The sequence below is a fragment of the Diadema setosum genome, chromosome 14 (assembly GCF_964275005.1).
Source record: "Diadema setosum chromosome 14, eeDiaSeto1, whole genome shotgun sequence".
Classification (NCBI taxonomy): domain Eukaryota; kingdom Metazoa; phylum Echinodermata; class Echinoidea; order Diadematoida; family Diadematidae; genus Diadema; species Diadema setosum.
The window spans coordinates 4163273-4235361 of record NC_092698.1 but is presented as its reverse complement, the minus strand read 5'-3'; the positions used below and the strand labels follow the sequence as shown (position 1 = coordinate 4235361).

General features: G+C 36.2%; 2 protein-coding genes across 3 annotated transcripts; both read left to right on the top strand.

Annotated features, from left to right (window-relative positions):
- Positions 1–17902: 17902 nt before the first annotated feature.
- LOC140238064 (uncharacterized) lies at positions 17903–40460 on the top strand. The gene is made up of 2 exons (XM_072317987.1): positions 17903–18419; positions 39958–40460. Exons 1-2 carry the CDS (start codon positions 17903–17905, stop codon positions 40458–40460), a joined length of 1020 nt encoding a protein of 339 aa, XP_072174088.1.
- A 16957-nt stretch (positions 40461–57417) lies between these two features.
- On the top strand, positions 57418–60290 carry LOC140238079 (uncharacterized). 2 transcript variants are annotated; one of them, XM_072318003.1, is made up of 4 exons: positions 57418–57472; positions 58446–58617; positions 59116–59216; positions 59662–60290. In XM_072318003.1, the coding sequence occupies exons 2-4, from the start codon at positions 58458–58460 to the stop codon at positions 59743–59745; spliced, it is 345 nt and encodes a 114-aa protein (XP_072174104.1). In that variant the 5' UTR covers positions 57418–57472; positions 58446–58457; the 3' UTR covers positions 59746–60290. The 2 variants fall into 2 exon arrangements, with proteins under 2 accessions (XP_072174104.1, XP_072174105.1); XM_072318004.1 differs by lacking the exon at positions 57418–57472 and having other exon boundaries at positions 58219–58617.
- Positions 60291–72089: the final 11799 nt, after the last annotated feature.

Below are 72089 nucleotides of genomic sequence, written 5' to 3'. Positions count from 1 at the left end.
GTGAGAAACTAGACTTTTTTCTTGAAAGATTTCCCATCATAATCGAGGGTCAACTGTTGAGGCCGAGGAAAAACAGGAATATATGGATTTATGCACTTTCGCGGATGGAGCGAAGCAACGACAGAATTTGAAGAAGTAGCATCCCTCTCTTCAATAAGAAGTCGAAATTTCCAAAGGTGCATTCGTAGTTTTTATCGCTACTGCAAGATTTGAAAGCGTTCAGGACGTTGTGAAATATGCTCATGCCATCACCCGTCCTATACTTACTTCAGTGCTGCTCTTTGAAATTAAATGAAATATTTGATAACCTATTGATAAATAATCGATAACGGTATGTTTTACATATCTAAATGACACAGAATATAAATCGTATCCTCATATGCGTGTTGTCTTGAAACAAACTCAACAAGTACTACGAAATGACACCAGATAGCAACTTCGAATAAGAGTTAGTATTTCTTACATTTAATAGTACATTGGTCGATTATCATAATATTATAAACACGCAGACACTTCGAGATAAAGCGCGAACGTATTGGATAGTTTACAAGCCGCGAAGCAGTCAAAACTTAACTTAAGAAAACACACTAACAATGCTGGTATCACCTTACATCGCTCATTGCTTGTAGTATGTCTGTTTGTCAAGTTCAAATGAGTACCGATGACAATGGCGATATGTTATACTGCTAATATAATTATATTCTTGTCCCATTTTTGTTGTTTCTCTTAATACACTTTTTAATGAGTTAGTCCTATCTAATTTGATAGCTGTAGTTATTTATTACCTCTTAGACAATTTCGTTTATGAAATTATATCCATACCTTACAGAGCAAATTTCAGCCTTACTATAATTGTTGTTATTTTTCACATTCTGGTTGACTTTTCGGAAGAGACCAACTTCTTTTTATGCGTTAAAAACCTCAAAAGTGCATCGATGAAGTCAATATTCCCCTTTATCGAAATCTAGCGAAGGTATTCCTCTACGTAACGAACAACATATGAAAGCTGAATTGGCATGCAATGACAATAAACAATAAGAATGTTGTCTTTGCTTGCCATAGAATATTAATGTAATTTCCAAAATGGATGTTTTCTATTCACCATCGTCCCTGCCTATGAGTATTTATATTGGCGTCAAAAAGCCAACATGTGTGCATTCGACATACAAAGGACGTAATACTCTTGCCTTGAATAAAATGTGATGTCTCCTTCTATCCAGGAACGCAGTGTTTTTTCCTTGATAAAACCTTACTGTCTGCTAAAACTTCTTTGGTCGTTAAAGAAATGTTTGCAACGTTGTCGGAAATGCTTTATATTTATAAGATTAGCCTTTATCATTACTTCTTTTAACAACTTTTTTGATGCTGCTTTTCATCGCTGCGACAAGTACTAGGATGAGGCAAAGAAAGTGAAATAAAATCGAAAACGTAAAAAGTAACTCAATTAGTTTTCAGTATCACATGTGTCTTCCCATTGATCCTATAGCATAATGTCGGATTTGACATAGGAATGTAGTCTATCTGAACGGAATGCGTGAGTAAATATAGTTTTTCTATCGCGCGACACACAGTAGCAAGTGTGGCATGAAGGAACGTAAGAATCCCCGTAACCTATGGGTCCTTAATTGTCTGCCTTTGGTGTCGTTAAATTAATTAATGACGCCAACCATGTCATTACATACTTACATTTGACACAGGTGCATTAGCAGTGTGATTTATTGTAAGCCTTGAAAATGATTACTGCAAAATTTGACGGCGGGATTTCGACCCCACAAAACGGGAGACCGTCCCCTCCCTTTACAACGCCGGAGCTTCCCGTACCAGTAGCCACGGTTATCGCCAACCATAAATCGAGTCTTGTATTTCCGTTCCCGACTACTGCGGAGGGGAAAAAAATGCTCATTGCTAACATCATGTATAAAGTGGGATCGATTATTCACACCTCGGGAAATGTCTCGGAATGCACTGGACGACCCCAAACACCATGCTAGGTGTTTTCTCCCCCTTCATGAGTCATGTTACCCAGGTCGTAAACCTTCATTAGATAAGGGTCTGGCTAGGAAGTGATAGGGAAAATTGGATTTAGCTGGGGTACTAACTGGCTAAAAGCTCTTATCAGCAACATATTAATTGTTATCTGATCCACTATTAGTCTACGTATTGAAAAGTGTGTAAGGAATGAAATGTCAACTGGAATTTGAGAATTAAAACTGTCTAAAAAAACTGTCTAAAAAATGTCTCCTACAGTTAGAAAAAAAAAAATTTACTATAGGCGTCTCTTTCTCACCGAATGATATGCATATCTGCTGTTTTTACTTTTATATTTCAACATGTGGACTGCAAAAAGCATTGATACCTAAAACACACCTGCACAAACATATATACATATATATGTATAATTTTGTTATTACATTTATATCTTAATGATATGATTAAAATTAAGAGATTGTATTGATGCAACCATTATAGGTTGCTTGGCGCTAAAAACGCATTATAATCACTTCCTTTCATCTTTTGTGTACTGAGACCAACACCTTGACTAAAACCACTATATTTATTATAATTATATTATAATATAATGTTATAACTATACAATGTATGTGTGTGTGTGTGTGTTTGTGTGTGTAACCCTGCCTCACAAAAGCCACAAGTCGCACATGTTGATTCGCTAGTACGGCTAAAACGTCTACAATCATAATTTTGAGTTTCGGATGTTTTTCCACAAAATTATCATTAATTTTCTCTCTTTGAAGTTTGAAGACACATAGAAATTAATGTTTGTTTCCCCATTTTCAATGTGAGTGGTCTTCTTTTCCCTGTAACGGTTATTCTCCGTTTTACGTTCATAGGATGAATGTGCATGGCATACCGATAGAGAATCACTTTTATATTCATGGTGTAGTTCTTTGTTGCTCTATCATTATTGTACGAAATGTTTATAGCGATTGAAAACTGTTGCTGTCTACAGAGCACATGCTAGAGTATAAACAACTGTATTTTTCGGACAGTCATACTTGTGTCACTGGTATTCAGGTAATGTTAAAGGCATAATTTACAATTTACAAACAAAAACCCAGCATTACTGATTTAAAATAGTTCTGAAATGTGAGTCAGTGATAGAAACTACCACTGTAAAAATTTGAATCCGTATAATCGATGTTAAGTGTTGTTGAATACACAAAATGTGAACAATAGTTATAAAAATAATGTTTTCAGACTAAACTGTCTACAGTTACGGTTTATTTAGAAAAACACTGGTATCTCCTTATATCTTAGGCTTTATTGCAAAAATTTTATATGGTAGGATGTTTTGTGACACAACAGACCTACACATATGCATCGAATGTGATATCTTGAACATTTTTGAAATCACTGCTCCCAAAGGTAAACAGAACCTTTAAGTTTTGGCCATTGTGAAAAAAAAAAGGAGAAAAAAAGATGGATATTGCTCATAACATGTTTCCGGTTGGATGGTGTAAGTCCAACGCATCTTCTTTTTCTTCTTTTTCTTCTTCTTCTTCTTCTGCTTCCTTCTACTACTCTATCTTCCCCTCCTCTTTCGTCTTTTCATTTATCTTCCTTCTTTACATTTGTAAAACACGTTACTGTTAGGAATGACTTCATACTAAACAAGATGAATGTTTAACTGGGATAACGAAATCATTAACCCCTCAAGCATTTCAAAGGCAAAAAAGTAGTAAGATTACCGCTTTCATTTTTATTCTTTTATTGTATAGGTAGTTAGACAGAAAACCGCTGTCATCATGTGCATCGCTTCATTAACATAAGGTGACTCACCTTTTCTTATTTTTTGTAAGACTCATGGAAAATTGGCCAATGCATATGCATTTGAAAAATCAGTGTTCAAGAATGTGTTCAAGCTTAATTGAATCGCAAAACTTGATGTCTTGTCTCAGAAAATATCTGCTATAAACTTTATAGTATATCTCATTCAATCCTTTCTTGTGAGTTTACAAGCTGATGTTATACATGGCAAGAGTCACACCCACCTATTGTTAATTTTAGTGAATGCATTACATAATACCTAATGCATATAACGCATAATGCATAATATTTTGCTCATTTCGGCGGTCAGCCCAGACATGCTAATACATGTAGTAGTCTTGTCCCGGGAATAAATTGTTTTAACTTTCCCCATTTTCAATGTACGTTAAAACCTGTTATGCCCTTTTTTTTTTAACAAGACATTCTCACAGGAAAGGCTGTGTACTCTGATCATTCAAGTCATATTGAAGCAGTTGCATTGATAAAACCTCAAAATTACTATGAATCTAGAAAGTGATTTTCTATTGTCATTGAAACAAACCACGCAGAATCCCCCGTCAGAACAAACAAATACTCGATTTAAAAGATGAAAAAGCACTTGATTTAAAAATTGATCGAAATATTACATAAAGAGCAGCTGTTGCATCATTATCGCTGAATGACATTATGTGAAAAAAAGATCAAACAAACAATGAGATAGCAGATTAATCTTAACGACAAAAAACAAACTGATTTACATTCAAACGGTTATACAATCATTTAGGTCGTCAAAGAAACATGTAGTTATTATGTTGGCAAAATGGACTAAATACAGTAACTCTGGTCTCAGAAGACTTCCTCGTATCGTTAGAAAGTAAATTGTATAAGAACTTTGTCATATCTAAAGGTGATATAGAAGCCAGTGCTTCTCTATAAATGATAGAAGCAAAATGCCTGACTATCGAGAAACAAGAGTATTTCCTCCATGTAGATTTGATTATAAGAACGGTGCGATGTCCAGTATTCTTCAAATGGAGTTACAAATCAAACCCGTCGTCCGAGCAATATAATAAGCTACAGATGGAACTGTACGATCCATAAAAGAATATGAATGAACTGCACGTGCTATATATAAACTTTGTGGATAAACAAAATTAATAATGATGAGAGATTCAAAACAATTTATCAGGCCTTGGGAAATTCAGGCCGTAGTACAAAATGAATAACTCACACTCACACCCACACATACACCTACAGTATACGTCAAGCAGGTATAGAAAGTATGTAACAGTAAATAACTTAATAATGTTACTGAAATAACACTGATACATTGTTTAGTGAGAAATGTTCAAGGTGCTAATCACTCTGACAGAACTAAAACTATATATTCGTCTTTTAGAAGTCAAGAAAGTAAAAGAAAAAAATGAAAATGAAATGATGGGAACACATTTTTTTTCTGTTCTTTTACAATGTAAGCTTTTAAACAAGTCCATATTGTAGCAAATAAAAAAAAAAAGATGGAGAGTTATTGCACTGATGTTAATAGAATATAACAAAACGCCTGTCACTGAGATAGGCCCCATTAATGCCTTACATCAATTTTCATTATATACCGATAAGTGCCTAAAGATATACAATTTAAAGGGAATCTTCAAATTGCAGACATCCATTTCTGTTTCTTGCTTTCTAAGGTCCATAAAATTAAGTCAGAAGCTCTTTAGCCAGAAGTAAGGTACCGCATACAAAAAAAGTAAACAACACACGCGTAAAGTGTTGTATTGGTGTATACTGCAGGTTGGCAAGTGCTTCAAAAAATCACTGACATCAGAGTTGATATGTCTTCAGATATTATGCAAAATGTCTAAAATAAATGTACATGATCTTAATCCTGTCCTCATGTTACGGCATAGTAAGTTTATGTTAAAGTTGTTTTTTTTTTTCTTTATGTTCATCTTTCTGTATTCTTTATTCTGTATACCAGAAATTCCATCCCCTAGTCCACCCCTTTGTTATTCATATCGTTTGCTAATAAGACTATTCTGTTTTCTCATTGTCAAGTTCTCAGTAATAAATGCCAATGGACGATGAACGCGCGTATGGACTTGTAGATCTATGCCTCTGCGCTTTCATCATAGCACGAATCCATCGAATGCTTCTCAGCAGCTCTCTTTCAGTTTGACCTAAAACAAGAAAACGCTAAGATGTTCCCATGGCACAGGTACATTTCAATCCCTTTGATGGAAAAGCTTGATTTGAAGTGAATTCTTGCGCATTCCCCCCATCGAAATGCTGTGAGTACTTCTGATGATGTGCTAGGTAGTTACTTTTCACAAAATATGATCCATATTAAGAAAGTCCAGATACAAGATATCAGGTATTGAAAAAAAAAAACACAAAAAAACTTTACACTATTTGACATAACAATCACCACGACACTGATAGCACATGCTACGTATAGTTCAATGTTCAGTGAAGTTTTGCAGACATCTAACATAGAATGTGTTATTCCCTAATTACTCAAGTAAATTGAGCTTAATTACTTCCTGATCTATTTTCAATGAATCAAAATAGTTTCTAATTAAGACACTAACAACTCATAATGTTCTGTTTTCACATTGTAGTTACAACAAGAAAGAGAGAAATAGAAACAACTTTGAAGGAACGCCAACAATAATTAATAAAAATCTCCAGTCCAGGGGTTATCTAGCACACGTCGAGGCACCTATGGGGATATTATCGTACATCTCTCAATGGGAAACCAAAGCTGAATGTTCAGAAGTTTTCACAGGTCATTATTTATTTTTTTTTTACAGAGTCATTAAGAGCACATGTTCATGTTCATGTACGTCTAATTTGATAAAGAACTTATGGAGCGAGTACCACGCAGAGTCAAGAGTCTAGATAGGATCCATAATCATTAAGTCGCATTACTTGTGAATGTTCATCATGAAACTGTTTATATGATACGAGTACATAACTCTTAAACTTGTTGCGGAACTCAAAACCGACCAGTCTCGCATAATGCAGTTCTGTTTTTACCTGCAGTTACATTTCTTTGCATGATAGATGGAGCTTCAGTTAAAACGGGTTCTTAAAGTTGATTTCTGTCTCTTGCTTCTTATCTGGGAACGTGCGGTACTTAAATGGCTGTCAGAAAAGACAACTCAGGTAGACAACATGGATTTTTTTTTTTTTTTTTTTTTTTTTACTATTGTGGTGATTGATTGATGGAATATAATATTGATATTACATGAACCATTACAAAAAAAAAATAATACATTGAGTAAATGCAGAGCATCTCTTTTCCCTTTCCCATCATTCAAGAGCTTAAATACCCTCTTCTCAATAAGACTCTTCTATCTCCTCACCATCTTCTTCCTTCGCCCCTTCCCTCCTCTTACTACTACTTTAGGCACTTACAACAAAGGCAACAAAGGCGATGAGTATAAGACCACGTGACCCTTGTTACGGCCTAACTTTGTTTTAGTGCCAAAGCTGTTTTCATCACTTAGTAATGGAAACGGAATGATAACGACTTGAATAATCCGTGTCAGTACAAACACATCTCTAAAAATGCAGGCGTTACAACAAAACTGTGGTATTTGGTCATAAATGTTCCTATGATAATAGCTACATAATGCTCAATATTGCATTGCTGCATTTTTTAAAGATCCCTTTGAGTACCACTAAACAGCTAGATCAAGAATATTTATATTTATTACATTTCAATTGAGCCAAGAAGACAACAATCATTTCAATGAGAATGATCTGTCGATATGATTTGAAATAATTCTTTCGTGATTTATAATAAACATGTTATTTATCTAAACGATTAGCAGAGTTATCAAATGCATCAATTAAGATATCCTTTCTCTCTCTTTTAAGTTGTGATAATATGCACTGCTAAACATTGACTAGGCGGTGATATCTTGAATTATTATTTACAACTCATGTCATTATGATTAATTTATGCAATTTCCCATCAATAATCACAGGCCTTACACACAGTCCTCCACGTGTAAGACTGAAATTTGTCAGGAGATAATGCTCACGTTGCCTCTGAGCTACATTGAAGAGTAATAATTTTTACTCCTCCTACGGGACTAGTTATTGACTTCCTACTTATGGGGGATAATGTTGTCACATGCTGACATGTGTTTTATCTGGCTGGAACCGGAAGTAAATCAGGTGCACTATAGGGCTCACACGGGTAAATAATTCCCCATAGAGACGTGTGTTCAAATTCAAAATTCAAACAATTCTGTAAAGTAGCTTCGGTAACCTGAAAAAGTGAGCTATACCCTTTTATCCATAAATTTCCAAGGGAGTTCTTCAGCTCAAACTCTTTACATAGGTTTGCAAAGCCAGACTACGTGGTCTTTTTACTAAAAAAAAAAAAAAAAAATCACATAATCATTATCTGTACATGCACCCAATCATAGTCCCTTCAAATTCCACAAGAAAAGCTTTCATCTTCCGACCAAAATGCAGTTTGTAGGGGAATATCTGCAGCTATTCAGTTTTTGCCAAATTGTCTTTCTCTGATTTATTTTAGTATCTTTAGTACGATTTTGTGATGCGGTCAGGGGTAGTCCATTATATTAACAGGTGTGAGCCCTATAGAAGAGCTTGGTGAACCGTTTTTGTCCGTCGCCAAGTTTAGGCGGACTTTCACTGTGGTTCGCAGCAATTATCTGTTATAATTTTACACATCGTTACTTTACAACAGGTAAACATATCGATATTCTATACATTTGACAGTAAAACATAATAAAGGATGAGACGTCTCAATGTTGATGAACTCCATGAACATAATAAAGGAAAGATATTCGCTCCTAAATTCTTTTAAAATTGTACTGAACAATTTCGACTTAAGTAAAATTCCTCCAGCAATTAGCGCGTTTCGTAGAAAACTTTGATTAGGAGTACAGTCAGTTGTGTCTACTTAGGCATGTTAGGGATTTTGTGATAAAAGTATGCTCTGAATTCCAACAATTTTAAAATGTAAGTAACAATATCATTGTTATGATTGTATTACATTCCTAAATAAAATTAGCAATTAAACAGAATTAAACGAATGTTTATCTACTCTTTAACTTCGTTTCATAGGATAACTTTTAATGTTTTGTAGTAATATATGTAAACCTCTCTCATTAGATTCTTTTTCTCTCATAAGGTTCAAAATTCGGATGTTTGAGTATTAAAACTTCTAACCTTCGTCAAGTTTATATAGGGATTTCCTCATAAATTTGGCCCGGGCAGCATGATTTTAACGTTGTTATGTATCTAATCAATGATATAATGCCTAAAGAAACAATGAACCGAAATCTTTGCAATCTGTTGCAGATTTTACTTCTCACTCTGCTGTTACCTTCCGAATGGTAGGAAGTACCATTAGTAAGTCAAGTATCATTAGGAAGTCAAGCCATTGGCCTCTTATCATCACACTGTCAGTTCCTTATTATTCCTATATATTACTCCAGATAACTCCCAAGTCTATCAACCCTCGAAAAAAAAAAACTCACACACACACACACACAAACACGAAGGCATTTTGTCAATGACGTAACTTTGAGTAAAGTTTCTCTATCAACTAATGCGCTTTCTTGTGTTATGATAACCTACCTGTTATGTTTAAATGGGGCAAGGGATGGGAGGGAATAGAACACTCGCACACGTTTTGTATTCAATAATAAATTGTTACCAAGATGCGCAGGAGATTTGACTTTGATATACCATATGCCACGATAAGAAGCACACGCATTGTTGTCATTGAAATCGTGGTAATAGACATATGAATACGATTAAAATCAAGACGTTTTTGTTTGGCAAAAATACATTACACGTAAAAGAACAAAAAAACTATTTTGATAATAAGGTAAAGAAACCCTAATCTGAATTACCTCCCCATAGGATCGTGCATGCAATAACACAATTTCCAAATGTAATTTGTGAACAAGCAATTACAAATGTCTTTTTTAGTTTAAATGAAGCAAAATGTAATCACCTGACTGCTTACAAATTGACACAAAATGCAAGCAAGCAAGGTACCGTCTGAGTATGAAGGAGCTATTAGGCCATCAGCCGTTGTAGTTGCATACCGGATGAGTAAAATAACATGCGAGCTGGTGACAAAATGACGTCCTAACCATAGTTAGATTTAAATGTACCTTCGACAATATCAAATAATGTTACAGCTATTGTCTCTTTTTTGAGACATATGTTGCTCTTGTCATTATACTTTTCCTTTAGCTACAATGTGAGCATGATACTGAATAACTATAATAGTATCTCCACACTTATATCAGTAATTGTACTTGAAATTGAAATTATTTCATTTGTGGTCTAATCTGACTTACATACTATGATCTCTTTAACGACGTTTAATTCTTTTTACTCAAAGTGTCAAAATGGTTTAACGATAAGAAGATGTCACTTTGATATTGAAAAAAAAAATGAAAAGAAATTTATCAATAATTGTACTTGAAATTGAAATTATTTCATTCATGGTCTAATCTGACTTACATACACTGATCACAATAACGACGTTCGATTCTTTTTACTCAAAGTGTCAAAATGGTTTAACGGTAAGAAAACGTCTCTTTAATATTGAAAAAAAATGACAACGATACACCAATGAACATTTTATCCATATTAACCGACAACTGGAACAAAAACATAAAAAATAAAACAATAACTACATAAACGTTTTTGAGAATTGATGCACTGTTGATGTTATCCTATCACATACCCACAGAGTTCACTCAACAATACCATGATGAATGGATTCTCTGGAAAGAACGTTAGAGAATACCTTACCAAAAACAGACTGCTAAATCTTTATAATTCATTGAACTACCTCATATTATTTACTGTAACATTGTTTGGGAAGTTTGCAGCTCCACTTAAATCGGTATGCATACTCTATTGGTTTAACGGAAGCGTACTGTCAGACTTATCATAGGCTCTCACGACTTAGAACACACTGGATCGTTATTTAATGATTCAAAGACTCTCAAAATCACTGATATACACATTATGGCAAACAGCCATAGCTTCTTAAAAATATGAAGAGTTTGTTAGCAAAAACCGATAAGTCCATTTTTGAAGATTTTGAAGTACAGTCTCTGTCATAAAGTACAAAATAATACCTTTTAAATGATATATTGGTCACTACATATGAAGGTACATTTTTGACGTTATGGTCAAAAGAAGCAAAAAATTTCTTATTATTCTCTTTATTTTCCTTGACCTTTATTCGCAAATATCTCCATTTGGCAAATATGGACTTATCGGTTTTTGCGAACAAATTCTTCATATATATTTACAACCAGCTCCCTGAAATGTTTAGAGATGAATTTTGTCTCAAACTCCAGCATCTATTCATATCCCACTCATCACGCAGTTGATTATCATTTGAAAAAAAAGGACTTATTACAGTACAAATCGATTATGACAACATGGACCAGAATGATTTCTGGAAAATTTCTGGAACACGTCGACTAAGGATGGTTAGACGCAGTGTTTTCCTTCTCAGTTTGAAATCATCTTAAAATCATCATGAAAGAAACAAACATTCAACAACAATACAAACTTTTTTGGCAATGTATTACTCGAATGATAATTCAACTTAATAATTCATTCCACATATAAGTCAAACATCAACTCTTGTTCGCTACTTGGTTGTTAAGTTCATAGACTAAAGAATAAAATTCCTAGGTATACAGTACTTAGACACTATTGAAATCCCTTTTTTTCTTTCCTCTCTATTTTAGATACCCTCACATCTGTCAATCGTCTCTATCCACTTATAGTTCTATGTTACATTTGACGCACTAATTTCATGTACATGTGCTATTTCTGCCGTTTCTCTTTCAGATCCAATTAGAAATCGGAATTTTCTTATTCATCACGTTACTCTGAGGCCGTCATCCAAGTAAAGCACACTGCTTATTTATGACGGTCTCAACCACCTGTATTCCAAAATATGTAAACACTAAATTTTGTGAGTATCTACGTGCATAACATGTCATTCCTTTCATATGTGTTTTTAGTTAGTCTAGTTATCACTGATGTTGTCATGTTAAAATGCATTACACGCAAAGAAGAAGAAGAAATAAAACAAGCGATTTGATAATGATGCTATCAATATGATTGTAGTTAAATTGTTGTTGACCTATTTCTTTTGAATTCTGGGTCAAGTAAACGAATAAAACAAAGTGAACTGAACTCATTCATAGTATCAAGATAGGGTACGAGAGAGAGAGACCGAACAAAAAGCGTAGCATTTTGATACCGAGGTCGCAAAATAGTACTGATAGTATAGAGAACAACACAAATCACAGCAGTATTTCAGCACCACCTCGGTTTGGTAGTGGCTCATGAGAAGGAAGGAATATCCATCAACTGAAATTTCACACTGGGTATAATAACCTATTCGATTACCTCTCAATTGCAAAATAAAAGACCAGATAGATTTGGTTGTTTGTTTGCTATTTGTTTCATTTTCGCTTTGCTGATGTAAAGTACTTCAAAAATGGTGTAACTTTCCCCTGATTTTTGCGAGTACATGTACATCGATATTCAAATAGATGGACGAAACTTTTCCTGCGGCAGCGGAATTTTACAGCAGCCGGCAGCTGCGAGTCCGCGGGAAACTTTCCGCATCCAATGCACATCATATGGCATGAATGGAGTAAAACACGTGGGAACACGCCAAAAAACCCTTACTTCGTTTCAGACCAAGAATGGAGGGTCGTGCATGCTTACATTCCTTATCATTACCAATTCATATCGAGCATATAGACCCAACCTGCTTGGTTTTGAACGCTTTCACGTAAAATCTGACTCGTGGCGCAATATGACAAAGAGTCTAGTTATAACAACGCCATTTGCATCTTTGGAAAGCGAGTTATTTCATGTTCAAAAAAATGTCTAACATTAACAAAATTGATACAGTTACCTTGAGGTGATCACTAAAAATATTTCTACCTTGAAATACTCCTGCATTACGAATCAAACTTAAAGAAAAGTACCTTGATGAGATTTTAGATTGGTAATATTTCCTTGTGAAAAGAACAATATACGCCCCGAAAATATTGCTGAAAATATGATTAATGGACGGACAGCCAAAGTCAATGATGTCAACAGGACATCACAGTTTAACAGAAGGGTAAAAGGTATATAAAAGAAGGGGTTTAAAAATTAACATTTTGAAATAAATTTGGATGTTGCTAACTCATCAACGCACCTAATAAACAAAAAAAAAAAATCAAAGATACCGAATGCTACCTTTGTGAATTTGGGCTTATGTTTATAATGATGAATGCAGGTGATCGTTTTGTGTAACTTTTCATTGTATCATCAAAGTGACATGGAACTAAAAGAGGATTCCTTATTCCATGGCAAACACTCGGTAGTGATTCATATAGGATATTCAAGATTATGCCAAAGTATCAAAACTTCTGTTAACTGTTTTCAAAGTTAAATAGTTTTTTTTTTTCATGCAAATGGCACACTCACAAACTTCGTTGTTGCGTAAGGGATAAAACTACCCGTTAAACCGGCGGTTAAAACAAACAAAACAAAAACAATCAAAATACAACAATACAAAAACAGAAATGGGTCTATTAAACGGTGAAAGCACTTATTATGCTTAATCCTATGCTTCCAAACACTCCAATAAACATACGCAAAGAAAAGTTTATTCTAGTAGAAAACTAGTAGAAAACCAAAAATCAGCAGCGTAGATAAAATATTAAGTATATGCTATACATCAGGACAATCAACCCATACCACTTTTATGGACTTTGTGATGCAGAGTATATGAAATGGACATGAAAATGAAAGAGGTAAAACGGAAATCTTTCGCTGTTAAATAGGCAATTCTCAAAACCAAAGCGAATAAAGAATATTGCGATAATCACATTTTCCTCGAAATTCATCTTCGAAATCATTATTTCATTTTATTTTTGTTACACCGATTTTTCTTTTTTTCTTTTTAAGTTTAATAACATCTTGTCAAATAAATCTAAACACGTTGTGAGATACATTGATACCGGACTGTTCTTTTCTTTCCTGAATTTCATATTTCCATTGCACTCCATACATATTAGGAAGAAGAAAACCTGAAGGGGCGATTTGTCCTATATACTGTCATTAAAAAATTTAAGCACCCAACTGTTCTCGTACAGAGTGACAACGATACAATTAGATTGATAGAAGAAAGGACGAAACCATAGAACCCGTTATCTGATGTGTGTACTATTCCAATTTGTTGAATTACATTATATATCAGAGAACATTCCATCTAGAATCTCGAGATGGCATCAACAACGGGAAAACCATGTACAAGTTTTCACTGTATCATATTGAAGTACTGTTTTATCGGCGATTGAATGAGTATCTTTATCAAATTGTTAATCTAATGTTGATACGTGAAAAAAAAAATTATAGGAAAATTTTAAATCACTGACACTCACACACACAGAGACAGACACACACACAAACTTTAAATTTTAACTCACCCTAAATTTAGTTAAAATAAAAAGTTAAACCAAAACGAAATTCTCTAAAATCAATTTATAGATTTTCAGTTTGAAATGAGTCATTTTTTAGTGCTTGAGTTTTAGAAAACGCATCATTTAGGATTTTTTGTTCATGAATCACTGAATCCCATTTCCTCACAAATGAAATTATACCATTTGATTTTTCTTATTTTTTTTTTTTTGGGGGGGGGTATGTTTGCATGTTTTAGTCCGCACTTGTGATACAAATGATAAAACAAGACTAAAAGATTAAATGGAAAGAAAGCGATATGTTAAAAAAACATAAAAAAACAAAGGAACAAAAAGCCAGGCATATTTCTGGCATCTACTCTTTCGTGACTCAATTTCCTCGTCACGTAAAACATAATAGCTAAACTCAGCGGTGCAGCAAACCCTTGGTCGTTTCCAATTAGCCACATTACCTGTTCACAATATCTGACTTACATACTAGAGAACGGAGGCAGAAAAATGTTAGGGGGAAAAATTCGAAATCGCCAGCTCGGTTTTATATGTCGTCACTACGAGACAGCAACATCGTCTAGCACACTGCAGCAAAACAACAGATGACATGACGAAGTGGTCTTAAGACCACACTAATTAGTCAGATTGTCACTATTTTTCTCTAGGGTTGCTTCCGCTATCAGTCGAAATCTTAGTCCCTGGACTCGAGACACATACGCCAAAATGTTTGAATGTGATTCTTTTTTTTCTCTAGCTCATCTCTTTCATCTACGGCAGTGCTACATCCGCACGAAGGGCTATCCCAGATTGTAGACACTCATTAGCGGTACGTGTCTAAGCCGAAGTTTGGAGCGGCGGAGCGTGGTGCTAGCGGATATTGGTGATTACGATTGGCTGGCGATCCTTAGTTGGTCATACAAGTAGCTGGCTCACTGACCGGGCTCCTCTCGGCCACGAGAAACGTGAACATGCTGATCCCTCCACGTATTACGACAAAAATCGACTGTAGCCAATGAACAGACAATACCATTCACAGTTTCTTGTCTGAATGGTCTGGTAAATTCTACAGCTTGACATCAGGACAGGCATAATAATAATAATTGTAATTCAGCTTCATATTTGAACATTGAGCTGAGAGAAATGCCTTTATCCACTCTTTTGACGTCAACATATCTTCACGATGTTTCGTTTTCGCATCAACGTGTTGATAGAATATACTATGCAGGTGGTTAGATCCACAGTTTGTCAACAAGATTATAGTTATGACCTCTCATTCTGCCGTTTCCAATCAACCTAATCACACAGTATTTTGTCTGGCCATCAACATAACTTTCTAATTCCCAAGGAATAACTATAACACTACGATGAAAGTTAACCCATTGTGCAGGCACGCCTGTATGCATTTTCTTTCACGTATGTATGTATGCATGTATGTATATATTCATATATATATATATATATATATATATATATATATATATATATACATATATATATTATACTCCACTAAGTTCTCCACCAATATTTGGAATAGAATAGTTGCAACAACAAAAATAACAGCTCATTGTCGCTCTCCGAAGTGTCTGCGGAGTGTTCGGTTTGGTTTCAGCAGAATTTTGAGTCAATGATCGAGCCTTGACCATTACCGCGCGATTTCCATTTCATTAAGAACTTCCTTATTGCTAGGTATATTGTCAGGGATGTCGAATTGTGGGAACACGATCTCATTGTAGGTACGTTCGTATTTGATCGTCAGTCAGTTTGATTATCAATCAGATGTCGGAAGTACAATGTAGACAAACATATGTAATTTTAACGTGCCATGACTGCCAGAGTGTACAACAGTTATTTCAGTAGGAGCAATGCTGGTTACGTCACTTAAACCAACACACTCCCACATCCACATCCCCAAGAAAAGAAAAGAACACAAAAGAAACAGAAATAGCTGTTAAAAGCCATATTTTGTTAATTCACATTACACAAATACTTCTGTGTTTGAGCGCATTCCAAAAAAAAAAATAAAAGATTACTGGTACTCGATTCTATTATGAACATAATTATCTTTCCTTTGTATTCATAAATCTGAATTGAATTCATTTCATTAACATTTAAAGAAGTAGGTGCGTGAGGAAAGAATGTCTTCAATACAACAACAACAACAAAATGATTGTTTGTCAACTGCATGATTTGTAAAATTGTAGAAAACAGCTATAGACAACAATAAAAAAAAAAGAATACGTCCATTCGGAAATACAAACACAACACTAAAACAGCCAAGTATGAAGAAGATCAAAGACGGGGTCAACGACATTTCGCTGAAATATGCATTCAACCAGGACTATTCGTTAATCAGGAACAAAACAGGGCAAACGTAAAGCACTTAAAGAGTTCAAAACAGACACACACAGCAATAGGTTAAAAAAAAAGAAATCGATAGTCAGCTAATAAAAATAAAATATTAATATAATCATATTCATAACCTATAGTGTGCCAAAGATGGAAGGGACAGATACTGATTTGAATATATTCATATTTTCTTCCTCCGGATTTCTTTTAGATAATTCGAATCGCGCGGGTAATTATCTGATCAGACGACTTCTCTCAAGCCCGTCACGTCTCGGCAATCTTCCGGAACGGCTCAAATTCGTCCGTCACGGAGATGGCGTCGGCATGCTAGGTAAGCATGGAGGAACACGGGCCTCTTGTTTTATACTTACCCTCCAATTCCTGTTGACTTATTTCAATCATTGCAGAGAAATCATACTTCAAAGGTAAGCATTGGGTTCTCCAGCTCAACTAAGGCGAACATCATACACTGTTCGGTCCCTCAAAAGCTTTTATTTGATTACGCAAAACAACAAATAAAACAACAAACGATGCATCAATACCCGTTGTCCTTGGTCACTGTTTTACTATCACTATCGAGGGGTCCTAGAGTTTTATTGGTCCAAAATTGTTCACGTGATGTCTCTTTTAATCTTCCCACTACTTTATCTTCGGGCAGGCGCTCCTTTGCAAATTTTCGCGTAATGGAAAGCGACACAAGATGTGGCCATGAAATTTCTCTATATTGATTTCTCTGTAACCCACGAACATTCGTTCTGGAGAGATAGTGATATCGTACAACTCGCAAATAAGTCGAACGCATGTGGCGCTAATTTGACCTTTCACCCCATACTCGATAGATATGTGAGGTCATATTAGGCCGTTGTCTTTTTAAGTAGGTGAACTTTAATTTCGAGAACGCCACCCCTGCCCTGCCTACTGCTTACTTCGTTCTTGTGTTCACGCATTAGCCGTTGGATGCGTGCTACCGCTTGCACCGTAAATACGCACCCACTGTCAGTCAAGCCAACCCAGGGGACACGACAATAACATCTAAAACCTATCGTCTGCAGTGATAGAGTTACACATGGCAAATATTGACTGTCAGCGTCCGTACCCTACGCCTATTTATTTTTGCATCTTAAATTGTTAGTTGACCATTACTATCATCAACGCAGTGTGGCTTCATCGTTCATGTATCGTTGGGAGCGAAACGGCGGGAAAATATTACTTGAAAAGTAGTCCAAATCGGAGTATTGTTGCATTCTTAAAGCCAATGACTAGCATCAACGACTATTTGACAGATGGAAGGGTTACAACCTCCCCGAGCATTCGCCTCTAGTATCGGATCATTTTATGACACAGTTACAGGCGGCAATAACAATAGTTACGGCATTTCTCACGGCGGTAGTTATGTTGGTTTTATGAGCGGATTTTCTTATCACAGCAGCACGAACTGCCTGCGCGGCTACCCGAGTCCACCGCCGGGCAGCGCTGGGAGCGGAGGAGGTGGTGAAGCCGACGTCGGATCGGGAAACTGCTGCTCTTCGTCGGCCATCGCACCGTCCAGCTGCGGTGGCACACATAATGGACACTCGTGGTCGTCCCCGCCGGCTCACCACGGCGAGAAGGCTGTCGGACATTTCCCCTTCAGCTACCAGGACATGTTCACGTCGGGAATGCACCATGGGTCGGCTGGAGCAACGCCGCACAACGGGTTGACGGCACACACGAAACACGGGTACACCGTCGGGGCGACGAGCTCCCATCCCGCGGCGAGGAACGGCGACGACGAGCTCGCGAGACCGGACAGCGGCTCAGGTAATATTCCCGTCCCTGTTCATCAGTGTTTTCAAATGTGCAAATACGTATAAAACAACGGTAGAGTGCGGAATTTCATTTTTGGGTCCATTCATATTCATTCTACATTTAATCACACACACAAAAAAAATGACACTGATCTGAACATTTTCCCATAATTAATAATCGATTCAATGCCCTTTTTTTCTGCTGAAGGCTAAAAAATTACTTGAACTGTGGTAAGTCTCTAAACAGGATGATGATTTGGTTTTGTATTTCATTACGGCATACAAATTGAAAATAAACAATTTATTGGTTGATTTCGGAAGTTCTCGTACTACAATCTGTGTAGCTTGCTTAAAGTGACGAAATGGGTCGAACAGTAATTGAGCATAACACAGAACCCTTAAAAGCTCGTCATTATTTCCGACTTAGTGAAGCTTTTTTTAAAACCATGCATAAAGCATGACATTTATGATTAATTCTAATAATTCCTAGATATACTGGTGCCTGAACAATCCTTTGTCCCCTTGTAATCGTAGTGGAGGGCAAGTGTTGCGGACAATCCTTTCCATAAATGTAGAAATACTGACATTAAGGAAGATTAATGTCCTGTGATTTCTGAAATTTGAAGCGTGAAAATAATTTCCTGGTTTGTACTTAGTCCGCATTTACGACAGCCTTATCTCATATGTTGAGTGTGTATTTCCTCCATGTTGTATCCATGCGATTTTTTTTTTAATTCCATCGTCAAACGAAAAATTCTGGCATTCATGGTCATCACTTATTAAAAAAGCAAGGCATTTTATTTCGTGGCTTCATCGTTCACATTAATATCAGCGTCAACAATATGCATTGATAGTGGTATATGGTACGGTTAGGCTATTCTAGGGTAATTAGATAAGATATTGGGAATTGAATACATATGTTTGTTGTTGTACGTTTTTGTGACAGCTAGTCGAAAGATACCGTAAGCTTATTCGAGGGGATTATCATGCATCTCTTTGTGTTGCATATACTTATACAGTCAAATTGATAAATCTGTTTGTTTCGCCACTTGTTCGCGCAGAATGTAATGCACGTCTTTGCGTGAAGATGAAGTGCTGCGTATCACACAATAACATCCGGTCACCGTAAACCTAATTTTGCAATTTCTGGGATCCTAAACACATCAAGCTACGCATATATTATAATTTGCAGACCAGTCACTCTAACAAGCTGCCAACTAGCCGGCATGTTTGCTAGCATACCATTTCTATAACACCTCTCTTGTCAAAACGACATGCAGGTCTATTTAGCAGGAGATTTACGTAGTCGCGCGGAATACCACTGCAACTCGTGGTGTGAAGGACTGATGTCGAACTCATTCAAGTTCATCCGGGTCAACTTGCTAATGGTACCCTGACTATGAAACCTTGGTCATAAATGCCACATTTTGAAAGTGGAAGCTACTCACACTGATACACTAAACAAGTCACAACAAAAAATCAAACCTGGCTGAGCTTAATTAATGCTTCACTAGCGTCAAAAATAATGTATACAAATGTAGGCCTATGTGAGAGTCGTCCTATCACGATGTCTTTGGGTGAAAACATTTGGCCACAATCTCTTACATGTCAGTTTAGGTACGTGGTATTAAAGTCATATAGCAGTCATGAGATCTCTTGTAATTAATCCACAATGCTCTTCCCTTTATACTTCCAAGCGTCTTCGCAAAAGAAGGCATGCGCAGTGTACATCTCAACGATTTAAATCTCATTAATATTTTGATGAGATAGAGCCATCAATAAGTCGTCTCAGCAGCATCACAATTGTCATCTCCGTTGCATATTGTGCTACACATTGATTGTGGTCTATCCCTAGCAATATTTTACGACTAACATTCGGCATAAGCAATACCTTAAAAATGCCATATCGACTGAAATTTCATAATCATGGCGAATATTAATGTTACAGTGCAAAGTGAACAACCCCTAGCAAACTGGGAATCTGGCACGGCGATATTGGAATCAAATGTCCTTTTAATACAGAAAATTGACCAAACTAAACCATACTCATTTTCTCTCTCTTTTTGATAATATGCCACCACGAAACCTTCCAAAAAAAAAAAAACAAAAAAAAAAAAACGTATACTGTCTGCAAAGAAAGACGAAAGGATGAATTAACCTTGGTCAATGTTAAAACAGATGACATACTCTATCGAAACATCTCGAGAGTAAAGTCCATGATAACACCAACCCATATATGAGAATGGCAAATGAATATGAGATGGAAATGATTTGTTTTTCGAGAAATTTTTTTTTTTGGTCTTATATAGATATAGGACACCCCCATTTTTATCAAAAATCACTCATCCAAACAATTATTGATAGTGCAAAACAATTATCTCGCTTGTACTACTAGTAAACATTTTCATTCACGACCATGGAAGATGGGATATTCTTTAAGGTTTCTGTTGACAGGGATACTACAATGCTACTCGATACCTTTAACCGTGCATTTCTGGAGTCAGAAAGAAGAGGCTGAACAAGAGATTACCGCCGACATGCAAAACCTTAGTTACATATTGAATAACGTGCAGGTGCTAAATCTATTTTTATCCGATAATGCGATCTTTGAAAACATACAAACCATGGGCGGTTGAGTTGATTTTGAGACTTTTATGGAAGGTAAGGAAGAAAGAAGCAAAGGTGAGCAGTATGTTTTGCTCTTGAAGTCACAGACATGACTGTGGGTTTTCTTTTTTACCAAAGGAAAAAGAAAAAGTGTCTGCGAGATAAGATATGAATTTACTTGCCACCTGAAAAATGAAAATGAAGCCTGCTATTGTTCTTATTTTAGGAAAATATCTTAGTGTTCTTCTTAGGGATTGAAATCGCCATAGTCAGCATATCAAAGAAACAGTTAATAGAAACGATCGGAATAACTGTTGGCAAAAATTTACAATTTAGAGAGGTTAAATCTCTATTAACAATGGGTTTCCTTTTCTTGATTAACGGTGAATAACCTTAGTTAGTTGAATTAGTTTTTCTATTGTTTTTTTATTATGGATAATCTTATTACGAATGTTACAACGAATTATGGTATTCTCGTACTGATAAATTGCGGGAACACATTGGAATCAGTTCACCAGAAACCTTAAAGCTGATTTCAGTACAATAATGGAACTACAGCATAGCTCCATGATACAATCACCAGTGCACAGAGGCGCACACATTGATACATTCTTTGCATGTTGGAATTTACCCCCACCCCCCCCCCCAAAAAAAAAATAAATACAAATAAAAATAAATAAATAAATAAATAAAAAATTGCAGGTAAATGAATGCAGCTGGACTACACGTCGAAATGATAATTCAGCATGACGTAATAGTAGGAACAAAATGGACGCCAACTTTCATTTACTTTTAAAGATGATCTTTAATGTCCAGGTGGCACGTCCATGTGTATCATTCTGACACAAAGTGCTCGAAGGTATAGGTATAGGTATAGCGGGTGATTTTGTCTTTTTATATCACACAATGGAGAGTTGCACATTCACTCACATGAAAACTAAAACATGATTATCGTCGTGCCTCCGTGCATATAGGTGAAACTGAATGAACATTAAAATTCTGATCTAAAACCCTCAGATATGTGGGCTGGCTCTGAGGGACGCGGAATAAATGGCGACTTAGCTCTAAGTGTTGTGTCTGTACTCGGATCGAGGAAAACTAATGCATGATTATAGTTCTGTTTTGCGATTGAAGACCTACTTCGTTGGTTATACAGCTATTCAAAACAGAAAGTACTAGGTGTGTAGCCATGCGTGTGGATCCTGTGCTCGCGAATAGGATGTGTTTTCTATTAATTTGAGACTGCGCGTTGTTATAGCCTCTATACAGAAATAAAGAAATCTTGATATAACAAGAAAATTGTAACTGGAGGAGAGGTGAGGTTAGGCTGGATGATGCATAAATAATTATTTCTATTGGGTGTGCATCTTGCCTGGGTGACCCAAAGCAAGTGGTCCGTTGGAAAAATTGACACTTGGTGTGGTTAAACTCCTGTACCGGTAATCATCTAGTACTTAACGATGTTCCCTCTTTGGAAACACATAAACAAACAAACACACAAACATACAAACAAAGAAACAGATATTGAGTTGCATGGTGCTACAGGCTAGCAAAGTTTGTGATGTTGTGTAAAAAGAAAATGAACCTACGGGAAAATTAATATGAGAAATAAGCGCTAAAACATCTAAAACGTTAGCCTCTGTGAGTGACCGGTTATGCCATACTTAAAATTTCCAATAAACAGTAGCGTTGACATTTACTAGTCAGTGAGAGGTTTATATCACCATAGTGATATTTGTTCCCGGCCTCCTGATGCAGACAGCCTTATTCTATTTTAGTGTATTTTGTTCATCATCATGCAGCTCAATAAGTAGATTTCTGAAATGAGCTACCACAGCCTCTTATATTTAGGATTTAGTATGATGATCGATCATCCAAGTTACATTCACGATTTACTCCGTGCAGTGTTCATGTTGAGCGCTGAACGATTGTATCTTAAACTGCGGGAAAGGGAAATGAAGATTACGTTCAGTTGAGCAGTTAAGTATAAAATCCAAACACCACAACAACAACGACAACAACTTCAATAACAGCACATAACAAAAACACTGACAAAAAAAAAAAGTCTAAGCGGATACGACGGTCTTTGGGTCAGATTTCCGCAGAAATTCAGAGCCAGTCCTCCATGGATGGCATAGACACCTCTTCTCTCCTTCGGAAGGTACCTGCCAGTTGCGGGCGTTTCTTTGTGCTGAATTCTAGGGGAAGCGAGGCGCAACATGGGGGCATGGCTGCGATTTGGAGAATGATTTCCGGTTGGGAAGCCACAGGAACAAACCTTGTCAAAATAGTAAAGCACGTTGACAGAAGATAGTACGAGATTAGTGACGCGTTGCGTTACGGTAGGGGATACTTAACTCGCCTACTCAACTCATCGACGCCTCCCAAATCTTGTCGGGCACATTCCGAAGGAGTCAATGACATTGTGTAAATTTGGCTAGATGACATGGGGTCCCCCTTGCATTAATTGAGACATCATAAACGCAGAATGTAATCATATATTTTTCTAATTTCCATTTTATCATCATCGTCATTATTTTCTGACTATTATCATTACTATTGATGTTATCGTCATAACGTCCATAGGCAGTAAAGGTAGAAGTGATAGTGATTTAGTATTCCACTATGCCGTAGCGGTAGTAATGTTGTCAGTTACCCAATTAAAGCAGTACGGTTGTGAGCACGTAAATGAGATGTAGGTTTGCTTTACAGACATTATTTTGACGTTAACTCTTTGAATTCCATTTTGCATAGCCCAATTGTTTTCCATGAGACTTTCCCTACAATGTCTTTTGGTCATTATATTTGTTACACGTGAACATGCAAATTATACTCAGTCTAGGGAAAACTGCATTCTAATGTCTGTTGTTAATCATATTTGTATTTTTACTGTGATTCACAGATGATTTCACTGGCATAATCTTGGTTGGGAAGGTTTATTGTAGGCGTCTCCAACTACTAAATCTGAATTAAAAAAACAAACAAACAAACAATTGGAATCTATTTTAAATTCTATGGCAAGTGTTTTGAGATCTAGTTGGCCACGCAAGCTATGTTACTGAATCAACACAATTCAGCATGCATTTGTATTGCACAGTCCATGTTAATTATACATACTTGCAGAGAACTGGCAAAGGGGATCATCACATGCAATTGCAAGTGGGGGTGCATGACGGATCATGTGGACAATCTATTGAGAATTCAGAATCTGAGGGGCAAAGGGTTATCAGTGTGGAGCTTACAACTATAGTCAGTTGTTGCAAAACATATCGAACACTATAGATGCTGTTGTAGATGGGTGGTTTGTTTGTTTGTTTGTTTGTTTGTTGTTGTTTGTCGTCTTGACCATAGGATGCGAAAGCACAAGGTGATGGTGACAAACAGACTAATAAGTGCCCCCAAATTTTTGTGTTTCTCAAAGAAAAAAAGGGGGGAGACCTTCACATGCAGCCGTTTCCATCATTCAGAATGACAAAATGTAACAATGTTGTATCAGTGCACAGGGCGGTTTTGACAAAAATTATAGCTCTTTGACCAAACGAAAGCATCAATCTGTGTCTTGAACTGCCCACTTTTGTCGAGTCATAATAGCAGGGGTTGAGGGCTTGAGAAAGGGGTGTATTAGAACGTAATTGACGAACATCAAATTTATTGTAATCCACTGATGTAGGTCTACCTGATGATGTCTCTTCATCTTGTTTACCATGTTCTGTTCATGGTCACTAGCCCAGTATTTACAGGAAAATCTTTATGTAAGAAAATAATGGGAGCGTATCGATTTAATTGGACATTAAGTAGCTTTAATGGTGAAAAAGGTTTCGCGAGTAGGAGGATGACGTTAATATACAATGGCCGATGGTCACATGCTGCACGTACGTACATTATGACCGTGATGATTGCCCGTAGTCATGAAATGTGCGGACGATGATATTAGGAGTAACAAAAAAAAAAAAAAAAAAAACACTTTTTTTCCAAAGCCAGAAACGGCAGTAAAGGAAAATGAATCTAAAATGTCGTATGGATTGAGGAAACACCTGATATTGTCTACTAATTGTCTATTTGTAGACAATATCAAGGAAGTTTGAAGAAAATCGGATAATCCGTTCAGTTTGGTAATGAATTTGTAAAGATTTGTTGCTTTGTATGGACAACGATATAAAGAAAATCATAAGGACAATTTAGCATATTTTGTCTTTTCTTGATAGCGCACTTAAAGAGCATTATTGACTTATATACCTCATTCAGAAAGCAGGATAAATAAGAATATGTCGGTAAAGGTATGTCGGTAACAAGTTAAGTGGATGTGCACTTTTCATTGAAAACTGTTGTTTTTTTGTGGAATTTTATTCTCATTTTCTTTAAATTGTTGTACATACTTGACGTCACGAACTCACGTAGTCTTCTCATCCAGTGATAGCTGCACTGAAACTCAAATTTTTCATAACTATTCTATCCGATTTTCCTCAACCTTAGCTGATGTATTTTACTAATATTGTTGCATTCATTTACACAGTCCACGTGTTATATTTGGGTTTTATTCCCCTTCTTTCGTTATCATTGTTAATCATTAAACAGGTTATTATGATATAATCTATATCATTATTTCATCAGTATTTTTGTTGATATCGTTCTGCTGGTTGTCTTATCGAGCTTATAGTAATATAAATAACGCTTGCCTACTATTTCCGTGTACTACGTGTTTGTTTTTGTTTTTCTGTCTTCCCCTGACAAAGTTCCTGGGAGAGGGGTTCCTTATAATAAAATGTAATAGTCCTTCCCACCTGCAAGCATGGAGGAGAGGGGTGTATTACCACCCCACCCGTTTTATTCCATCGTATTACCAACAAGGTTGCTGATTGGTATTAGAAAATGATATACCTAATTATATTATCGCCATATTGGTGGAGTAGCAGTGAATTTCATAAGGGCCTTGTCAGAGTCCTATACCTCATACACCAATGTCCGAAGATGGAAAAAGGAAGATACTGTGAAAACACCTTCTCCAAGGATGAATGAGTCGAACACAAATCGACCTCATGACATGTCATCTACAGTATATAAGCGTTGAGGGATCTCTTCTTTACTGCACAAAGTTCCGGCATGATTAGGTGAATATGGCTGACTTCTTTAACCATGCAAACCTCACAGAGTTCAACGCCACTCAGACTTACCGTTTACTAAATGTGAACATTAGCAAAGCGCTTGGAACTTACATTCCAACAAGGGCTAATGAAATAAGTGATATTTGAAGGGCCACTTTCATCTCATATCTCGCGCCTGTTCATTTCAAAAAAAGAAATAATAATGATAATAATTATGATAATAAAATGATTTCTTTTTTTTGATATGTCCTTTTTTGTGTTTCTGTTTCTGGAAAACGTACAATACTTGTCATATTAGACATTCGAGAAAAAAAAATCGACATTTACGATGAACCCAAAGAGCATTGACCCTGCAACAACAACAACAACAACAAAAGACAGAAAGAGAGAGAGAAAAAAAAAAAGGATAGGAGAACTTTGAGGGGAGCACGACTGTATAGTTCCATACATTGACACCTGTTGTACTGACGGCATCCCATAATTTCACGGTGTGTGTACTTTGGGGAGCACCAAATGTGTCAAAAGTGTCAAGTACAGAATCTGTTTCTTTTTCTGCAAATTTACGGGATTTTAGATGAATAATTGGCAAAATATTATACCATTATATATAGTATACCTACATCATCAAGCACTTTGACTAGGAAAATGCAGAGTTTCTATGTTTCTTGTATTTTTTCTTGTTTGTTCGTGAAAGAAACATTATTTGTCATATCATATTAACCATTTATTTTGTATGAGTCATGTCTGGGTTAAAAAGAATCTTCCAAATTACGAATATACCTGTATTTCTCTTACTGATAGAGATATTCAGTTTTCGTTTGATAATTTTATTTGTTCTCTTGTTGTTGGGTTTTTTTTTTTTTGCGAAAGGGGAGGATGGAGAAATCACAAGAATATAATCAGCTTAGATTTTGCATAACTTATATTTCTTTTTATGTAACCTACGAATTGGAAGTGTACAATTTCAATGGTATGTATTCACCTTTTGTAAAATGGGTCATTTCGTTCTTTGCGCAATAAACATAAAATTTCCACAACACAGTCGAATTTGTAAATCACTTATAGGTTAATCTGATTCTTATACCTGCCATAACAAGAAACGGATGCATGGCTCTTGCGCTAGAGCTGATTAGGACGAGAACATTAACTTAGAAGAGTTAAGCAGCGACAAGATGTGTTTTGATACACTGTTACATATTAATATATAATATGATTTTGACATTTGTAATATCAGTGTATCATTGTTTGGAAATGAAAATAAGAAAGGAGTGAATGAATGGATAAATGAAAAAAAGATGACCGGAGTGGTCATGTGAAAAAAACGAATACTATTGGTAACAAAAAAATAAAAAGTTGGATCAGAAATAATTCCCCTTAAAGGGACTGTGCAGTACTGGTTAGGATGGGGAGTCATGTTTTGAGCATTCCTAAGTGAGATAATGAGAAACCTCTTATGAAATATGAAAGAGCATGTAATTTTAAGAAAGATATCAACGTTTATATGATGAAAATTGGTTTTCAAATGGCCGAGATATCCAAAAAAAAAAAATCATAATGATAAAAGGCGACAGGCCACGCCTTTTATTAGGATCTCTTTGTTTCATTTTTTTTTTTTTTGGGGGGGGGGGTATCTCAGCCATTTCAAAACCGATTTTAATCAAATAAACTTTTGATACCTCATAGATTGCATGCTCTTTGACATCTCATAGAGTGGTTTCTGAATATCTCGCAAAACGTTAAAAGCTAAATATTCACCTCAACCAGAACTGTACACACCCTTTACGTTGTTAATGTTCCCTAGCGATTATGTATTTTGTCTGGTTTTTCCTTATATATCCTTATAATATAGACCTACTATTCTACCTGCCTGCATAGCTTGCAGTGATAAGTTAATGTGTCGTGATATAGTGTCAACAAACTTTGATCGGTACAGACATAATAATTTGTTTTGTTTTGTTTTGTATTTCTTGTTTCTCGACTCAGATAGAAACAAAGCGCCGACAATACTCCTCAACATTTCAAACTCTCATGATTGTGCTCTATGCCGCAGGCTGTGTGGGACTTGTCATTTTGCAAAAGCACCCAAATACTTCAAAATGAATCATTGATAACTTTTTTTTTTTTTTTGGGGGGGGGGGGGGTTGCTTAAGTCCCAAATCACTTCTCGTTGCTGAAATGAGACATATGGCAGACTCATTAATTTCATCCACGCGCAAAATTTGGCACGTAGTAAACAAACGCTTCATGCATTTGTATACCAATTCATAAATAAAAGTGTCCTGTAAAGGTTATAATGCAGCGCACAACAACGTTGTGAAAGAGCAATTATATTCTCTCCTCTCCAACCCCCCCCCCCCATAGATGCGCTTATCTCCAGACACACACAAACCCACGCGCACATATATGAGCTTACATACAAATACGAAATACATGTTTTTCCACTTTGATATTTAGAAGCACACACAAAAAAAGGTTTATTGAAACGGATTCCCAGACAAATATTATGATGTAAATACATGATCACTTGTGATTAGGTTGATAGAAACAAAAATATAAACAAATCATTATATAATAGAATACAAAAGAAATTCATATCAGAGAACAAAGAAGAAAAATTATGTAACAGTACGTTTAACTATTCATCAAGTTGTAAATTGATTTCATCAAAAAAGGTGTTGTTCACATTTTTTTTATATTTCAAATTGTCTTACAAAATAGCTGTCTAACTGGTCTTAAGAGGAATTTTCACCTTATTCCATAAAACTCTACCTTTGTAAAATATTGACAACTGTAATGCAAGTCCTGTATTAGTGATACACACACGCGCGCGCACACACACACACACATACACACACACACATAAGCACATTTCAATACAGCTGTAACAGGTTGTGATGGTGAGAGTGTACATGTGTATGTTTGTTAAAGCTGATTAAAGATTATGACTACCACGTTTATTCCTCACTTACTCTGTCATCCCCCCTTACAACAAATGTCAGCATAACCACTCTTATTGTACATCATCAAAGTCACGTGACGCCTTGTTTCTGTAATCAAACAATACTAAAAAGCGGAATATTTGTTCCAGAGCAATCCAAGTAATTCATATCAACGTAAACAAGCAAACAAACAAACGCACATTTATAGACATACAGTCTCAAAGCTAAGAAAAAAAAACCAAACTGAAATGAAATAATTATATGCATCACTCACGCACATACAACATCAACACTTTTTAATTTGTGAGCAAGCAAAATAGACAAACAAACAATCAGCTCACGAAAAACAAACAAACAAACAAACAAACAAACAAGCACACAAATAAATCAAGAAAAGTCATTCCTGTTGAGTACAACTATATCACAATCAAAACACATATTGGACTAGATTGATAATTTGTTGGGAGCCTGCAAACGACGATCTATTTCAATTTGGTAATATTTGTTTGTTTATGTTGATTTTTCCCCGGTACTACGGACATGACTGACCAATCACCTGACAACACTACGTCCTGGCTCACCTGTGAATGGTTTTACGATCGTGTACACTTGAAATGTTGAACATTTTGATTACTCATCAAAAGGGTGGGAATATTGTCGTAATGAAGAGTGCTTAGTGGTTTACTTATGAGTTCCAATCAATCAGTTACAACGAACGAATACTATTGAAACATGTCTTTCCGCCATGTTCCGGTGTGTTAAATTAAGTTGCACTGAATGTTTCGCTAAGACATGTGTTTGCTTCATTGATCGAGAACACCAAAGTGGCAATTTCACGCATGGACAAGTAAGCACGGACGGAAACACATAGGGCCATTGACACCATGTCAAGAAGGACGGATTTGTGGACAGTTCAACGGAACACTTGCGAGATGATGACGTCATGCCCTAGCAGCCAATTTGAGCGGGGGATTACAATTAATATCACTGATTTAAAACTTTATTTTGGTCCGATTTTGATGAAATTTCCACGATTCTCTTTTTTTTTTCATTCTGATTTTGCTATAATTGATTTCAGTCAACTTGTACATGGTATGGCAAGGCACTTTAAATCTCTTCTAACGTGACACGTTCCTTGACAAGCGTTTTACATTTTATGATATGAATGTACAGAATAAACCTCGTTTGAAGAGGAGGGGTTTCCACTATTGTGCGACTATCATGTCTAAAGAAACGACATACCATATCATAGTACGTAGACCTTTCTGAGATTGTCTAAGGAGTCTGAGCACGCAACAGACGATCAGTTGATACGGAGGAGTGTCAGTGGGCATAGATTTAGGATATGGTAAGTGAGCTAATACTTCTAATCCAATCGATTTTGTATCTGTTGTTCTCAGCCCGATTTCCCTCATCGGTAAAGCCAGGAAAGAAATTCTCTCTTTCTGTTTCTTTTGTCCGTGCGTCTGTGCACGCGCCCTGTTCTGAGGAGATTCCCACCTATATCGACACTCGTGACGACTCAATTTACTGCGAGGGTTTTATCCCATTACGTGATTGTCCGCTTTAGCGATCCACTGATTTCGCGTTCGTGTCTAATCTTGTCGATGAATGGAGGTCTGTTTTCTGTCGCACAGTGAATCCACTACATGTGCCCTTGTTAGTCAGTCGATGTAGTAGACTCAAATTTAGCAATCACACACTTACAACAAGGAGTGAAATGCAAAAATGCTATGGAAACTTTAGTAGTTGGACTTTTTAATGTTGGTGACTGCATTAGAAAAAAACATAAACAAAGGAGAGAAAAAAAAAAAAACACCCTGTGGTTTCAGGGTGTTTTTTTTTTCTCTCTGAGGAATGAAAACTTGAGTCACAGCAAAAAAAAATGTTTCAGTGTTCAATGTACACAAATCTGGATTTAGACAACACATGATTTCTAGGACATTGTAAATCATTTGTAAACATGACAAGAACTCACAACTATTTTGTTGTTAATGAATGCAAGAAGACTTGAGATCATAACACGTTGACGAATATCTAGACAAGTAAGCAAGTAACAACACTGTGTTATGATATAACGTGGAACCACCTCAACTGTCTTGTGAGCACGCTATGAAATACGTCGTTGCTTTGTTGAAAGTCGCTGGAATTAAAACAACAACAACAACAACAAAATAATCTGATTCTTTTGATACACGGCTGCTCAGATGGATGAGAATTGTGATGCAGCATAAAGATAGCCAAATTAGGCCGTATAGTTGGTGAAATGAGTATCAAAATAGCAATGAGTGCATTATTAGCCAAAGTTAGTCATCTCTAGGAATATGCACGATATCATGAACAAAAACTACAAATATGGTTCATTTTACTTGCCTTCTCATATTCGTGTGGCATATCCCTTATGGAACAAACACACCGTCACACATTGTGGTTTATGTGGAAATGTCCCAATTTCACATGATATCGCTGTCTGTCTTTCTGGATACCAGTAAACATTTTCATTCCATTTGATGCATAAAAAGATGAAAAATGAAACATCAAAGAACAACATAGAATTTATATAATAGATGTCGTTCATTTTAGAATGGATTGTCCAAGAATACACAATGAGTTTTTGACGAAGAAAACTTGAGATACTTTGTGAGTGCTGCCTCGAACATCTCTTACGTAAAATGTCACTCAACGATTAATCACTCGAGAAAAACATTTTCTTCGTGGTTTGGGCCAAAACTGTACCATGATAACCTCCAATGCCAAACCCTTATTCTGTAAATTGAAAACCCTAAAGTGAACGTTATTCATAAATTACAATCCGCAATATTCATGTAGAAATACAACTCGAACACCCTCCGATTCTCATTCCACAACCTGTACAATGTGAACTCCAGCGTCGTGCACGCCTACCCAACTCGACATTCCAAGGACTATCACCTCCGCAATCCCAAGCTTAAAGGGAACGTAAACCCAAAGAGCAATGTGGATTGAGTGAAAGCAGCAACATTGGTAGAACACATCAGTTAAAGTTTGAAGAAAATCCGACAATCGATGCAAAAGTTATGAATTTTTAAAGTTTTTGTATTGGAACAGCTGGATGAGGAGACTACTAGAGGTTATGACGTATGAGTGGACAACAATACAAAGAAAATATAAAGGAAATTCAACAAAAATTCACCTTTCTAGCATTATGAAAGGGCACTTGACTAACCGCTTTCAGAAAGCAGCGGGAATAATTGCTACCCTTAACATTATATCAGTATCAAGTTGATGGAATTTGTAATTTTCATGAAAACTGAGTTTTTGTGGAATTTTCTTTATATTTTCTTTATATTGTTGTCCACTCATGTGTCATAACCGCTAGTAGTCTCCTCATCCAGCGGTTCCAATACAAAAACTTTAAAAATTCATAACTATTGCATCGATTGTCCGATTTTCTTCAAACTTTCACTGATGTGTTCTACTAATGTTGCCGCTTTCATTCAATCCACATTGCTCTTTGGGTTTGCGTTCCCTTTAATAGCTCAAATGTCAATTAGACACCATGGACCAGATATTTGGAACAATCTTCCTGAGCAAATAAAGGTCACTACTAAATTTTACTCACTTGAGGCGCTTGTGAAAACAACAAAAAAACTTTTTATCTGAATACAATAGCGTTTGATACTATTGTACAGGAAAATTATTTTACGTTATTAGCCAATGTTAGCCCATTAACAGACAGTCTCATAAAGGTATTATAGCTCAATGGCAGTTGAATAACTTGCTGCATGAGTCTGTTCCACATTATACTCGTGATCACATCGAAGCTGATATTGCAAAAATACATATATTACACACAAACACACACGACACACAGATTAAAACAAACCAAATTATGCCCAAATGTCAAATTAACAAAACAGTACTTCACGCCCTGCACAACACAGCACAGCAAAGCACGGCACAGCACAGCACACACAACACTCATCTTTAGCACGCTAAAGTAATAGTTTGCTTTAAAAATTACATTATTTTGCTTTTTGAAAACATTATCATGATGAAAATTGTTTTGATTCCCGCTTTTTACCTAACAATTATTACGTCATTTCTGAGTTGATTATACGTTCTATTTTGTAAAAATGTTCTTTACAGTTATACAAGCCAAATTTAATTTCGAAAAATTATTGTACCCCGAGGTCTCGATCCATGTCAAGCAGCTGCTTGTGATCGCGGTCTCCTGTTTTTTTTTTTTTTCTTTTCTTACAATACCATTTAATAGATATACACAAGTCCCAAATAAATTTATTTCACATCCCGTTTTTTCTCTATTTTCCCTTTTCTCTAAACGCTGGATATCATAATCATATAACATATTCTGAATGAATGCTTAATAATCATTAGCTAATTTACTATTGGTATTTTTACAATCTCCTGAATTTCTTTGTGCTATATAGTATGTTATACGTCTTATACATCGAATACTGTTATGCTAATAATGTATATAAATGTATTTTGAATCAATGTTGTAAGACAGTTTCGTGTCAGAATAATATTGTATTCTCTTGTTACGTGCTATTAAAAAAAAAACAACCAAAAACTAACAGAAATAAAACCAACCATCCAACCAAACAATCAAACAATATCTTGCATATTGGGGGAAACGTCGAATCCTTCAAGTTTAATAGGTAACACACACACACACAAAAAAAAAAATGTGTGTGTGTGTGTGTGTGTGTATGTGCGCGCGCGCCTGTATGTATGTGCATTTTCATGTGTTTTGTTTTTATTCTTTTGATTTAACTGTTTATTATTATTAAGTATATCAGAAACTTTTGCAGCGCAGAAGAATATACATCTAAAGGTTTTGCGCTGTATAAATTATTTTTATTATTATCTTGTCCTTCAGTCACTGGTATGATTACACCATGCAGTTTAAGATTTATATCATGAATCATAACTTTATTACCAATAGGCTTAAAGTAATGGTTTGAAGAAAAAAAAAAGTTAAAGGCAATGTCTCACACCTAAAGCTTCTAGGAAAAACAAGTAAAAACAAGAGCAACAAACTGCCATACTTTTGTGTTTTAGACTCTGAAATGCATTGGAGCTTTAATGCCACGTTTGTTACGTAAGAAATGAAATTATTTCATTTTAATCATAAAATCTGCGCGGGGATGGGGAGATAAAAATGTTCTGCCCAAATTTTGCGCAGAGATCTCAAAGGAAATTTCCAGTTAATAGTTAGTCAATAAAGAAAGTAAAATATATAGATTATAAACAAAATATTGAAATGTCCAGTTTGTTTGTTTGTTTGTTTTCAAAGACATTAATGGCTCAGTCTGAAACTCATGATGTCTGACTGATCATTATTTTGAAGTTCTTCAGCCAATAATAACATCATGTTTTGCACTTTTGCAGCAGAGATTTTTTTTTCTTCAAATTGAAAATTGTGAGATGATGACATCATAAAATCACTCATTTGCCTATTCATGGAAACTATTGAAGAACTGCCGTACAAAAAAAAAAAAAAGTTACTCTTTAGCATATCTTTATAACTACCTTATTTTTAGTAAGCCTTTGGCAGCATTGCCATTGTTGTATTTGTTAAATATTATTGTCTTATTTTATCAGGTTACTTCTCGTCACGAATTATCCCTTAAAAACTCTATATATTCAACCTCACATAATGATGTTGCTTGGGAAGATGTAGTTTATAATAGAGATACCAATAGCAAAGTGCTACGTAAGCGCTTGCCTGATTGCCCTGGGGCAAGTGAAAATCAAATCAGGCAAGTGTTTTGGAACATTGAGTAAAAATGCTTGCCAAAATTGGGCAAGCAAAAAGCTTCGAAGCCACCTGTTTCACCCTCTCCCACAAGCCCACAAAGTCAACCATACAGAGGCCCATAGATAATGACTCTTTTATTGTAATGCAGTGCACTTTGATTTAATGTGTTTTATCAAGCCCTTGAATTACAAGTGAATTTGTATATCATTTTTCCATATTTCTGGACTTTCTTTTGAGGACAAGTAGAAATGTATGTTCGGACAACTGTTTTGGATCAATTTGGAAATCCGCTTTCCCGACCAGGCAAGTGATAAAAAAAAAATAAAAAAAATAAGAAGAAGAAAGAGAGAGAGAGAAAAAAGAAGTTATGTAGCACCTAGCTATAGGCCGAAAGTAGGAGACAGGTTGTAAAGTGAACAGGTAAAACACAGAGACTTCAAGGTCCAATATTATTGCCAAGAACAATGTGCCAAACCGCCCTCTTGCGACTTGAAATGAAAATTCTGTTGCGTTGCTCGTGAAGCGTCTGTGGTTTTTAAATTCTCATAAACCACCACTACAGTCATAGTATGCGTTTTAATGAACCGTATGATATCATTGCAAGTAGTAAATCAACATTATATAAAATCATGAGACCCAGGTGGCATATGACACTTTATATCTTCCTAACGTGCTGCTGTGAAGCATCTGTCAATGTTTAGGTTGGGCGGAATTAGACGCAATAAAAACTGGCGTAATATTTGTCCCGCCAAACTTTACAGTTTGAACTTTCATCACACGATAGTCACTCGGCACTGAACCCTTACACCCGTAAATACCTTTCTTCTTCTTCAATGGAATGAGATCAATTGCATGTTGCAAGCGATAGCAACTTGCGATCAGATTACATACGGCGGCTTGCATCGTTTAAAGTCTATGCCCTGGGTATTTATGCATGTTTAGCAGTCAACCTGGAAAACGCAAAGTCAGCTCAGTAAATTCTTACTCTATCGTTTATTTTGTTTACTTGTTTGTTTATCAGTTTAGCGTGACAAAAAAAAAAGAAATCATTTCAATCAGTTAATTTATGTCCTATCTTGATATCATGAGTGACTTCGATGTAGTATGTATATTATTGCAATACATATAACGCGCTCAGGGAAATGATTGACCATCACATTCGATGGCACCACTGCCGTTATGAATTAAAATGCAATAAGTTCTTGACACCTTTTTATTAAGACGAGCCATGTTTAGCTCTGAAGAAAGGGGAAAAAAGTAAATGGAGAATATCAGCGCAACCTGCAGGAAAAAAAAAAGAAGGAAGGGCAACTTCACTAAATAATACAATATTTTACCTCATTTACGCTCCCTTGATATCAAATGCACTGACTCTGATGAGTATCACACAAGAAGGAAAACCAAAAAGGAGAGAGAGGGAGAGAGAGAGAGAGAGAGAGAGAGAGAGACGTTTCTCTATTCGCGTTTAACACCGGTCGACATGGTTGTTCTTTTTGGAGATCACGAAGGTTTTTTTTTTTTTGTTTTTTTTTTTTTTCCCGAGCTCCTTTTATACGAAGATTCAAAAACCCAGAGGATGCATTGAAAATACCAGTCACTTTATGAATACAATGGTTGTATATACATAACTGTTATCATATTGACACTAAAATTTCTTATCGTCTTACTTTTAGAATTCACTTTATAATGACTGCGTCAAGGAGAATATGATTTTGCAAAGTTAATGTTGATTCCACAAAATAATACAAATTATGATTTAGGCCTAAATCTCAATAAACGTGTAAAAAACACACCATACAAACAAATGTTCAAAACTTGTTTGAAAGGATAAGAATGTTTTGTCTGCAGATTTGACTGCTTGGTTCTGAGTGATCGCTAAGATTTGAAAAATCTTCCCAAATTTGAATTATCCAAAAGAGAATTCCAATCAATTCATGAAAAATATCTGGACATGAGTCTCTCTTCATTTAGTACAGTACTTGAATGGAACAATTTTCTAGTTTTAACAAATATACTCTGCAGATCCGCGAATGTCAACAGTGTCATCAGCCACACCTATCAGTTAGCGTCAGCAAAATTTAAGGCAAATCAGCACTATTTCGCAATAATGTTTCATCAAATGTGGTGTCTACTCCACAAGTCGGACTTTTAGTCTGTAAAACTATTATGAGATGCTTTCACAAAGTGAAAAAAAGCATGTGATACAAATATTTATTCTGTACCTTCTTAACCTTCTTAACCTCTATTAAAAACGATTTAAAGTATCGCCAACATACCTGCAACACAGATCAGACAAAATTATATCTATAATCATCACAAAAACTTCGAACAGGTTATCATTTCCACTTTAACTTATCTATCCCAAGCCATAAAATACTCGTTTGAAGACTTGACGTTTTACTGTTAAACATTTATGGAGATTAATGGACGTTGGTTATCACTTTATGATTTCATAATCGTTATGTACATCATTGCATGATGTGCCTCGATCTAGTGTGTATCACGCCTTTGTAGATGTATACGGAAGCAATACCGTTGTACAAGTAGAAACCATGGCATGATGGAGTTGTCCACAATGCTGACCCCGACGGACAATGTTTTCTTTCTGTTTTCCTGTGTTAAAATGCTACGACATCCGCTAGAGAAACAGCGTGGAGATGCTACTTTTTCGGTTGAGTGTGGCAAAAGAGATTACACACGTAATGTAGGATGACGCGTAGAAACACACGGACAGAACGAGGAATGAAAAGGCAATAATTACTTGCGACAGGGGTATTGCCGAATACGTACCCGGTAAGCTAATTGGGAGGCGGTGGGTAAAATTCAAGGGCGTGTTGGCTAGACACTAGAGGAAGTAGGCAGGGGAGGGGAGTGTAAGTACATTTATCCAATTACGCCGAATTTCGTGTGACAGCTATTAGAGCAGAGGTGACCCAATTGATTTCCGTGATGGGATTCACGTCTGCGCGTTTACACTGCCCTTTAGTTCCCATCCCGTTTATCTGCGCACTTTTAGTAGCCCGGAAGTCACGTGACCTCGACTGTCATATAAGATTTTGCAGAAGTGTAGATGAGAAACTGCTCTCCATGTGAAAATGAGAATGTCACCGTTATTGTTTTATACAGTCATGCAGCCTATAGTATTAGCTTTTTGACGTGCGCCCTCTATGTTGTACTTTAGACATCTTTATTATGAAGTAGGATCGATAGTGTATGGCCCCCGGTAGCAAGGGCCTAAAGCGAGCTTCATTATTAAACTATGAACTTCGACGGCCTGATAGGTTCTAAATGCAGTGGAAATCGCAAATTGCAATATCTAATACTACGGACAGGATTAGCTTTGACAATACGTTTCCCAATACCAATGACCGACAGGTCATTCATCTGTTACTGTCCAAAAGTTGTTAGTGGAAATCACGAGAGAACGTTAATTGCCAAGCCAAGTTCAATCAACACGCCTCCATGTCTTGCCATGTGGGCACGTCTTGAGGTCCTATCTGCGTGACTAGCCTGTTGGGATATTCTGACCGCAGTCTGCACTAGAAGACAGTGGTTAACCTTTTTTTCAAATCATTCTATCGGCCTCGCATTGCAATGGGATAGAATTTTTCCACGTATTTCAGCAGCTCTTTATTTAAATGTGGTTGAAACACGTGTTTTCTGCAGTCCTGCCATTCCCCACTAGCCCTAGTCATTCGTCTTAAAAAAAGAAAGAAAGATGATAACACATAATTTTTACATCAAGTTGTTGTGTGGTGTTTTTTTTTTATCACAAGGGGTCAAATATTTTCTGTCATGTTTTATTTGTTTTAGACATCAATTTTATGTATATGTCGTTTATTTATTGATTTATTTGTTTATTTATTTGTAATTTAAATATGTATTAATTCATTTTTTACAACATTGGACTTATTGAACATGTGTGTCTTTCAATGCATGGCGTGGTGTTTCCCCGATCGACAATTAAATACTGTATAGATGTGTTTCTTAATCTTATTTGGTTTGGGTCAATGCAGTTTTTGGCATGGGGGGGGGGGGGCTGTAACATTTTCTGCACTTTCCAAGTTAAGTGTAAAATGCGATTGAACTCCCACATTACAATGTTTCGATTCAATAGGTGAGCAATGGGTAAACTAACCACTCCTCAAGGAACCTTTGATTAGGTAATAACTTTTTCCAGTTTCCTTAACATTTACGAGAAAAACGCTGCTACTCAAAGAAAGAAACAAAAGTAAAGTAAAGCAAAGCAAAGCAAAACAGAACAAAACAAAACTCACAGAAGGAAAAACGCAATGGTATCTGAACAAGAACGTATATTGCTTTATCATTATAAGACATCAAAAGTGTTCAAAATTGACTTTCTGTCTTCTACGATGTCATATTGTATACTTTCGTCGGAAATGAAATAAAATGAAATGAACGTGTGTGCGTGAGGGGTAGGGCTAGAAATTGCTGTTCTCCCTATTCATATTTTTACCGGTACATAGCAACCGTTATCGTAGTAGTGGTGATATTAGTAACAGCTATAGTGAGTATTGTTGTTGTAGCTGAAGCTGTTATTGCCAATGTGCATTATAGCACTTCAGTTTATCTATGTCATTCCCATTATTATCAATGTCACCTACGTTTATAATCTGGCATAATTGTTCTGCGATTTCTGCTTCCTCTGATGAATGTTAATGGCTGTTTTGATAAAATATATTTGGTTCTCATTCATTATTAGATAATCAAACGACGAAAGGAAATGCGGGTAGGAAGAATAAGCATAAGAAGAATAAGAATGAAAAAAAAAAAGCTGCCTCTTGTTACGGGATTTTGATCATGGAATGACAGATCTTGTTACCTTGTCTCTCATGCTTCAGTGCCATGTATTAGAACATATATTTGAAGGATGCTGATATTGCATTCCACAACATTGAATCATTTGATCTCTCAGAATGCCATTAAGATGTACAATGCTCGAACTCGTCTTTCAACAGTACATTGCTTGCGCACGTGGATAGTAAATTTAGGCGGAGAGTATGTTAAGTAGAACGGAGGTTATAAACATTATTCTGAGGACATATAACAATCGCCTCTTGTTCAGTACGTTCCATCCCTTCATGGTCCATCTGTTTCCTTGGTTACTATCACATGTAGATCATGGCGGCACCCAGCAGACGGTTTCAGCCTCGTACACATGGATGGCACCACCGCCGAACGTGCGCACGCGCAAAAAGCGGAAGCCGTACACCAAGTACCAGACGTTCGAGCTGGAGAAAGAGTTCCTCTACAACATGTACCTCACGCGGGACCGCCGCACGCACATCTCCCGCACCCTGAGTCTCACCGAGCGTCAGGTCAAGATCTGGTTCCAGAACCGCCGCATGAAGCTCAAAAAGATGCGTGCGCGGGAGGAGACGGAACGCAAACACTCGCACCACGGCGACGCCAAGCCCGGTCTCGGCAGCAGCGCTGGCGGCGGCGGCGGAATCGGCGCCGATCACCACCAGCATCCGGCGAGTTGTGGCGTCGCCGATTTAATACACAAGCCGAGTGCACTGCACCACGGCTATGGTGGCATACACGAGACTAATCCACTGGCTGAATTGCAGCAACAGGGACTACCCATAGTTCAACATCACATCGTAGCCAGCATCTGAGTTGGAGCAACCAACCGACGAGCATAGAATCAACAGGACCAGAGTTATCGCACCCCACACTCTAAAAACGCAAATGTTGAATCAACATTTAAAAGGGCCGAGGAGTGACAGCATTTTTTGAAGTGTTGCATCCAACTTTTAAAATAACAATTTAAATGTTGAATCTAGCAGGAAAACCAACACTTTGAAAATGTTGTCACTCCTCGGCCCTTTTAAATGCTAATTCAACATTTGTGTTTTTAGAGTGCAGATATTTATGTATCGCGATAATCTAGAATGGGAACGGATGCATTCATTTAGAATTTTGCATTGCTCTTGTGGAAAAAGAAAGAAAGAAAGACACCAAGTTGTCAATCATGAGAAGGCTTCTTCATTGCGAATACAATGAAGCTAATTTACATTTTCCTGCCTCTTACACTCTCCTTTACATTCTCACTTCTAAAAAGAGATGGAGTGATTTCGTTTTCCTATCTTCCCCTTTTTGTTAAAAAAAGGTATCAATTTCAACCTCTAACTCGACTCCAATGTCTCAAAATACACTTCAATATGAAATGCATTGAGAGATTTTAAAAGACAATCAATTCAGGCGGGTTGATAATAATTTCATCAGTTGTTATAGGAACAGCAGGTTTCTGTTACTGGATTATTTCATGTTGGGTTTCAGGTTATTTGAACTTTGCATTACGTAAACATGCCGAGTTTTGTGGTATTATTTTGTTATGGTGATTATGGTAGTACATTGTATATGATACTGGAGATTCCGCATCAGATGAAGTGGAGAAAACAATGAGTGCAGATTCTGGAAAGAAAAAAAAAAAAAAGAAACTATAGTTTGAATGAAATCAGGAATATCAGGAGAGAGCTCGATTACAGTTTGAGAGGACAGGCAGACTTTCCAATGAATTATTTCATCATAACTATGAGAATGTCTAAAGGTCGGTCCAATAGGGAACTCGGTAAAATTTTCTTCTGCTCTTCGCATGGTGACTGTACGTGACAGGGGCGACGTACAACTCTTAACTAGATGTGTGTATACAGAAATGGTTAGACTGTGATCGCTCAGAGATTTCCGTCAAAACAAGCAAAAAACAAAACAAAACAAACAAGAGCAAAATTGTATTGATTCATTTTTTTTCCTTTGTATAATGGACGATGTGCATGTAAAAACATCACTGACAAAGACCTCATTCCGATCAAACTCATCGAGACAGCACACCTGAGTTCGGGAAACTAAATACTTACATGTCAAATCATCATAAAATGTCAATGTAGACACGTGACCAAGGGTATTGAACATCGTATTTGGTGACTCGCCTGTATTCCGAGCAAACTTGCCAGTGCTCATTTGTGTACACACAGAAGTCTGCTTAGCTTACAGAATCACATATTTTTGCCCCTCTAGGTACATCATCTTACCAATAATCAATTATACAATAATGAAGAAGAGATAACATCGGCAGGTGCAGTTAAAAGGTTGCCTCATGGAGACATTGATACAGTACTGATGGTGTTATTTGTATAACCATGGAGCTAAATGGTATAACATAAGCGTTATAATGCTGTCATTAAATTGACACGGGCAAACACTTTAGTTTATTTCATGAATAGGCTTAAGAGTGACTATCATAACAATATCACATCCAGTAAATCCAGTGTTTGCTGTTTGCTGTCTGTTTTGTTTTGTTTTCTTCTGTTTTGTTTTGGGGGTTTGTTCCAAATATAAGAATAGGAAGGGGAAACACTATCGCACTGAGAGAAATTAAATTTGATTGATTTAGTTGGTGGTAATGACAATTATTGTGCTTTCTCCATGTACATTTGTTATCTCGTTTTGTTTGTTTGGTTTTTTTTTATTGTACCACAGCGAATGAAGACCAAATCAAAGTCAGACTAACCGTATACAAACAACATGGTTTTGTCTAAAGATGGACACCCATACCTAGGAATGGAACAAGCAAAGGAGTGAACAATTAAACATTCAACGAGCTAAGGAATTCAAAACGAACACAGTGATGTATAATCTAAAAGTCATAATTGCATTAATGTTCAATAACTCATGAACGCTCACACTATACACACACACACACACAGATAGTGATATCATGTTTAGAGTACATTAGTAAACAAAAACAAAAAAAAAAATCATTCATTATCTTTTTTCTTTGACAAATACCGATTCCCTGAAGCTACAACACACTTTACTAGATTCATTTTACAACATTGTAGAGGGAATAATTATAGTGAAAAGTCAGATGCACAGAAAATAAAATGGTAAAAAAGGGGTGGTGGGACGTGCAATGGAGAGTTTCAGGATATAAAGGTGTTTTAACCAATTGCCTACAAAAACCTTGTTGGTCCTGTATAAAACCTATGGACACTTGTGAATTCAGGAGGGAAGAACTTACGAAAATGAATGCAGTAATTCAACAACAAATTTGATCTGATCATGCCAATGGTGGTAAGACGATGGTTGTAAGACATGCGAACAGCCTATGGCATACATTGACCATTGCAGTGTGGTGTACACGAGTAGGATGATGAAAACGGTGACAAAGTTTGGCCATTGTCTGTAGAGGTATTTGGTCGTATATGTTTTTGATATATCTATCTTTTTTCTTCTCTCTCTCTCTCTCTCTCTCTCTCTCTCTCTCTCTCTCTCTCTCATGGTGTTTGTTTTGTTTAGTTGTATTTGTGTGCTGTTTCTTTTCGTAAATACGGGGCTGAGCCAAACATTTTTTTTTTTCAGGGTCATAATATCACATTCCCCCATAGCTTTACTGGAAACCTGTTTCAATAGATCAGTAGTCCTTACATTATTTTCGTAATAATTGTAACTCACAGGAAAATACGGGCAGATTGCTACCAAGCGAGCAAAAGAAGAAATGGGTGAAATTAAAATCACCTAAATTCGGCTAGACCATGCATGAAAATTTAAATGTGATCAAGATGAGTATATCATAACGTCAATGATTTATTAATGATAATTATGATGATAAAAATATAATGATGATGATAATAATAATAATGATAATAATAATACCAATAATTTAATAATGATAGTGGTAGTAATAATAATAATAATAAAAATAATAATAATATAATGATGATAATGATACATCACATTTGCAATGCGCTTAATACAATGTTTCTATTAAAGGTCCTGTTTACCTTTGGGAACAGTGATTTAAAAAAATTTCAAGAAATGACATTTAATGCATATGTGTAGGTCTGTTGTACCACAAAACATCCTATCATATAAAATTTTCGCAATAAAACCTAAAATACAAGGAGAAATCTATATTCTTCTCAGGAAACCATAACTGTAGACGGTTTAGGGTGGAAGCATTTTTATTATAACTATTGTTCACATTTTGTATATTTAACAATACTTAACATTGATTTTACCAATTCAAATTTTTACAGTGTTTTTTCTATCCCTAACTCACATTTTAAAGCACTAATGCTGGGTTTTTGTTTCATCTGCAAATGGTAAATTATGCCTTTAAAAAGCGCAAATTCAAAATGCCTATAGCAACACCTTATGCCCCATCTTCACCAGGCAAACATGCCCAACATTGTACTTGCGTCACCTGTGCGTAGAGAATATTTTGATCGATTTTGTCTTCGTGCTTAAGATGACCCCTCCTTTTTTTCCCTCAGCTGTTTGCTAAGAATAGAGAAAAGGCGTAAAGTGATAAAGAAAACAAGTTTTTGATCTTCTCAAGTAGAAAATAAAATATCATTTTGGAAGTTCTGCTTTTTCATAGAATAACTTTTTATGGCTACAGCATTGAACAGCAAATGGTGAATTACAACACGAATGTTTGATTTGATTTTGATTTTATTTTATTTCTGCATTCCATTTTTATATAGGATTATTATCACAGATTCAATTGAACAATGTTATGTAAGATTTGAGTCAAACATTGGAAATACTTGGAAACAGGTAATTGAATCACTTAAATGTACAGATTGTTGCAACAATGATAATACAACGATAAATGTCATGATGAAGATGATGATTATAACAGTTACTGTTTGGAAGAATATCAAATCAAACTATGATTGTGTTGTTACAGATAACCCTGTCAACACCCTCATTTTCTTTTTCTAAGGGGATCGCCATTATTGTTTGATTTTTGTGTAGTTGCCATATCGATTTTATACTGGTTATTTTGTTTAGAAAAGAAAGAAATAGATTGCACAAATACAGTATGCGATAAAATTCTTGCCTCCAAACATTGTTCATTTCAGTCACGTGACGCAGACAACATTATACCTAAAACCATAAATACAAGTGCACACATACAGATAGACAAACAGACAGATACACACACACACCACCACCACCACCACATATTATTGCTAGCAAAAGGAAATAACAGTTATTGGCGTGTCTATAGTATTGGTGCCTTTTTTAAAAAGAATTGTAATGGATGGATAGATTGAAGTTTAAAACTGAAAAATTATGTGATTTTATCGCTTATCTTGTATTTTTTCTCTCATTCTTTTTTTTTTTTTTTTTTTTTTTTTTTTTTACAATGCGGAATCATTCAGTGTAGCAATCAAAGTACTTAAACGTGTACATGCCTGCCATGTTGACCAAAGATATTTCTAATTTCTTTTTTTTTTTCTAGTAACAATTTACCTCATATAAGGATGGCTGGAGGAACAAGGAGAGAAAATAAAAAGGGTTTGTGGTAACCACAGAGTAAACCTCTTCGTTTTGTCGTTCCTGTTCAACTCATAACTGTAATACTATGTTGACTCTTGAGTTTGTATACATATGATATATTCGCGCTCCGTTATAGTTCTCTATTAAAGTTTGTTTGTTTGATCTGGCTCACATAGGACAATTTTGAAAGGACGATGTCCCAAGATGATATAAGTGATCAGTTCTGTGAGATTTTGCTTATCAATGTAAAAACACAATATCAATTGATTTGTGTCCATATTTCGCTTATTTCGATTCCTTTTAACAAGTCTCAGGTATTGAAACTCGGATAATCTCTTGGTTAGGTCGCGTAGTCCTCTTTACAAGAAATATGCAACCATGAAATAAGTCAGTCAAATAAGGACGTTGACCCCAATTTTAACACTTTTAATTCATTGATTTTTTTTTTATGGGGGGGGGGGGTATGGGATCTCCCTGCTCTTACACAGATTGCGTTGATTGATTTTTTTATTTCACCCAACATTGATATCTACCTCTGAAATAGCTGCTGTTGTTTCTTGCACATTTGCGCACCCCCCGTTATCCTCGGTGTCTGGGTGTTTCTTTTTCTTTCCATGTGTTCTGTAGACATGTAAGTCCATATCGTGACAATTGATCTGCTTTTTTTATGCACTTTTTTCTCAAGGAGATGTTTGTTGGTATCATATTTCTCTCCAAGACAAGAGTATTTTCCGGTTGTATCCAAGATTGATTCTCTATAACTTACACATGACATTGCCTGTAGTAGAATTGATAATAAGCGTCATGAGTGGACCTCCATAATTAGTATCGTTCCTGTTATACGCTGGAAATCATTTCTACGACTGATGTTTGACCCCTGTTGCTTAGGTAAGTGAGTTCCGGTAGAAAGTACAGCCACTTACTGACAAAACAAAGTTCCATTGATTGGACGACGGGTACTTTGTCTCGATATCTATACAGTATATTTGTGCTGTGCTTTAGTTTATCGACGATCTCAAGATGGTCAGTTAGTCCATTCATTTTGGTCGTGGACCCTGTAAATTACAATGTATATAATGATAGATATCATACCAAAGACGTATCTAGGCTGTACACGAAAGTCCATAGTTGTATCTTAGCCATTTTTGTACAGATCCATCGTAGTGTGTGAACGCGTATCAGTATAAGACTGTTCTCTAGAACGGTATCGATTGTCTACTTTACTGTCGGTGAAATAAACCTGTTTTCCTTTTTTTTTCTGTGATTTCAACTCACACGAAATGATTGAGTGCTTGTCTTGCTTCCAAATGTTTGTGTGTGTGTGTTTGTGTGTGTCCGTGTCTGTGTCTGTACTTGTATTTGTATATACCTATAATATATATATATATATATATATATATATATATATATATATATATATATATATATATATATATATATATATATATATATACATATACATATAATAAGCGAAAGTTAAGAGTTGAAGTTTTACAGAAAAGGGAAGGGTCAATCAGACGAGCTATACAGAACTATCACTGAAAAAAAAAAACCAACAACACACATACTATAGTCTATGTCCCAGTGAATGCAGCGCCCCTCCGAGATGTGTTCCTGCCAACCAACACATGTTCGTCCATTGGGAAGAAACTAAGTTTGTACTTTTCGTAAAGTTTTAAAACTTTGCTGTCACGTGATGCTAATATATGATTTGAACTGGTAGTTTGGGAGATTTTTTTTTTTGAAGAATGATAATTGTACCTGACAGTCCATATAAGACTAAAATATATATATATATATATATATATATATATATATATATATATATATATATATATATATATATATATATATATATATATATGTATATGTATATAAATATGTATATATATATATATATATATATATATATATATATATATATATATATATATATTTTCATGTTTTTAATGCCAAAATTGATATATCCATTTTCAACTTGAGATGTTTGAGGTTAAAGGAAGTGATTAGAATACACGTGATACTTTGATATCTTCAGTAATATGAAATTATAGAATAAGTGCAGAATAATATTTAAGAGGTTATTCTTTACATTGATGATGACCTCACTTAATAGAAACTTTGAATGTTACGTTTTTGTATTCATATGTATATCGTCGCTGGGGCGACAAAATGTCAAATGTCAATTTTGACAAAATGTCAGATGTTCAGGAGAGCCAAAAAACATGGCAGCCAAAGCACTGTGGCGAATGGGATAGCCTTTCCTTTGACATGCCGTGGTGGCTTCATTTTTGGAGTAAGACAGTTGGGATTTGGACAGGAAATCACTTAACCCATCATTTGACCATTAATCCAAATCCCCAGCGACGATATATGCCTTGTACGAGTAGTCTATAGATGTATTTTCTTCTTAATCTTGACCTATGATCAACTGAAGTTGAGAATGTTTCAATGTTTCACTACACACATTTGTCCTTGTTTATGAATTAACTTTGCTTGCTTTTTGTAATGCGGAGTGCTTTGTAATCTATTCTGACCTACTTTGGCATCAGGAAGCAAGTGACATTTTTATGGATATTGACTTTCTGATTGATTTAGCGTATTTGAGGCATGCTCTATTTAACTGAAAAATCGAATAGTTACAATTTTGGCCCATTTCTGAGATATTCGGTGGCAAAAGGAAGCAAGTGCACAAAATTGCATGAAAAAAATGACAAAAAGAAGCAAGTTACAACCTCATGATTATGACTGTCACTTGCTTCCTTTTGCCAAATCATTTACATTTACACACAATCTATACTCTGGCAAAAGGGAGCAAGTAACATCCTTATGATATGATTGTCACATGCTTCCTTTTGCCAATGTTTTATGTTTGCTACAAATCTGAAATACCTTGGCAAAAAGAAGCAAGTTACAACCTCATTTGATATGATTGTCACTTGCTTCCTTTTGAAAAATTAATTACATTTGCACGCAAAAGGAAGCAAGTGACATCCTTATGATATGATTGTCACCTGCTTCCTTTTGCCATTTTTTTTTATGTTTGCTACAAATCTATAATACATTGGCAAAAGGAAGCAAATAACATAACTCATGATATGACTGTCACATGCTTCCTTTTGCCAGATTTTTTCATATTTGCTATAAATCTATAATACTTAGGAAAAAGGAAACAAGTTACATGATAATGAGTTTGTATGGGAATATCAAAATTCTTCGAATTGTCATAAATGCATCACCATGATTTGCACGAATACCAACATTATTTCTCCTCACAAATTTCCATGTTGAAGGGCCTATCCAAAAACATATTTTCTTCATTTGTAGCATTTGTATTCGACGTCACTTGCTTCTTTTTGCCAAAGTAGGGCAGCATTTCTCTCGAAACTCAAGTTAAAAGCATTGTCAGCTGCATTTTTTTTTTTCAAGAAGGACGTCACAAAAGTTTGACAAAACGGGAGAGCAAAGGAACTTCGACGGTGAGAGGACTGGTGTTCATAAAAAACACAATGTGTGACAAACAAAAAATATAAACGTCTTCAACGCATTCGGAAGTACATGTAATAGTCAGAAAGAGATTAACCATTGCTCAACTTAAGCCCCGATATATAAATTGATAGGAAGATAGATATCTAGATAGGTGGATAGCTACATAAACACATGCGTACATACAAACATACACCCTTACACACACACTTATTCACTCACGTACATACATGGAAAGGCAGATAATTATTATCATACATAACTGTACATGACGTTTCTACAGATAATACCCAGAGATTAGCATTTATACGTACAGATATACAGTAGATAAACATAGTGATTGAAATAACGTTGCCAATAGATTGAAGCTGATAAGCACAGATAGGTACATGGAAAAAGATTGAAGAGGGAGATGAAGAGAAGGGAAAATAAACAAACAAACAACCAAACAAACAAACAAATATCGACTTATTCTCCAGATATCTTTGAATCCTAGTTATGGGTGTGTGAAAAATCACGCTCTGATTTATAATAATGTAATACACAGAATATAAATGAGTAAGGTGAGTCTCTCCTGCCAGATTTAAAAAAAAAAAAAAAAAATTATTTGCAGCACGATGTGTGCCGGTTTACTGAAGAAAATTGATGATGGCGCCCCACTAAAAGTGAGCGGGAACGAAACGGTGATGTGAAAAGGCGCCCTCTGTTGACCTTAACGTCGCACGTTGACGGCATTCCTTTGAGGTCAGAGTTCGGGTCGTAAAACTGGTCGTTGACTTTTACGTTAAGGAGTTTTACGAGCTTGAACGTGAACCGAGGAAAAAAAAAAATATGCGAACCCGGAACCAAAACACATGGGTCATGTTTACTTGCAACTGCATATTATCAGCCAGAAAGCAGATAGGTGTGCAAAATTCAGGAGACAAGAACTTCTGATAACAAGGCTGATTTAGCAACAACAGAAATAAATAGATAGATAAAGTAACTGAAATACGATATCTTATTTCCTCAAAATGTGCTTATGATGGAAGTAATTGCTGATTCTAATTTGGACGAAAGTAAAAGAAAATCAGTATTTCTCGCACCATTGCCGCCGCATGGAAAATTATCTTAATATCTATGTGATAGGCCTATGTATATAAAGATTGAGAGAGAGAGAGAGAGAGAGAGAGAGAAAGAGAGAGAGAGCGTGTGCGTGTGTGTGAGAGAAAGATGTTAGTTGTATTTTTGTTAGTTTATCTTTTAAAGGGAAGATAAACCCCAAGAACAATGTGGATTGAGTGAAAGCAGCAACATTAGTAGAACACATCAGTGAAAGTTTGAAGAAAATCGGACAATCGATGCAAAAGTTATGAATTTTTAAAGTTTTGGTGTTGGAACCGCTGGATGAGGAGACTACTAGAGGTTATGACGTATGAGTGGACTACAATATCAAGAAAATATAAAGAAAATACTACAAAAATCCATTTTTCATGAAAATTACAAATTCCATCAACTTGATATTGACATATGTTAAGGGTAGCAATTATTCCCCCTGCTTTCTGAAAGCGGTTGGTCTACTGCTCTTTCATAATTCTAGAAAAGTGAATTTTTGTTGAATATCCTTTATATTTTCTTTGTATTGTTGTCCACTCATACGTCATATCCTCTAGTAGTCTCCTCATCCAGCGGTTCCAACACCAAAACTTTAAAAATTCATAACTTTTGCATCGATTTTCCGATTTTTCTCAAACTTTCACTGATGTGTTCTACTAATGTTGCTGCTTTCACTCAATCCACATTGCTCTTTGGGTTTACCTTCCCTTTAATAGTCTTAAAATTATCATTATGAAGGACCGCAAAGAAAGTACAGATAGTAATGATAATACACTGAACACTGACTGCAGCTTTTCTTTTATGGCCACGTCTGGCGTTGTAGCACTAGTATTATTATAATTCTATACACACTTTCCCAACTTCTACCCCCCCCCCCCCCCCCGCCAACGCTGATGATTAAATCTCTCTTTGTTTGTATGTTTGTTTTCTTTTGATTAAGACAATTTCACAGGAAAAAGTGAAGACAAACAAGCAATCTGTTCTGTTCTCCTCGCTCGATATCGATGGATCAATTCAACTCCACTGTCAATGTAACGTTTCTGGGCTCATACCCTGTTCTCTCACTTTACGCTCGTATTATGGAACGTTCGTCGAAGGTCCTTGCTACGGACACTATTCAATTTCAACTCCCTTAGTCACGATTAATAGTCTGGCTCCCTCTGCGTTAAAAGCAAGTGATTCTTCATATCACGTCAGCCAAGTCGTGTGTGACACCTGCCCTCTTCGTCTTTTTCGTGGTAAGGGGGTAAAACCGAGCTTGTAATTTTTGTTGCTTGTTCGTTTGCCTGTCTACATTTCTTTTTCTTTGAACGAGTGTGTGATTTCGTCCGTTTTTTCGCTTTAGTGTGTGTGTATGTGTATGTGTGTGTGTGTGTGAGTGTGTGTGTGTGTGTGTGTGCGTGTTTGTGTTTCATCAACGAGAGGTGATGTTATTTTAGCGGAAAATATAGATTTACCTGATCATAACAAAGATGGACATCATGCGCGTATTTAGCTATTAACCTGTACTCTCTCTCTCTCTCTCTCTCTCTCTCTCTCTCTTAACAAGTACCAGTGATGTGAGATGTGCTTGTATTATTGTACAAATGTCAATGGAAGCAAAATTTATATGTCCTATCATAGATCAATGAAGATGAGTCTGAATCTAACATATTTGGATTGCGCATCACGTTCAGTTTGTATTTGCTTGTCTGGTACAGTGAGTCTGGAGGTTTTGGTCAATCAATTTTATCAAGGAAAAAACACAAACTCACAAACATTAGTCTGATTGAGCGTCGACGCCGGCGAAGAAAGAAAAGTAAAGATTAGAAATATCTGGCAAGAAATCAAACAGTAATGACGTTATGCAAGATTGACAATTATCATGATAACAAGAAGGAAGGGTAGTAATGGTAGTAATGATTGTGAAGATAATAGAATGATGGTAATAAAATGATGATGATAATGGTGATAAACATAATAATACCAATGTAACTGTAATGTTAATCGTAATCATGATGATAACGACGTAGTAACAGTGGTAGCACACTTGTTCAATGCTCCTTTCCTCTATATAAGTCAATGTGATATTTTGACACTTTAATGAATGAGTGGGGGGGGGGGGGCAAGGAGTAATATATTGCTGATAAATGATAATAACGTCGTTTGGGCACACTTTTATAGGCACTATGTGACCATAAACCGTTTTAGAGCATCAACTCTTTCGACCAAAGCACTAAAAGAATTATTGCCAGTTGAGAAGGTGGTGGTGATAGTGATGAAGGAGGGAGGGGTGGGGACGGGGACATTAAAAGTCACGTGATGCTGTAATTTCCCACGGTCAATAGCAAGACGGAGATATAGACAGTGGCGGATTACGAAGAAGGTAACCAGCTGGGGGAAAAGTGCGTCTCTGTTCGGCAAAAAACAATTAAACATTTTCACGTGCATATAGGAAACTAGATCAAGCATCTGTTTTATGTGGCCTGCAAGGATCATTAAAAGGTAAGCAATAAATACAGTATTATTATGAGTCAACCGGCACTTCGAATTTGGTAATTCTCGTGATATGTAAAAAAAAAAAAAAAAAATGAAATCTATAAGTGCCCATTCGTTAACGCACAATTTACTGCTTAAAAAAAGATCAGCTGTCTGATGCCTTTTAAAGAATGTAATGCAAGGGCCCAGCGCCATGCATTCTAGAACATTACCGATTCTTTTGACGCGATTTTGTTTCTTGACCTTAAATTTATTTATTCATATTGTCATATAATGGTTGTTGGTGTTGTGTTATTTTTGTTGTAATAGAATGATGATACCTCCGTGACAGAATTATCGTGTTTGTTTGATTTTTCATGCTACACACATCCTTAGTCACTTATGATTTCGTTTTGCTTACTATTTTGCGCAACAACAACGCCACTGCAACATCGTTTAGAGGCATAATTTACCATTTGCAGATGAAACAAGAACCCAGCATAAGTGCTTCAAAATAGTTCTAAAATGTGAATTAGAGATAGAAACAACCAATGTAAGAATATGAATCAGTATAATCGGTGTTAAATATTGTTAAATATACAAAATGTGAACAATAGTTAAAATAAGAATGTTTCCACACTAAATCGTATACAGTAATTGTTTATCAAGAAAAATAGTGATATCTCCTTAAATTTTAGGCTTCATTGCGAACGTTTTATATGATAGGATGTTTTTGCGATACAATTGACCTACGCATATGCACCAAATATGATATCTTAAACGTTTTTTAAATCACTGCTCCCAAAGGTAAACAAGGGCTTTAAGGATCACGCGGTAGATAGCAAGACAATTAGACATCGACTGAGGCTATATTGCAGTCCCAGTACTATCAGGTGACCAGTGTGACCGTGGCTAGTCACGCACATTATGATTTGGATGAACAAACATTATGAGAACGGGCTGAGAGTGGATTCATGAAAGTAATGCTATAATAGCTGGAGATCAGTTCAAAGTTCAATTTTGGATAAACGCTTCTGTAACGTCAAACTTAAGAAAAAAAAAGTCAATAAACAGCATGTCCGGTAAGCTTTATTGTGGTGTATAATATAAATTTCCGGACGCTAAACATCTATTAATGCATTAAAAAAAATCCCTTTTTTCAGAAAACGGAGCTAGCCAAAAAAGAAAAAAAAAACGGTATGATACAAGCCTGCCACAAAACGAGCGCAGCTTCGCAAAAATTGGGACTTTTTAAAAAATGTTTCATGCAGTTGATTAGCTAGGAACTAAGATAAATGCGAAAGACAGCATAACCCAATATAAGACTCCAGAACGTTCCAAGACTTTGAAATTCTGACCAGAAACCCAACCACATCAAAACCTTCTTACTTTTCAAGTCAAGGAAGTATCCGTGTAAATTTTGTGGTTTTCTTGGCGTTACTGTCGACGGCTTTATCGTCGTAATGAGGTAACATAGTCAATTTTCAAAGAAAGAATTTAAAGAAAAAAAATGGATATGATAGTACATAATGTATCATATAAAACATACAAAATGCTGTCTTATGCTGTCTCAACAAAAAAAGAAAGAAAAGAAATCGACAAAGATTGGCATGAGGATGGTATGTAATACAATACTGTTGTAAAGCGTTGTGAAAGGATTTCAAGTTGTCTTTAACTCCTTCATGGGAATTAAAAACTTCCAACAACCCTTATTGCTGTGAGAAAAAAAAAATTCATTGCTGAGCGTCTCTTTCTTGATCAATCAACAAGTGATATAGACATGTCAGACGATCTAATGAGGAATACGAAATTCAGCCTACAACAATATTTAATGGTAATTACGTTGATTACTCATACAAATCGTATAGGTAAACGCGTTCGTTTCATTTTACGTGTTGAGATGCATACACCTTGTGGTGCATACGTACAGGACAGGTTGGGCTTTGGATTATAATGGTGATTTTGTTGGAATATGTTGCGATTGTTGAGTGTGTATTTTATTATGTAAGATTTATTTCCATGGTTTTTTTTTTTCTGTATTGCCCTTTGTCTTTGCCTTGTGTCTCCTGTTGAACAAAAATCCCGATTCTCCACAAACTGCAGAAATCGTGTGCTACAATAATCTGCATTGACACCGACATCCATCTATCATGTGGTTTCATAATTCTGAAATGTTTTCAGTCTTCTGCCAGTTTAATAACTTAAAAATGATTTGGGATATCAGGGACATTTGCAAAATGTAGAATGGCAGAGTTGCAGAGTAGAATAAAATGTAACATTACTTTGTTTTTTCTCTCATAATGTATGACTGGAAAATGCTCCAGACCAAGGAGTATAGGCCTACGCACTTTGCAGACTATTATTATATGTGTTCATAAATATGTTAAGAATTCATTACAACCATCTCTCTCAATCTTTCTCTCCATTTTTTTTTTTTTTTTTATTTTTATTTTTTTTTTTTTTAGCAAAGGTGACCTCTTTATAAGTATTCATGACTCGGTTTTTCCGCGATTCGCTGTTCTCGCTTACAAAGACACATGCATATGTAATTGAACAACGGTATCCAGGTGAAATGAAATGAAATTGATTAATAAAAATGATGCCGTGAACCGACAAAGAAATTAAAAAAGAAAGACAAAACGAAAGAAAGGAAGGAAGAAAGAAAGAAAGAAAGAAAGAAAGAATCAAACAAACAAACAAACAAAAAACAAAAATGCAGTACACACTAAAAACTAGCGGTACATTTGGGGTAGGCGTTTCTGCCTGTGTGCCAGTATCGGGCTTGTGAGCAAGTAAGTTCGTCTAGGAGTACTCGTTGGTGCGGGAACGGGTAGGCATCCTTGAGCGTAGGTCTTCCTACTTGCCGTTACCCTGAATAGTCTTGTAACAAAGACCAATTATGCATGTACATGTTACATTACATCTTGGAAGACTTGGTAGTGGATACAAAGGTTATTTCAAAGAACACATTTTACATATCTTGGTATACATAAAACTTGCAAGCAGGCGCGCCGGAAGCAGTTTTGGATTGGGGGGGCAAACATTGGAGGGGGCTCACGATAGACCATACATATGTTACACAATATACACATACACACACACACACACATTATATATATATATATATATATATATATATATATATATATATATATATATTATATATATATATAAATATATAAATATATATAAATACATACATGTGTGTGTGTGCGTGTGTGTGTGTGTGTATATATGTAAAGTGGCGTACGATGGCGGGTCGAAACATTGGGGGTGGGCACCTTGTGGAAAAGTAATTTTGACGGTGTGTATGCATGTCATGTGCGTGTGTGCGTGCGCAATAATGGGACTACAATACATTACGGAATGTGATACATTCAAGAACGCAGTCATTGAGCAACATTGTAAGTTTTCCTTACATGGATTATGGAATGACGGTGTGAAACGACAAATTATATACTGTCAGCAACATCAGGAGAATTGCATAACAATAAAATGCGAGCGAGCGGAGCGAGAGAGCTTGAAAATTTTGACATTTTACAGTCCCAAAACTGCCGTTTGTAGCTATATCTTTCGCTTTGGAAATTAAGGGGGGGGCATCGGGCGCAACTGCTGGCAATTACTGGCAGCAACATTAGGAGAATGGCATAACCATTCAATGCGAGCGAGCGAAGCGAGCGAGCTTGAAAATTTTGACATTCTACAGTCCCCAAACTGGCGTTTGTAGCTATATCTTTCGCTTTGGAAATTAATGGGGGCGCATCGGGCGCAACTGCTGGCAATCACTGGCAGCAACTTTAGGAGAATGGCATAACCATTCAATGCGAGCGAGCGAGCTTGAAAATTTTGACATTCTACAGCCCCGAAACTGGAGTTTGTAGCTATATCTTTCGCTTTGGAAATTAATGGGGGCGCATCGGGCGCAACTGCTGGCACTTATACTGGCTGCAACATTAGGAGAATGGCATAATGATTCAATGCGAGCAAGCGAAGCGAGCGAGCTTGAAAATTTTGACATTCTACAGTCCAAAAACTGCCGTTGCAAATTAAGGAAATTAAGGGGGAGGCGCACCGGGCTCAACTGCTGGCAATTACTTGCTGCAACGTTAGGAAAATGGCATAACGAATAAATTTGACGATTAATTTTGGCATTTTACAGTCCCCAAACTGCCGTTTGTAGCTATATATATATATATATATATATATATTTATATATATATTTATATATTATATATATATATATATATATATATATATATATATTTATATATATATATTTAGCTTTGGAAATTAAGGGGGGGGGGCGGCCCAGGCGCAACTGCTGGCAATTACTGGCAGCAACATTAGGTGAATGGCATAGCGATTGAATGCGGGCGAGCGGAGCGAGCGAGCTTGGAAATTTTGACATTTTACAGTCCCAAAACTACCGTTTGTAGCTATGTTTTTTTCGCGTTTATTCATTTATATACATATCTATCTTATTTTATCTATTTTTATTTATTTGTTTATTTATTTATGTATTTTTTTTTTTTTGGGGGGGGGCTTTTTGGGGGGGCAAAAATGCGTTTTGCCCCCCACTTTTTGGATTGGGGGGGCGGCCGCCCCCCTGCCCCCCCACTTCCGGCGCCTATGCTTGCAAGTACGTATTTTAAGACAAAGTGTCAATACACCTGTAATCTTGGAACTGTTTTTCGGAGGCTTTACGATTATCAAATTCACGTTCTGATAAAGAGAATACCTACCGCCAAACTGGTTGACCAATAAGCGAAAAGAAAGAAATCAATTCCTGCGATCATCAAAAACCAGTGTAATTTTCTGAATGATATACCCAATTAATGAACGAAATCACATAAAAAATTAATAAAAATATTTACAAAATATTTATAATGATGTATTCACTTAAAAATTTACGTATGATTATTTTAGTTATTCTTTTTTTTCCTCATCTGTACAACTAGCCAAATTGGCCACTCATTCAAATGTCTGGAGCGCGAGCGGCGACGACGTACGTGTCGCCGAGTGGTAGATTTTCACGCAGGATGATCGCACTGCATACAGCTTACACGTAACCGAATGTAACCGAGCAACTTTTGTATTGATCCAAAATGTGTCGATCATCAAGTGTATCAAGCTGACTAGCAAGATTAAACATTTATTACCGCGCTTCAGCTGGTAAAAAACGTGCAACTGTAAGGATCTTCAATTCAAGCACGCAGTCGACAGAAGGCCATTAACTGATGCACAACTTCGGCACTAGACCAGACTGGCAGACGTGTTGACCACTTCTCGTAATGTCACGGTGAGTGAGTGTATGATCATGACGGATCACAACTGACTTAGAGTCTGTCTGAGGATCTAAAAACATTGTTAGCTAGAATGTTCTTAGTATATAGTGTGTAGACCACTAACAGTTCTAAGGCCTGTTTGTCGAAATGTTGTTTATACTAAGTCCCAACAATAACACTACTACAGCCAAACTAGATCTATACAGGTCAGGTCAGAGGGAGTGCACTGCACTGTACTGATTACTACTGTATTGTATAGTGTCTATGTGACAGTACACCATTATCGAGACAATTGTGCATGCCACAAAGCAGTTACTATTGTTAGGTTAGTGAGTTACCGGTACTATGATAATGGTACCACTACCACAGCTTGAAAATTGTGCCAGTTGACATCTAACAGTGTTTTGTTTTGTTTTGTTAGATTAGTATAGAATCTGATGTTAGAACAAAGACAACTAACATGACTAACCTAGTATTTATGTTGATCTCAATTCACAGCATCAATCCTTGATCTTTTTTGAAATATGTCTAATCCTATGTAGCAGCTGCACACAGCTAGACTTGGCTGGGCTGCTATAATACTAGTAAATTGTAATGTATCGGTGAGGTAGAGTACAGTCCTGTCGCTGTAGTCTACACAACGCCATGCCTTCCTTGCCTGGCGTCTGGTTGGGTTAGGGTTGTGCTAACTGCGACCGGCAGCCCCATACACATAGCGTAATGGGGCTGCGGACTGTGGCATTCAGGATCATGACAGGGTAGTTCCAGTAAAATTTATGAACCTATTGTTGATGTCACTTGCAATATTCATCAGTGCATTTCTACCTTCGCAAACTTTTATTCTTATTGGAAGCAGTTGTGACCCGAACATTTTCCCTTTCTGAATTTACAAGGCAATAAACACTTACAAGAAACTGATGTAAGACCTAAACCTCACATTATAATGCTACCAGTTACACATTTCTTTTTGTTGTTGTTTTTATTTAGACAAGCAGCTAAATGCAGCTGTTCCACTACCAAGCTGTGGATAACTTCATGTCACATGTGAATGGATGTGACAAAGGTGAGGAATACATCTGTTCTAACCATCTGGAAGTCAGTGGAGAGCAAAGATTATTCAAGAACTCTTCAAGGACGTTATCAAGCATACTTGGTAATGGTAAGTCTTTTAATGACACATAAGTACTGTAGTTAAAACGAGAAAGAACCATGCAGAGCACAATACTACATGATGTACACGTAGTTACACGAGTTCAGCCCTGGGTCTTACTATCATTTGATAAATTGTGACTTGTAACACCAGATGATGCATGTCCATTTTTGGGTAGGGCCTATACTTATCAGCACTACTGATTGTGTGGCAGTGGCATGATGGCCCCATGACTGCTGGATGTAGCATCAGTTAACAAGTGGCAAGATACATGTATGTGTGGTCCATGATAGGCTGTGAATTACTATAAATTCTTATAATACCTTTGCAGAAAGAATGACTTTGCAAGTATTGTAAATTATGATTTTCCTATTAGATTATATGTAGGACGTATGTGACATGATTGTAATTCCTATGAATAATCAATCAGATAAAGTGACCAATTCCTTTATCTCAAATGAGGTAAACTGTCCCCTTTTTTCCTGTTTTCTTTTTCTCTGTCCATAGATTCACACTTGGGTTCTCTTCACCCTTACAATACTCTGAAGCTGCAAGGACTCTCATCAAAAGGGCCCCCATCTTGGAAAACCCTGGCTGTAATACCACAGGTTTGTGTAAAGTGAAATATGATTTGAAAGGGAATGAGTCCATATTTGATTGGATATTTTGTCACAAAATAAGAAGAGCCTTTGTACATTCCAAATGTTTTGTGGAAAGTAAATATTTATAGAGTTGTAAGTTAACTATTTGCCCCCCCCCCCAAAAAAAAAAAGGGGGTCGATAGTTATTATTGAAGCAAATGTGATAAGTTTTGCAATTATGCTGCTTCTTCTTTTTTCACATCAACCTCACATAATATAAAAGGTGATGGTTACTTTGAGCATAGATAATACATGTAGTAACATTTTCAATGTAAACCAGGGTTTGAAACTAACTGATAATTTAATGTTTTTGAATGTTGCACTTTTGATTGCAGTTAATAAAATGTGAATACAAGTTTGTTTGTTGTTATTAACAAATTTGTTGTGAATTCATTCCTCACTATTTGTCCAGGAACCTGCGGGATCACATGCAACGATAGGGACTTTTCGATTTCCCCTCCTGAATGTCGACGTCGAAGTAATGACGTCGTTTTAAGGAACTGTGCATACTCCATGTTCTCCAGTACATCCCAACGCCTGAATCGCAAACGCGTCTGCCAAGGATCTCATGGCCACCTATATTCAGAACACGAGTGATGTCATCACTTAGTGCAACCACTCGCCAGCCTGTTGGAGGGAAGGGAGCCATGACGTCGTAGCAGTACGTAGTGAACGACGTGCACTGAAAATCAAAATGGGCAATATCATCCCAGATGTGACAAACGAACTGTAGCAATCTGGAACCACTCTTGTACAAGAAAGATGGCCATGTCCACACAATCAGAAAGTCCCTATTAGTAATATGTGGGATTCCTTTTGCACCAGATGGCCTTCTCGTGGAGGTGGAAGGAACAGTTCTCGCGTCTGCACCTGCACCAACATTTCTGCAGGGGTTGCTTCAACTTTGGCTGTGTAGTGCACATTTGGGCTGGAATATCCCAACACGAAGAGCGCACCAATATTTCATCCAACCCTGTCTCACAAGATTAGGATATATTACAAGTAATTACCATTCAAGGTACAGAGATTGATCAACTTAAATATCCCAGTAGATTCAGGTCGATTCTGGAAATTGCTTTGAATATTTCCAGCAATTCCAGGAAAGTTGATTAACGTTATATCCCAATAAATTCATGGTGGTTTTACTTCTTCTGGCCCATTGATAGGACAGAAACCTTTTACCTCAGCTGAATTTAGGCAACAAATTCTCATTTGGAGCTTTAATGTCTCAAGTATGTTAACTTGAATTTAAAAGAATATCCTTAAATACAATTCTTGTTTTGCTGCTTACAATGATTGTATGTCTCTGGCCTCTTAACACTGAGGTTAAAGTGTGATTTCCATTATAGTTATGAGCAAGGAAATCTTTTCATGTTGCTTGAATTCATTGCAAATCATAGTAAAGGTTGCCTTCCCCGTTTGAGGTACTCTATGTACACATGCACCAGATGCAGTATCAATTGAAAAATCTGTTATAAAATGTGTTTGTAGTGTACATATTCTTTGCAGGCGGAGCCTACTAACTTGATACAGGAATATTGGTAACTGAAGCAGTTCACCAAAATGATACTAATCCCAAGTGCTGACCATACAAATATAGGTTGACTGCAGTGTATATTTTTACAGCCAAAGGAGAGTCAAGAATTTCTAAAGGTTCAGATGGTAATGGAAAACTAAATCACTCTTGAGGTTTTTACATTGCGAGTAACAGGGTGAGGATTTGGTCACTTTGAATTATATACCTGCCCTCTCTTTACTTATATTGAAGTTAAATCTCCAAGCTCACACAAAAGCAAAACACAAACTTCCACATAGCTTCTATGTACAATAGGATCTTACGTGTTTCCCAGTAGTCTACATCAAAGACACTTTTCTGAAAAAATACATGAGCATGAGCTTTACTTTCATGAAGATTCCTGTCATTGTCACTGCCGTTTCTAAATCTATATTTTCTTATTTAGAATGAATATGAAGTGCAATCAACCTTGCTTAAGTTGACCTTGCATAGATCTAGCGATATTCAGTTAAGTTATTTATTTCCTTGAGAGCATTCATTACATTTGAGCAGTGTGTTGTAGTATGTTCGAACAGATTGATATACATACAGTAGTACCTGCTGTGTACCAGACATGAGCAGACAATTGAATGGTTTGCATGACATGGCTGCACACTAACCCATCTTTTTTTTTTTTTTTTTTTTTTTTTTTTTTTTTTTTTTTTTTTTTTTACTGGCCATACCCATCTGTTTGACCAGTAGGTACCCAGTTTGTCCATATTTAATGGTCCATTCCTGAACAGTTACTGGTCCAACGGTGATTTTCACTGGTCCTGGACTGTTTTAGCAGTGCCAGTGGGCAGTGTTGTGCAAAGTGAGATTACCTCAACAGATGGGAGAACTGTAAGGAGATTGCCATTAGATTTAGCCTGATGGTCAAAACTTACTTATGTGATCCTCATCCAAAAGTTACTCTTCAGTGGTGAACTGATAGAGAAGACCATGTTAAAGGGTGTGTACAGTTCTGGTCGGGGTGAGGATTTAGCTTTTAACGTTTTGTGAGATATTCAGAAACCACTCTATGAGATGACACATAGCATGCAATTCTTAGGGGTATCAAAAGTTTATCTGATGAAAATCGGTTTTGAAATGTCTGAGATATCCAAAAACAAGGTGAAACAAAGAGATCCTAATAAAGGTGGGGCATGTCACCTTTTATTATTATCACTTTTGGGGATATCTCAGCCATTTGAAAACCAATTTTCATCAAATAAACGTTGAATCCTTCTTAAAATCACATGCTCTTTCATATTTTATAAGAGGTTTCTCATTATCTTACCTAGGAATGTTCAAAACATGAATCCCCACCTCAACCACTACTATACAGTCCCTTTAACCCATTGAGGATGGTTTGATTTTGCTACAACACACATTTCCCATAGACATTTGCCTCAGTATACTCATGACTTTTCAGCGGGTTCACACATCTTCATTTTTTTTTTTTTTTTTTTTTTTGGGGGGGGGGGGGGGGTCATGACTTCTCTCCAGTCGGATATATAGCTGTATTTACGCAGCGTGCAAAACAAGCACTCACTACATGGATTTGATACTACATTATGATATGACCAGTGTGCTGTTACATAATGAAGATAATCTCTTTCACTAAATGCACAAGTATATAAAATTGTGTTCTATAGGAAGAAATATCGTACTTTAAAATATAATTGATGGTGACAAACAGTGCGATAATAATACATGTACATGCAGTACGTCTACTACCGCCATCCAATTCATATCTGTGGCCTACCCATTTCTTAATGGTGCATAATCTGTTTACTTTTTTCTGAGATACAAATGTGTTTCTTGTGTGAAGAGCAAGGGGTATCACTTTGGTTTAATCAAAACTCACTGTACATTGTCTTATAATGCGTCAAGGTGTATGTAGTGTTCTTCGTGACAAAGTAAGAGGAATTTTGATAAGCACAGGTAGACAGACATTTACAGTGTATTGACAGTAGGTATCTGTTACTGCGAAGAAGTGGATATACACATGGGACATAAAATCTGTTCATGTGCATTATGAAAGCAAAGAACTTTCCTCGATCCCCAAATACCTGCTTTCTTAGACTATAAGACTCTCTCTTAGCTATTATCCAATTAAAATTAGTTCAAGGAAAGTAAACACTCAACACATTTGTGACACTTGTAACATTTTTCATTTTACTATTTTGCCACTTATGTGAAACTGTCGTCACACATCAAGACATAACATAGACCTATTGGGAGAAGCGTGCATTATGGTGGATGTATACCACTTACCATAGCAATATTTCTAGTTTTACATGTATTCCATTTCTCTTGAAATTCAAAGGTAAAGGTTTAAAAAGGCCATTTCATAAACAAAACCCTTCTTAATTCAGAGCAATTCTGATATACTTGTTTCATTTTGCCCTTTTGATGCCAAATTTCGTTCCATATTTACCTATAAGTGCCACAGTGTTTTTCTGTCAAAGATTTTACCTTTGATTGAAAAATTATGAACAGCTGTTTCTATAATTTAACTGAAGTGATTTACAAACAAATTAAATCAAGTGATATTTCATTTGATATGATTGTGTAGGATGTTCAATGTGTGGACAAGTGAAAGATGTTCTTCAAGTCAACTTTATGATTCATGAGAAATTATGGAAATGTGAATTTTGAGCATGTATGGATTTCATGGCTGTGTAATCTCAATATCTGAGTGTATATTATGACATATTTCTTTGTTGTGCAATTGTGTACATCGTGTAAATCGTGTACATGTATGTTTTTAAATGCAACAACCTTATTCGTATGTATAGCCCTCTGTTTGTAGTGCAAATTCAACACGTGGATGCTTTTGCTTTGTTATAAGTTTCCAGTAAATAAAGCATATAATTTGTACATTGTATATCAAGGAAAAACACCTTAGCATGTCTTATACATACAGTTGTATGCTGTAAACTTACTCTCATAGATTGCATGCATGTGTTTGTGTGCGTGTTTGTGTGTGTGTCATATTGTTTACTTAGGCAGTCACATACCAAAAATAGGAGTACAAATATGTACCCCTAGTGGTACATATGCTTGTCCCTATACAAGGAACCCTAGAAGTACTCATCTGTACCCCATACAGGGGTACTTATATGTACCCCATACAGAGGAACATATAAGTACCACCTAAGGGAACATATAAGTACCTATGATGGTACAAATGAGTACCCTTAAACGTACAAATAAGGACTCCATAGGATACATATCTGTACCCCAGGTAGGGGTACTTATATGTACCCCTGTATGGGGTACATATAAGTGCCGCTAGGGTTCCTTGTATAGGGACAAGCATCTGTACCTCTAGGCGTACATATTTGCTCTCCTATTTTTTAGTGTGTATTATAACTCGGGGGAATATCAGGTGACCAACGCTATCCCTCTGATTATAGTCACACAGCTCCCCTGGTCGGAAGCGATGCGGTACGCTCGGTAAAACAATGGTGAAGTTTTCAGATCTTTACTTTTATTGGTTTTCATTAATATGTTCTTACGAAGACGAACATGATTTATCATGGACCAGCAACGATGTCTCTTTAACCCTCTGTGCGCCACATTCATTTCCTGTTCATAGGTTTATGTGTGAAATTTGTGCACATTTGATTCATTGGAACAGAAATGGTTAAAGAGGAGTTACTAGATTATAGTCTTAATATGTTCACGAAACTCCGTTATTTTCGCGCAATGCATAATGCCTTCTGTAAGTTATTGATACTTCATGGTTGACTACCTCAATACTAATCACAATGTATCGTTACTATTAGGTTTCAATTATTGTTCTTCTTACTCTGTTCAATCCACGTTGTCTCGTGTACATTATTTCTGTCACTAAAGAAAGTAAGATGTATAATTGTTATGTTATTGCTGACAAGTGTAAATAAACTTGAACTTGAAACAAGAAAGAAACAAAAAGAAGACAACTGTATGAACAAACTTATATGAAAGCTTTGATAATATGATGATAATATAGGTTTCTCGACATTTGTAGTAATGCGTGATCTTTATTTCCTTGTTATACCCCAGTCATTTCCCAATAACCGTAATTTTAGAATTACATATATCTTTATCCTTCATTAATCCTGCGATTTCAGCGTCTTGTTTGTGATATGTTATCCTGCCAGAAGACGTTAATTTAACCATGACGAAGAGCTTCACTTAGGTAGATAGGGAAAATGAACGAAAATACGAGAGTGAAAATTTCTCATTGCGTAACCTTTTTTTTAATATTTTGATCAGATATGCACAATTAAGCGTGGCATTGCTACCAGCTGTCTATTTCAAACACGTAAATACTGTTGAGGTTTGTATAAGTCTATGAGAAACAGGTCTGATTTCTCGGCAAAGAAAAATAAGTCTGGGGTAGGTAAATCAGGACTACTAAAGTCACTCAGCGGTTTATTTATTGGTAGACAAAAGTTACCTGAGATTAAGACCCCTCATAACTCCCTTTTTACGGATGCTATAACTTCTACCATCTTGGTCCATTATTCGTGCTGCTTTCTTTCACCGAGCGACGGTAAATGCCAACAGTCAAACGTGCTATATACTGCTTGGGTATTAAACCAACACGTTTCAGTGGTGTGGCGGGTGGAGATAAAAAATATATAGCGGACAAGTTGAATCTCGGAAATGACATTTACTAGGTTCACTCGTTCAAAGGAAAATAACGCCAAGATTTGGAAGAGTTGAATGGAATACATCAAACGGACAAATTTCGGCAAAATCGCATTTTGAGGTGGTCCGGTGTCGCCATCTTCACCCGATCAGCGTTCAAAGGTGTATATGATGTGGTTACTGCAGAGTAAACCACAAGACGGAAATCTGAATACAGACCCCAAAATAGCATATAATTTTTTTAAATCAAAATATAAAGATGAAGTAGGTTTTATTTTATTTTCCGTGCCTCTATGGCAACTTTGCCCCTCGTTATGGCATTGGCTATTTTTTAATAGTCCTTGTCCAAGAACCCATCCCACGAACAATAACAAAACTGCATTTTAAAAAATAGAGTTGAATAAGAAAATTGAAAATATAATGAAGTATGTAGACATTCTGACTTAAAAAAAGGGAGGTCAACACCAAACACCTTGGTCACAAGACTCATTTCAAATTATGTTTATACTTCTGGCAGGAATTGTATAGTGCCGGTATCATTTTTTTTTTTTAAGTCTTCATTAATATTGCACCTGTCATGTTGTTTTGAACCCCCCCTCCCGTGTTACTTTCTCAGACTTACCTAGTAACTTATTACACACAATTATGACATACCCAATACCCATACACACAGGCGTGCACACTTTTGTGTATAATTACGTCCTCGATGTTGATGTAGTACGAATTAAGTTAAATATCTTTAATGTTATAATTATGGTAATTTGATTTGTGTAGCTGATTTTTTTTTTTTTTTTTTGTTCGTTTGGAAGGAGTCGTAGTCTGTGCTCATACATGTTACTGTTGACACGTACAATTCTGCTACATTGGAACATTTGAATGAGAATGGCAGACCTTGTAATGTGGTACAGTTTTTTCTTTTCGTGGTCCGAATAAAATATTTTATTTACCATTGGCACGAGACATGCAGTACTAAAAATCCAAAATCCAAAATCATATGAAAATCCTGCGCAAACAAATCGTTGTTTAATCCATTCAACAATGTTTTTGTGCCATTGAATTACTTTTCTGCATAACATGCTCAAAAAAAAAAAAAAAAAAAAATCAGAAATTATATTTCATGTTGCCTTTCATTCTATTACTCATCTACTATTTAAAGAACATCTCTCGGTGGCACATAATATAAATTATGTGACAATTGATCGATCATTATCTACAATGATTAAAAAACTGCAACACACAAACTAGCAAATTCATACGGAGAGCAATTCATGCTTATTTATACATTACGTAGATGAATTGAAATGTAGTGATTTGATTCGTAAATAATATATGTGTGTGTGTATGTGTGTGTGTGTGTGTGTTTGTGTTTCAATCCAGCACAATTTATTCAAATGGACTGACCGAAATTTTCATTTATTACATTTCAGTCAATAATATCGAAAGACAAAGGTACATACAGACATCTTCAACAGTATCTGCTGCAATTATCAATAGTGTAACGATTTTGATAAACAATTTTTGTTAAGAAAAATGCCCAGTCAACCTGACGGAATCCATCCCATATCATAACTGAACAAAGCACGAGGGTTTATCAATCCATCTACAGCTGTAAGCGGCTGCTCTCCGTCGAGCTTCCGATTCGGCTGCGGCACCTTGAGGGCCAGAGTCCCGAACATCCTGGTTAATTCCGTTACAGTGCAAAATGTGCATCACTTGAATGTGTAGTTCACGGGAGTACAGTACGTATCACTGCATGTTTAAAGGGATGATACAGTATTGGTGGAGATGAGAATTTGGCTTTTAATTTTTTTGCGAATACCAAGAAAACACTTATGAAATAGTACAGAGCATACTATCTTTGGGTTTGGAATGACTGAAATATCCAAAAACAAAGTAAAACAAAGCGATAGTAATAAAGTGTGGGTCCCACACTTATTAGAATCGCCTTGTTTTGGATATCTCAGCCATTACAAAACCAATTTTCATCAAATAAACGTTGAATTTCTCATGGAATTACATGCTCTTTCATATTTCATAAGAGGTTTCTCATTATCTCACCACAAAATTTTAGAAACCTGAAATTAGGTCTCAACCAAAACTATACGATCCCTTTAATGTCTGAAAGGACCCTTTGTCGTGTTTTTGTTTTACATTCCCAAAGTAACAATATTAATTCATCATTCTCTAAAGCATGTTTTAGCATGTATTTCTCAGAAAGAGTCGTCATCATGTTGATGTACGATCTGACAAGATATCAGGAGAACTAAACCTTACAATATTATTTCGACAGCGAGGAAAAATAAGCACCCTTAATGTTTTAGACATTAATAATTATAGTTGTTGAGACTGAACAACTATCAAAAATCTTAATTCATGTACAAGTCATGCCTCATGATTAGTTACTCTTAATCAAGAACTCTTAAGATCGAAAGAAATATGAGAGAGATGATTCTTTCATATTGATTTTCTACCGGTAAACAGTTGAAAAAGGCAAACCCCCCATCTTAAAACAAACAAACAAATAAACAAATGGAAGGAAGATCAAGGGAAAGAAACATAGCATCAACAAAAACCACAAATGTTACTATCGTAGATTCAGAGCTTTGCGGGTGGCTTTGAAGTTGAAATGCAGACGCGTTACGAAATAAAAACCACTTTAGATATCATAATATCCAAGTATGAATGCCAGATACCTGTCAGATACTATTATGTGATTTCAGATATCTTCCCGGGATGAAGACAATTCGATTGGAAGCAATTATTCACATTAGTATTTCAACACTTTAACTGTCAAGTTTTTTTCGACTTGCATTGGTAGTTTCAGATGTCACTTTGGTTGATTTGAGTTTTAAAGAAACCAAGTGTAATGTGATAATAATAGATTGCTAGATGATGATGGAGTAAGTGCAACTGTCTATGACATTCATTAATTCTGTAATCATTAGAAACTTCAAGAATCCTTGCGCAGTGTCACACTCTTAATTTCCTGATTCGTCCGTCGCCAAACGGAAGAAAAAAAAATATATATAATCAAAATATGAAAGTTCTGCGTCGGTGTGTAGTAAATAGATATCAAGAGTAAAATCAGTCGTATAAACACCACAGGAGCCAAAAAATTGGACTGACGTTTCGATCAAAGACCTTCATCAAAGACTTAGATAAAGGTCTTTGACCGAAACGTCAGTCCATTTTTTTTTGGCCCCTGCGGTGTTTATACGACTGATTTTACTCTTGATATATATATATATATATATATATATATATATATATATATTAATATATATATATATATATAATATGTTTCAATCACTAAAATTCTTTTTCATGAAAGCGCAAAATTCATTATAGAATAATGATGATATCAAACAATGATTACATTATGAAAATAAAGTAACAAAAATAATATCAATGGAAAAAGTACACACAAACAATCATAAATATCATAATCCCTCTTTTTGTTGTTGCTGTTTTTGCAACCAAAACTAATGTAACTATTTTCAAACATACTTTTGTTGCATAGGGAAAAAAATAACAAAGTGTCACCTGGGTGGTATTTCATGAAACGTGTAATTCACCTGTTTCAAACTTCATTGCATTTACATAATGAGCTTCTCATACATGTTTCGAACAGCATTTTGATGACCTGAATATTATCATTTATATGTATTGTACAGTGTTGTAGTTTGTTAAATATAAGAAATCAGTTCAATTCAAATCATTACAAATGGTGACTTTTTGTTGGTTTTGTAATACAGGGTCACATATTTAGGCAGATTAAAGTGGAAACTCACACAAACTATCACAATGGTCCCCCTGCCGCCATTTATTGGGCTGATATCGAGTCTTATTGCCCTTAAAGACAGTCCTAATCCTAACTTTTCACAAAAAACCCAGAACAAAATAGAATACAGAATAGCACCACAAACAACAACAGACTAAACAAAATCATGGATTGGAGAATGAGGAATCTTCATATTCCTTCCAATACACATAATGTATAAGAATGTTGTTAGAACTGAACACTAAACTGTTTTAACATAACATTTGTGGCTGTGGTTTCATGTATAGGCTACTTGGCCATTGGTACATGATCTTCGTCTGAAGTTTAGAGTTTTTTTTTTTTCTTCAATGCACAAAGTGTAACAAAATGCAAATGTCTTTACCAAAAAAAAAAATACAATTAGGAAACGAGGAAAACCGACAATTCTGACTTTTACGAGGATTGCGTAGTGACAGGACATAAAACATCCTAGAGATTTTATAATGAAACCAAAGATTTTCTATCAAGTGAATCGTACACCAAGATACATACAGACTTTGGATATGAGCTTACTACTTTCTTGTAATTGAATAAGCTGATACATTTGCGATTAATTAGAAAATACGGGATATTTTTCATCATGACTTCAAGAATATTCCTTGTTGGATTATAAGTGAGGTATCAATGGGAAGGTTTAACTTCGTTCTGTCTGAAATGATGGACTTACTTTACAGGATTTTTAAAATGACGCTCAGTTCATTTTGGGATGTATACTCTGTGCAAATACACATCGTAAGGTTTGTTACCATTGAGTGCTATTTGTTTGTTGCGCAGAGTAAAACGTTAAGATTGTTGATGTTGGTGTTTGTGTTTTGATATCAGCTTGGATATTATGATTGTCTGAGGTCCTTGGCCTGAGAATTGTTTGTTTCATTTATGCCTATTCTGTTTTCTGTTTTTGTTTTTTTATTTTTATCTTATTCTTCGTCGTTTTCTCGCTGTCTCTCGTTGGAGTGTCCTGTTCGCCAAGAATCCAATCCCAGCTAATTCCTCGGAGAGACGTTCTGGCTACCGAAGCCACGCAGCATTTGTCAGTGAACTTCTTGTTTTCAGTTTTATGCAGCAACTGTGCATTTGGCTGATGGGACATGAATGTCATTGGAGAATGTTTAATGTTTGATTTACTGTCGCATCTCGTAGCGTGTGGCACATGATATTTGCACTGTCATGCCCAATGAAATGTTGCTGTAAAACATCTGCAAGGTCAAGGCTAGCGTTCCTTTGGATTCCCCGAGAGATAATTCGATTTCTTTTTTCTCTCTCCTCGGAATCCAACACAGGGAATTATCAGTGCAGATTCATGCAGCTTCTTATTATGCATGAGTGATTTCCTTGTTAATCTTAATCTGTGTTTGTATAAAAGAATATGCTCTGCGTTCTGTTGACTTAATACCTCTATTTTCTTGCATTCTGGTCAAAGGTGACAATTCACGTTTAGCAGTTTTCATGTCAATTGTGTGGTCTGTCCTGCTCCCGCTGTACATTAACACAGAAAAGGACAATTCACCAGTACCTTGGCAACTGAAGAAAACAAAGCGAACCATAAGATAACTCTTCTGCATGCAATGTTTGGTTTACAAGGAAGAAAGAGAGAGATGAATTTGAAAAGGTAGAAGAAAGAGAATGCGAAGAAGAATAGCAAGAGGAGAGATAGGGAGGTAGGAAGAATCAATGGTAGTGCAAGAGCAAGACGAAGAACCAGAAGAGTATTCCAGGGCGTGGCTGAGTAGAGGGGCACATAGAATACAGGGCGTGGCTGAGTATTAGAGGGGCACATAGCACGTAGTAACAGAAACCCAGCGGTCGAGTTGGAGTGGACGGCTCCTGGAAGCTGCAGACTGTTGCCTTGTTCGCCGCCCTCTCTCACTGGTGCCAGGCCAGAAAACAGGGCGTAGAGTTCATGGAGAAAAGCGGTAGCCGTCCCACAGTAGCTGGAAGGACGCTGAAGCCTTTCGTCTCTGCCGAATATCCTCAACCCCTTGACGATTTACCATAAAACAATGAAGGCCGGTCATAAAACAGGGGAGAGAGAGGAGGAAAATGGGGAATACAAGAAAGAATAGAGAAAAGATGGTTTTGAGAAGGTCGTAAAACGGGTAGAGGAACGTGCTTTGCAAATCGTACCGTGGGAGTCGCATGAATTCAAATAGGTATGTGGAGAGATTTTCACCACGCGCAGTATTCAGTATAAGAGAAGGACACCTCGCCAACATCACACAAAACTACGCATCATTATCCGTGCCTTCTCATACAGGGTAACATGTTCATGTTTGTCCTTCCGTAAATAGTCAATACAAGCATGCGTAAACAAACGAACAGAAAAAAAAAGAAAGGTCACATGTCCATATCAGTAAAAACACATACATGTACCAACAAACCGTTTTCATCATTCAGTTAAAGTGAACAAAAAAAATCAGTTAACAAAAAAAAAAAACAACAAAAAAAAAACAAAAACAAAAACAAAAACGACTAACATGAGTACAAGCTGTGCTTTACTAGGGAAAATGTGAATGAAACATGATGAACCCATCTATTGATAATCACTAGTACGATTGACCTAGAGGTTCCTGGTTAGCATATTCTCCTTTTAGACATCACAAGGATAACAAATACATGAAGTAAACAAAATGATGATAATTATAGTATAGTACAATATATAGTATCATAAGTCACAATGCTACAAACAACAGAAACCGAACAAACGACACCCCATAAACCAATCGACTGAACACTAGTAGCATTGCATGAAACGACTCCTTCATGCAGAAGGAAGGAACAAACTTCCTCTGACCCACTTCTTTCACTATCTGAAATCAATTTATTGATACATGTACACATG

Coding starts and splice junctions, on each gene's coding strand:
- LOC140238064 (XM_072317987.1), top strand. CDS start 17,903: ATGGAAGGGTTACAACCTCCCCGAGCATTCGCCTCTAGTATCGGATCA. Junction 18,420..39,957: donor GAGACCGGACAGCGGCTCAG/GTAATATTCCCG, acceptor TATCACATGTAG/ATCATGGCGGCACCCAGCAG.
- LOC140238079 (XM_072318003.1), top strand. CDS start 58,458: ATGCAGCTGTTCCACTACCAAGCTGTGGATAACTTCATGTCACATGTG. Junction 58,618..59,115: donor ATCAAGCATACTTGGTAATG/GTAAGTCTTTTA, acceptor CTCTGTCCATAG/ATTCACACTTGGGTTCTCTT. Junction 59,217..59,661: donor CCCTGGCTGTAATACCACAG/GTTTGTGTAAAG, acceptor CTATTTGTCCAG/GAACCTGCGGGATCACATGC.